This window comes from Ziziphus jujuba, chromosome 8, assembly GCF_031755915.1.
Source record: "Ziziphus jujuba cultivar Dongzao chromosome 8, ASM3175591v1".
In the NCBI taxonomy this organism is placed as follows: domain Eukaryota; kingdom Viridiplantae; phylum Streptophyta; class Magnoliopsida; order Rosales; family Rhamnaceae; genus Ziziphus; species Ziziphus jujuba.
This window is the reverse complement of record NC_083386.1, coordinates 27,081,889-27,153,977: the sequence shown is the minus strand read 5'-3', so window position 1 is coordinate 27,153,977 and position 72,089 is coordinate 27,081,889. Positions and strand designations below refer to the sequence as shown.

Sequence of the window (72,089 nt, the reverse complement as noted above, 5' to 3'; positions counted from 1 at the left end):
CTCGGGGCATCGTGCACTTCGCCACGGTACTCGGTCAACGTGCACGGATTCCGGTACGATTTGGGACGGGGTGTTACAATTTTCGGGTGATGATTTATATTTATTGGTGATATTTGAATATTTGGAAAATATATGTATGTGGTTGGAATTTTATAAAATTGGGTATTTATTTTATAATGTCAAATTTTGGATGTTTGGTTATATGCATACATATATATATTTTGATGCCATGATTGAATATTGGAGAAATTCAAAGAATTTATGATTTAAATTCTAGATTGTTATTATTATTATTTTTATCAAGAATTTTCATGTACAATCAAAGGCTTATGAAGAGAAAATATATTTAAATATTTTTGTGAGACTTATATATTATTTTGGAGGAAAAAATTGATTTAAAGGATTTGAAGTAAAATATTGGTATGATGGTACTGTATGTTTTAAAAAGATAATTATGCATTTATAATGCGAGGTGGTTGATTTCATGGTTTTGAGTAAACCATATTTCTTTCCTATATTGATGATTTATGGTGACAAATGTAAGGAATGTGGGATTTGAGATTTTTATAACTCCAACGGTAAATTTCGAAAATTTTTGGTAATAATAAAAAATGGGCTATTGGTATTTATTTTATTTTAATTATTTTAGACGCACTTATACAGTACTGGTGTTCTGTACTGTACATGAGATTGTGATTAGCGCGTAGGTTTTAGTCTCCCGTGAGTTACCTATGGACCTGAGGGCAGGCCGGTTTAGTATAGTGCACATAACCGCCCTCCTCCTAGGCCGGGATGACAGGTTTTAGCAGCGGCGCTGTCGGGACGCCGAAGCGACCGTATGCCGGTTCTCTCTTTAACCCCCGCCTGAGGGTGCTCGGGACGCTGAGTACAGTAGGACATCACTGGTATATACTGTGGGGCGTCAGGCTATTTCGATTTGAATTTTTAAGCTTATTATTTGGAAATACTATTCAATTAAAATGGTTAATTTATTTAAATTTTACCGTTTATTTCAAACAAATAATTTTTATGGCATTTTTTATATGATTTATTATTTGTTATTAAAAATTTACTTTATTCCGGATTATTTTTCTGAGTGTATTGGATTCCAAAAATTGTTGCATTTTATTGGTAATTATTGATTAAATATTTTCATATAAATTGTGGTGCTCTATATTATTATTTGCATGATTGTGTATTTTAAATGTTGATATTCCATTTATTTTTTATTTAATTAATTATTTATTGGCTACCTTGATTTTGGGGAAATGTAATTGCTGGGTTTTGTGAAATGTTTTAAAAATGGAACATTTCTAAATTGAGTGCAGTGTTAGGACTTTGAGAGGAAACTTTTCCTTTAAATTATTTCTATCACGTATATTATACCTTTTCTTGATAAATATTATTTAATGAGGTTGGTTATATATTATTAATATTACCTTTGTTATTAACTCCTTACACTAGCCAGGGTCGCTCACTGAGATGATTAGCATCTAATATTTTTAAATTCCGTTCCCCTCGATACAAGGTTTGGGAGACGTTGATCGTCCGGGGTGAGCCCGACGTCTCAGTTCATTGCCGAAAGTCCAAGAAGCATTTCCTTCCTTTTTCCTCTCCATCTTGTATTAATTTTTTATCTGTCATCGTATTAATTTCATATTTACTGGCATAATGCTCTGTATACTGTATTGGACATTTAGTTATTAATTATGCACTGATTCCTGTTATTCATTTAGAGTGCTACAAACTTGTGGAATTATATTGTAGTAATGTGGGAGGAATAAGGGGATGTTTCTAGAAGTGTGCTTTCAGTACAGGAAAATTGTGGTAAGTCTAACCCTTAGGGGAGGGTCTGCCAGATTTTCTATTGGAGGATCCGGTGGGGTTTCCCTGGGATCAAGGCTTGTCTAGGGTTCCAGTGCGGAATTTTGGAGGGGTCCTGACAGTTTCCCTTTCCAACCGATGTGGGATCTCACAATCCTCCCCCCCTTGGGGCCCAGCGTCCTCACTGGCACACTGATCCGGGTCCAGCTCTGATACCATCTGTGATAGCTTAGACCACCCGCATGTGGATATTGTCCGCTTTGGACCCAGCCTGCATGGTTTTGTCAAAATGCGTCCACAAGGAAAAGGTATCCACACGCTTATAAGCCATGCTTCGTTCCCCTTTCCAACCGATGTGAGATCTCACAGGTACCCATCTTGCTCCAGTGTGCACTGGACCATAACCATTAACTGTATACTCATTGAAGTATTGTGGGATTGAAAAGCCCATGAAAATTGAGAAGCCTATAATAAACTTCGTCCTAAAACTGTTTAGATTGCAAAATTGAAGTAAGTTGAGACCTGCTAAACCTGCTAATGCATAACGTTATAGAATTAGATTCATAAACTTTCAAAGTTGTGACAATACAAAAAATGCTTCAATATTTTTATAAAACATACCAACATAGGCAACGAAAAAGCAATACAAAGCCATAATGATTGGTGCTGGAATTGAGGCAAAGACAGCTTCAAATTTTCTTGAAAATCCATGTTTATGCTCTCAATACATGTACTGTCTTTAAAAAGAAAGAATTATATGCAAAATATATCATTTACCTAGTATAGAAAAGAAGATCATGAATCCAGCTGAAATCTAAACAATTCTTTGGCTGCCAACACGTGTCAAAGCTAACAAACCAGCATTTTCACTAGAAGAATTTGAAGGATGGCATAAGCCAGGTTGGGAAAACTAGTTAATATATAAACTCAACAGTATCTTTAAGTACAAGAATCCTAGAACCATACACAGATACAGATGATCCACTCCCAGTTCCAAATATACCAGAGAAAAGAATGCCGTCTCCCTATGATCAGGAGAAAAAAATAATGATTACCCAAAAAAATGAAATGGGATATGCATCTGCAGGCAACCTAAAAATCATTGCTAGAACTAATGGAGTTTGAATATTTTGGCAAGCAAATTAACAAAACGGAGACAAACATATCAAAACTTTTTTTTTTCCTATTAACAAAAAATATCAAATTATATATAAGAAGTGTCGAAGACTTTCTAACAGCTGCAAGGTGAAAAGTTAGTACGTTTAAGTGACACTGTCATATTTTACAACTAAATTCATAATTGCTATCCAGATTGATATTAGCAAGAAATTTGTACTTGCCAACCAACACCACGGCTAAGAATAGAAGGCGGCAGGGGAGTTGCACTTGCATACCTTGACACAGCTATGAAGGCACCAGTGGACTGTTGAATCAAAAATTTGTTGAAAAAAAAGGAGAAAAAACAAAAAACAAAAGAATTTAGGAAATTATCAATTTGAAGCTGCACAGATTAAATAAAAGCATTATCAAGACCAATTTGATACCGGAATAAAATCAAAAGAAATATCTGCAGTTAGTTACAATATTTAGCATAAAAGTTTCAAAGAAAATAATTAAATACCTAGAGTATCCATAAAGAAAAAAAAACATAATCCTTAATTTCGATTCCAACTTATCCCAAAATTAATCAGAAAAAAATAAAAAAAAAAACAGCCCACAAATGTTTTGAAAAAACCCCAAAAACCAATCAAATCGAAAAGTTAAAAGAAAAATGAAGCAAACAAACCATGCATTTTATCAGAGAGGCCAAGTGAAACAGCAAGCTTGGGCATCTGCTTCTGCCATGCAGCACCACCCTTGAACTTCGTATACAATCCACGTCCTCCTTCTTCACAATGCCCTAATTTTGAATTCCAAACCTTCAATTTCTTTATATGGAATTTTGGTGACCAAAGATATGAAACGGGGCTATTTGGCAAACAGGCAACTAAGTGAAGAAAGCTTGATGAATGAGAAGAAATGAGCTAGCTTTGAGGGAAGGGTGATGAAGGAGAAGAGAAAAGTCGGGTGAAGAAAAAAAAAACAGAAAAAAAAAATATTTAATTTGAATATAAGGATATTTTGGAATTATTAAAAATTAAAAAGATTAAAAAAAAAACTATTAAATGAAAAGGTAAAAATCATTAAGCTCATCCTACGAGGGCATTGGGCTAAATTCCCCTTCATCCTGATGATCGTCCAGCAAGTGATAAAAAAACATGAACATGTCAATGCATTGAATTGTGATGTTATGGAACAAGTTATAAATTTCTGAGTTTGGTATTCCATAATCGACTATGATTGAGTAATTTGCCACAACCAATAAATATCAAGGTGGAACGACACGCATTACGCACTACAACAGCAAAGATCTATTATCAATTTTTGACTTATGGTTATCAGTTTTCAAAATCCAATTGAATATAAATAATGTTTTACAACATCGTTTCTCAAAGATCCAATTCATCCCACGTTAAATTGCCAATGTTTAAAAAAAATTTAACAATTAGAATGTGAACTTTAATAGATACATAAATTTATGTCAAGAATTCACATTTAAGTCATATTTCATCTTTCAACAAATAAAATAATAACATGATCTTTGTGCCATTGGTAAACAACTTAGTGCTACAGATCCTTTGTTAATTTTATTTTTCCTATAAAAAAATATTCTAACACGTGGTACCACATAAAATTCCGACAGTCCACTAGGAAGTAGGAAACGGAGCAATTATCTTTATATGAAACCTAAGATTTAGATTTTAGTTTTATTATTACGATATCAGGTCAATGCTGCTTACTAAGCTAGGAGGTTTTTATTTTTATTTTTTCTTATTATTTTCCTAACTCTTCATAGATATCTCTGCTGGAATTAATTTTGTAGGTGAAACCAAAAAGAAATTAGAAGTCCATATATATTATCAAGAAAAATTGGCTTATAGTACTGCATTTTATTCGCCAAATCAAGAACCTAATCCAGCCATCTTTTGAGTTATATTAGTTGATTTTCTTGTGAGTATGTTTTGATTGAAGTTGGTTCTACAGAAAACAAAAGCACACTTCTTCCTTTTCTTTTTTTTTTTTTTCTTCTTCTTATTATTATTTACAATAATTTTCGGTGTTTAGATTTCATAATTTTCCGAGTACCTTATCAAAGTGAATGAACCAGACAAAACAAACGCAAACTATTTTGACGGTGGAATGACCATGAGTTAATGCTCTGGCTAAGGAGAGCTTTCATTAATCCCATTTTTGCCAAGGAGTAACTTGTAGTACCATTGATTGAACAACTTGTCCCAATATGAAACAAGCGTAAAAAATTTATTGCAAAAGGACAAGAGAGAGAGAGAGAGAGAGAGAGAGCAATGCAGTCTGTTGCCTCGTCATTCGTGTTTTCCTGCACGGCCATCAAGTATGTGGTCATAAATAACTGCTATAATATTCACCATAAAAAATTATATTAATTACCGGGAAATATTTGGTAATGCATTATGTTATTTCTTATCGTGTTTATGTCAAAACTTTTTCACTGGTTTTATATTCAACTATGTAAATTTAAACTTATTCATCAAATTATTATAAAATTGTTAAAAGTTCATTTATCTTATTTAATTCAATTATAAAAATTTATTATATTTATAATGACAAATCTTAAGATTTGAACTTTCGATTTGGATTAAAATTCCTTCTCTCCATTTGTAAAAAGAAATAAAATTATAAAATTTAGTTTTAAATAAAATAAATAATAAATATAAAAATATTGAAATCAAAACAATTAATGCAAAAATATATTTAATCAATAATTAGTGGCATAAAAATCATATTTATTAAATTAAATATTACTAAATAAATTAAAATACTAGATATAGGAAAATAATATTTAAGTAGCATTAATAAGTAATATACATTTTAAAAAATATAATATATTTTAAGCCGGTCCTGTAACAGGGCCATTTCTAGAGGACCCTAGGCCATAATTATTCTGAGTCCTTTTATTAAATATTGTTAATTAAATTGGAATTTTTTATATTTAAATTTCATTATAGAATTTTTTTTCTTTTTTTAGGCCCTTTTATTGGGTCCTAGGCCTAAACCTTAGTGACCTCTGCTTTAAGTGGGCCCTATATGCATGCGTTTGAATTGTGATCCCTGTAGCCTTTATCGTCTCCATATCCATGAATCTGCCAGATCATGGTTCACCTCCATTTATGACCTTGTTTTAGTTGTATTCCTTTTGTTGTGTTCCTTTTTGACCCTACACCCTTTTTGACTCTACACTTAGCTAGCTGTTACCCTACACCCTTTTTGACTCTACACTTAGCTAGCTGTTTCTAGGGTCACCTTTCATGTAAGGATGCTGCCCCTAGTAGCAGCTTCATCTTGTGGCTGATGATCATTTCCAATGATAAATAAACACGTCAATGTATATGGAATTGTGACATTATCGAACAGGTTATGATTTTCTGAGTAGGTATTCTACAATCGTTTATGTTTGAGTAATTTCCCACGGCCACTAGGTATCGAGGTGGAAGGACACATCACACATCCTCGTTAAGCTCTACAGTAACTAAAATCTATTATCAATATTTTACTTTTTTACGGTTATCAATTTATCCATGTTAAATTGTCAATGTTTAAAAATATTTTAATTATTAGAATGTGAATTTTTATATGTATATTAAGTTATCTCAATAATTAATTTTTAAATAATATTTCATCTTGACGTAAATAAAATAACATCACATCACTGATAAATGACTTAGTATCTGTAGCTTCGTTATTAATTTTTTTTTTATATAAAAAAATATTCTAAAATATTGTACCACGTAAAATCTGACAGTCCACAGGTATACAGGAAGGAACGATTATCATCCTAAAAAAATCCAATATTTAGATTTGAATTTTATTATTACCATATTATTTCAATCGGTAATTATTGAGCATGTGTTTGAATTTGTGATCCTTGTAGCCATTATCGTCTCTATATCCATGAATCTGCCATATCATGGTCCACCTCCATTTATGACCTCCATTTATGACCTTGTTTTCGTTGTGGTTCCTTCTTTGACTCTACACTTAGCTAGCAGTTTCTAGGGTCACCAGCCATGTAAGGAAGCTGCCCCTATTAGCCGATGGTCATTTTCAGTGATAAAAAACACGTGAATGTATGTAACAGTGATGTTACCGAACAGGTTATGATTTTCTGAGTAGGTATTCTATAATCGATTATGTTCGAGTAATTTCCCACAGCCAATAGATATCAAGGTGGAAGGACACATCACACACCCACATTACGCTCCACAACAACTAAAATTTATTGTCAATTTTAATTTTGACTTCCTTACGGTTATCAATTTTCAAATTTCAATTAAATATTGTTTTACATCATTGTTATTCGAAGAACTATTTATCCATGTTAAATTTGCAATGTTTAAAAAAAAAATTTAATTATTAGAATGTAGATTTCAATACCTATACCAAATTATCTCAATAATCAATATTTAAATAATATTTTATCTTTTAATAAATAAAATAATAACATAACATTTATGTCACTGGTAAACAACCTAATTAGTGCCTCTAGTCTTCTTTAAATTTTTTTTCTTATAAAAAATATTCTGAAATATGGTACCACATAAAATTCTGACAGTCCATTAGATTGCAGAAGTAGCGATTGTCTTCATATGAAATTCAAGATTTCGAATTTTGTTTTATTATTACGATATGAGCTCGATTGGTAATTATTGAGCTAGGAACACTTCCCGCATACCTCTGAGGATTTTTATTTTTACCTTTTCTTATTATTTTTCTAATTCTTGATAGATATCTCTGCTGGCACTAAGACTAGGTGAAATCGAAAATAAATTAGAAGTCCAAATGTATTATCAAGAAAAATTTGCTTGTAGTACAGCATTTTATTCGTCAAATCAATAACCTAAATCCAGCCATCTTTTGGGTTATATTAATTGACTTTTTTGTGAGTGTGTTTTGACGAGGGATGGACATTGATTGGGTTGGTTCGTTTTTGGACTGAAATACAGCCCAATCTATATATATTGGTTTTTCTAATTTAGAATGCAAAGCAAACCATTAAAATATTAAATCCAAACCAAACCAAACTATTTATGATCGGTTTGGTTTAGATTGGTTGATCGGTTTGAAATTTACTAATTAATAAATAAATAATACAAATAAAAAATTTTCCAAATATAAAATATAAATAATAAATTATAATTATCCAAACATAAAATACAATTAGAATAATATAACATAGTCTATAATAGAAAATAAAAAAGAAAATGTAGCAAATAATACACATCATACACTTATTAAGTAGTAAACATTAATATAATCATCTCACTTTTATAAAATCAAATTAAAATTATTAGAACAAATAATGTAAAATAATACATTCATCAAAATTTATTCACTCAATAATGAATGCATAATTCTTTTTTTTTTTTAACCTTAAAACTTTGGTAAATCATAAGTCAATCAACGTTGACAGATTTACTAATTTTAGTTGATTATATAAGCTCTACATAGATCAAAACAATAAAATTAGTAATAAATTATATTTAAACATTTATATATATATATATATATATATAAGTAACAATTGGATACAATATATATAGATATATATATATATATATGATGGGGATGTAAAAATATATATATATAGATATATTATGGTAATGGTGATGGACTGGTGGTGGGCGACAACGGAAGTAAATATTTAGTTTAGGGTTACAACTTACATTTCGATTTGAAATATAAAAATGTAAAATAAAAATATATATATATATATTAAAAATCAATATATAAAAATTTAAAAAAATTAAAAATTAATATATAAAAAATATATATATATTAAAATAAAAAAAATAAAAAAATATATATAATTTTATAGTTATATAACATATTATTTGGATTGGATTGGATTGAATCTATAATCAATTTAATCCATATAATTTATAATATTTTAAATCTAATTTAATTTAATTAATATAAAATTTTAATTTAAATTATTAAAAATAGATTGAATTCAAAATTGGATTAGATTTAGTATATTTTCATTTTTGATTGGAATAGATAGTACGACAGAAAACAGCAAATTACGTACACTTCTTTGACAGTGAAATTACAACCACGTAATGCTCTGGCTAAAGAGAGCTTTCATTAATCCCAATGATTTTTCCCATGCTGTACCATTTGATGCAACGAGGTGTCCTAAATATAAAACGTGCATCAAACAATTAAATGCACAAGGACAAACAAGAAAAAGAGAGAGAGCGAGAGAGTAATCCATGTACTGTCTTGTCGTTCTCGGCGTTTTCCTGCACAGCCATTGAGTATGTGGTCAGTGCCTGTGACACGTAACTCCTATAATGCTCATCGTAAAATAATATACTAATTGCCAAACTAGATGGATTTGGCAGTGTACTGTGTCAAATTTTTTTCACGGACTTGTTAAGCTTTTGATACAGTAGTAAATTCAAATTTATTTATTAACTTACTATGTAATTCGTTAAAATTTTATTTAATTTATTAAATTCAATTATAAAATTTATTGTACTCATACCTTTGATTTAATGATAAATCGATTAAAAATATAGTTCAAAGTCAAGGTTTGAATTTTGATTTGGATCAAAATTCCTCCATCCAATTTGTGAAAAGATAAAAAAGTTATTTTTAAATAAATAAAAAATAATTATATAAAAATATTGAAATCAAAATACTTAATACAAAATTATATTTAATTAATAATTAGTAGTATAAAAATAATTATATTTACAAAGTTGAATATTTATAGATAAATTAAAATAGTACATATAAAAATAATATTTAAATAATATTAATAAATATTTCATAAAAGAATGGTTTTTTATACAATGCCAAAAAAGCTTTATACAATTTCCATTTAAATTAGATTTACCAAAATACCCTTTTTTCATTATTATTTTGAAACCTTCGTATTAATTTTCTTTTTATTTTTAATATCTTTCTCCATGGTGGCTAATCACTTACCGTCTCCGGCATTGGTTGACGTCATGCACAAGGATGATCATCACTTTTTTTTTTTTAGTTCACAATTTTTTTTTATAAAAAATTTCGGATTATTCTGATCATTTCGTTTACAAATTCAGTTATTAATTAGTTCAAAAATTATATGCAATGTTTTATTATAATTTTTTTTTTGTTTTTTTAATTTTTTGGGCAAATAGCTGCATCCCCATTATCCCAAAAAAAAAAAAAAAATCAGTGGATAATTGGATATGTATCCAGTTAAATTCCCCTCCCCCCTAATTTCTCTATGAACTCCATTAACGCTAAAAAAACATTTTCAAAATAAGTAATTGTCTCTCATTAACAATTATGATTTACAATATCTAGAAATTGAAGTAGGTGAAAGAGAGATGAAACGAAGCCCGCTGGAGCTGGAGTAATTTTTCTTTTTGTGGTGCCAAAATGACTATGCTTGGAAAGCAATTTTATTTTATTTTATGTATGAAAGAGGGCATTTGTTTAATTAGTGATATGTTGAACAGGGAATGGTGGGGAGGGATTGTTCTTGAATCCATGAAACATCCATTATTTCAGAGAAAGATCATAAGAAGGTGGTTGTTGAACTAGTTGCAGAGGCAACAAATGTACTCATAAATTTCATAGTGCCCACCGAATTAATTTTTAATGTACTCTGATTTTTTTTTACCACTTTATTTCATTTTATTTCTTTCCTTTCCTTTCTCTTATCACAGAGGATGCAGCAGCTTCAATGGAGGAGGCGGAGAAGCCAAGGCACAAAAAAGAAACGGTGCTCAACGGCGTTAATGAGTTTTCTGGGAAAGACTATCCAACGTGGAAATCATCCACATGTAATTAGATGAAAGGGAGAAGTACTGAGTTTTGAATACTCCGGGAGTATTAGAAATATTTCCATAAAGCTGGTGGCATAGCCACCTACTGAGGGTAGGTAGTTCATGCAAAAGAAAGGAATATTGACATAAACAAGACACACGGTTTTTACAATTTCCATTAATTTCAGCCCAAAAAATGGCATGCATGTCTAGAGAGAGAGAGAGAGAGAGAGAGAGAGAGAGAGAATCAGCTTGGTACAATTATCTAATGTCTCATCATTGATGAGCAAAATGCTAAATCACCGTAATTTCAACTTTTCAAGCACTCTTTCCGAGACGAATAGGCCAGAAAAAGTGTATTGCCTTCAAAACTGTCCAAAAGATGAAAAAAATTGAAGTCATGAATTTAATTATTGATATGTTGGACCAAAAAAATAAATAAATAAGACATGGGTCCATGACATTATTTTCCGGCAATATTTCCGATATACTCCGGGAGAGATGTTATAATGAGACTGAAGAAACTCTAGCCAAGGCCTGTGCTACTGGTTTATATATCTGTTTATAGGAATCCCTCCATTATCGACTACGTTAATTCGGAAATTAAATAATTAATATGTACCCTGAAATATTAGTTATATATCCAGTATTAAATAAATTGGACATGTACGTACTACGTCCACCAGTACTATATGTCACTCATGTTTAAATAAAAATTGGTGCGAATTGGATTGTTTTGCTTTTAATTAATTCTACTTCTTTTATGGAATAAAATGTGCGAACTTAATTAAATGTTTATTTCTGTTTGCTCTTTCTATCTAAATTATCCATTACCTATTATTTGAACATTGAAAGTATTTGCTTCATTAAAATTAAAATTATATAAGAGATGCAAGTGATTTTTGTTTCGCAAATAATTAACTATAATTAATTAATACCGACAAACAAATAAAAAATAAAAAGAAGTTTGGATGCATATGTTTAATAGATTAACCATCTCCGCACCTCCAAATGGGAGAAAACAATATACTATCATTTTAACAATCTACTATCATTTTTTTTTTTTTCTGGGACTGCAAACATCAATTTTATAGACCATACAAAATACTATTATTTTTTTAAAAATTTATTAGCAATACATACAAAATGATTGTTGAACATCAAGTTATTAATGGTGATAGTACCACATCATCTATGCAATAATTGTAGTACATAAGTTTTTGATCAACAATTAATATCACAATACATCAATCATTTTGATACAGACAAACCATATAAAGGATTGTTTAATATCTAATTATACACTGTTATTATACCGCACTATCTATGCAGTGGTTAGATTACATATATAAGCTTTTGCTCAACAAAATAAAACAAGACCTTGTCTTTTTGTCAATATTCAAATAAGAGAGTAAATTTGGAAAGGAACTTTTTCCTTTTTGGTTTTATTTATTTATTTATTTTGGTAATTCGACCTTTTCTCATTAACCATAGTGAAAACCAATGCATGTGTCAACTATTGAATGGCAAGAGCTGTGGAAACTCCGTCGACTACTTGAAATTTGCAGGCCCAAATCCCCTTCCCAATTTATTAATAAAAATTATATTGTCATTTTTCATTTTTTTTTAGCATCTGAATAAAAAATGATATAACAATATTAAATATTTAAAGGACCTAATTATCCTTAATAATTAAATTATTTTTAATGCCCATTGGCATTACATTTGGAATGACAAGTTTTCTCTTTTAATGATTAAAATTGAAGGTTAAATATGGTAATCAAGAACCTATAAGTACAAAAATATTTATCTTTTTATTTACCAAATGATATGAGTTTAAATATTATTAATTTGTATCTTATATAACCTAAATATAAAAAAATAAATTTATAAAAAAACAAATCAATTAAATATTATTTTATCATTAATCACGATAGATAAATTTGATAAATATATAATTTGATAACTCTAACATTATTAAATCAAGAACATCCATATTATCTTCTCTTCTCTCCTTCGTGTCCCCTCAAGAAAACCCTGCCAACTTTCACATTTACAAACCAAATCTGCTTCGTTGACGGAGGCACGAGGCATTCGATGGAACCGGAAAATTAACAAGGAAGATTATCTTCATTCCAGTGATGAGAGAGCTCGTTTGTGTCCACCTAACCTTTTTTCTATCGGTATGAGTAGATATGAAAGCAAACAAAGGGATCTCTTCAATATAATTAGATCTACAATTTTTTTTAAGCAAATATTAAATTTCTTCAACCAGAGCTGTTGCTATTCATGGCAAATAAATCTTCCTTTGGTTCACACCTTGCTTCAACCTGCCATAATATGACCTGAGATTCTGAAAAGATAGAGCACAAGCAAAGGAGGGATTGGACGTGGGATTGGTATCTTTTTCAAGGGTAATTTGGGGAATAAAATTCAATAAACACGCTAAGATGAGACATTTGGTCTTTCATCAGGCTTCAGTTAAATATTTTGTCTTTTTTCAATTCAGATTAAAAAAAGTCTTAAATTAAGCTAAAAATTGACGGAAAATAAGAAATTAAAATAACCTTAATAAATCTAATATTTTTGGATTATCTTATAAAATATAATTACAAATTTGTAGAACGAAATTTTTTTTTTTTTTTTATGAATTTCTTTCATCTGTTAGAGACAAATAATGATACGCGCATTACCAAAGTAGTTCGAGGGTAATTATTTAAAACTACAGAAGTAGGAATTTGCTAGTTGAAGATATTAAATACTGATGGTCCAATGGTAATCAAAAGGACGACTGTTTTATTTATTTTTTATTTTTTAATTGGGTGCAAAGCAACAGTGTCCTCTGTAATATACATGTAAAGTCCAAACGATTTAAGCATGTGCTCTATTTTATCCCTTGTAGTCCTTGCCTTTCCATGGATTAACCCGATTATGGATGAGAACCAACGTCTACCTCCATTTCCGCCCTCGTTTTAGTTATGTTCCTTCTCATTAAAACTAACACTCCTACAATTCAATAATATTACATTTTTTGCCCTTCAAAACCTCTCTATAAAAGGGGTGTTAACCTTTGGCAAATAACACATGTATCAACGATCGATCAAACAAATACCACAAATAGTTTGAAGAACGATCGTATATATTCATAATATTATCGTAGCCAAGAAATAAAAATAAAAAATAAAAAATGGCTCCACTAGCCAAATTTGTTGCCGCTTGCCTGATCCTATCCTTGGCCTTAATCCAAATCTCTGAGGCAGCTGGTGGCATAGCCACCTACTGGGGTCAATACGGCAACGACCACAACGAAGGAACACTAGCGGAAGCCTGTGAAACTGGGTGGTATTCTTACATAAACATAGCCTCAATTATCCAATTTGGCAATGGCCAAGACCTGGTACTCAACCTTGCTGGTCATTGTAACCCACCGGCTTGCACGGAGATTGGCAAACAAATAAAGACCTGTCAAAGCCTTGGTGTTAAGGTCTTCATCTCCCTTGGAGGAGCTAATGGAAACTATAGTCTAACATCTGTTGAAGATTCCAAAAAAGTTGCAGAGCAATTATGGAATTCCTATCTGGGTGGGTCTGACTCATCCGCTACACGTCCTTTCGGAGATGCTGTATTGGACGGCGTAGATTTCGACTTAGTGGGTTCCCCCACGCTGTATGATGGATATCTTGCAGCTAACTTGAAGGCTTATAACCAACAAGCATGTGAGCAAGGAACAAAATTTATCTATTTATCAGCAGCTCCTCAGTGCCCTTATCCTGATGCTTATCTTCAAGATGCCATCGACACAGGGCTCTACGACTTTATTTGGGTTCAGTTCTATAACAATCCTACATGCCAGTATAGCGATGAGGCTGGTGCTGATGCTCTCTTAAGTGCATGGAACAAATGGACTTCGTCGCTAAAGCGATCAGAGAAGTTGTTCCTGGGGATACCGGCATCCACCACTGCTGCCGGAGGTGGGTACATCGAGCCTGAAGTGCTGAATGATCAAATTCTTCCGGTGATAAAAAATACGTCAAGGTATGGAGGTGTGATGGTATGGAACAGGAATTTTGATCGTAAAAGTAGTTATAGTTCCTCCATTGTTGACCATGTTAATTTGGAAATTAAACGTCCATTACGAGCTAAATATATGTATGTATGAATGAGTGACTTGTATCCTGGAATAAATATAATATGTACTAAATAAATTGGATGCTACTGTCACTCTTCTTTAAATAAAAATTATGGAATAAATGTGAGGAATTAATTAAATATTTTTCACTTCAGTTTGCTGTTTCTTTTAACATTTGGTAAATAAATCTGTCTACATAACATCATTATTGTATTTGAATCTTAAATTATTTATTTTATTAAAATTAGATAAAATATGTAAGCGATTTATCATCCACAAGTAGCTTTAAATATTGAGGGGGGAAAAGGTTTTGATACAATACGTACAATTAATATATAAAAAATGCAGAAAACCATCATGTATCAATTTTCGTTTGTTTTTTGGATCCAAAATATCAAATGTTATTTAATAGAAGATAGATTTGATATATCCTTTTGACAAATAGGATTGATCTTATAAAATAAATTGCTAAGTATTTGTTGTGAATGATTTTTTGTAACATATATCATTTTCTATTACATTTCAAGTCTATTTGGCAATTATTCTTGAAAAATCACTTCTCTTTTAGAAAGTGTTTTTAAAGAATCATTTAATTGGCAGTTCTAAAATGTAAGGAATTTTTCAGGGTTACCTATTGAAATTCTAGGATAGCCTTGATTATAAGAAACCTCATCAAAATTTCTACAGAAAATCCAGTAGCATTTTCTTTATTAATTGGACTTTCCCTAAATATTTCTTAAGTATACATTTGCTTTATCCCTTCCTTCCTTCCTGTAATTTTTTAACAAATTTGCAGAATTTTAATAATAATATCATAAAAATATAAATATAAATAACAATTCATAAGTACATTTTTTTGTATCAGGACCTCTCTTGAAGTTTCTACCTGAATCTCTGGATGGCCCTAATTCTCCCCAAATTTTAACTTGGCATAAGAAATACCTTCTACAAATTCATATATGCCTACACCTCCCACTTATTACTGTTCCACCAATCTACAATACTTTATAACATGCCAGCACATAAATATAAATATTAAAATAAATGAAATAATAATAATAACAACAATAACAACAATAACAACAAATGAAAGTAGCATGGATCCCAGATCCTAAATCATACAACCTATATTTGAAAATCAGGGAATTATATAAATACAACTTTATGTTGTTAAGAGACAAATTGTAAGATAACCTTGAATAAAATAAATCGCATTAAATTACACATGAAGAAATAATATTTTGAATTGAATATCTAAGGTCATATGACCATAATTACAATAACATTACTACTATTTAGAGCGCGTGTAACTAGATATTTTTTTTTATGTTTATATACATAAATATGGACATGTACACAGTCCTTTCAAAAATTTGAGTAATCTGTCCAAGGCTAATACGCCTTTCCGTAGACTAATCCATGTTTTTGTATCAATACTGTATGAACTGTCTTACTATTTTATAATATTACACATGTACTTCTAAATCCATAAAGTCATCGGTTCAAACGAATATAACAATCATGCAATTGATAATAATGATGATGATGATGATGATGATATAAAAATATAATTAAAACTGATAAAGATATTATGTAAACCACACACTTGTAGTGGAAATACAAGTTGCCGTAAACATTAAAAAAAAAAAAAAAAACTATCTACTCTTGCTCACCTTAACGCGGATAGAATGGCTAAATATAATATGTCATCATTGGACTTTGGGGAGGATGACTAATACTATTACTAAAAAATATATGTCTATTCTTGCTCACTACAACGTACAAGAGATGACTACTTATAACCTATGCACTAAAATTGATCATATTTATATTAAAAATACTAGTACTATATGATATATCTATAGACCAAGTAGTCATGTTTAAACATGCAAAGGAAAAAATATCTAATAAAAAAAAAAACACCTTAGAAAGTGTTTGAAGTGTGTTTGGTAGTGCTTCTGGAGCTCTAATAAGTACTGCCAAAAAAAAAAAACACTTGCACGTATGTTTGGCAAAAAAATAGAAAATGTTTTTTTTTTCTTATAATATATATATATATCACAAATAAAGTTAAAGTGTTTTCTAATCATGTACAGCGAAACATTTATTACTTATTTTATGAAGTCTTTTTTAACAAAAATGTTACAAAAATAAGTGTTGATAAAACTTTTTTTAAAACAAATCACTCAAAAACGCATATCCATTTATTTTTTCTACAGCACTTTTAGAAAAATACATCCATTTATAAAAATAAATATCACAAGTGATATGATTAACCTACATAGACTACTATGCAATTCCCAAACCAAAAACCCATTCAAAATTTTATGAGCTTCCACCACTATAACTGAATTTTCTGCAACCACTAGATAGAACCAGAAGGACCGCATCCTCATTACGCGCCACAACAACCAAATACATCTATTATCAATTTCATGAACTAACGAGTAATGATGCTACTCTTACAGTTATCAATTTTTGATTTCCAATTAACCAAATTAATTAACAATTTCATGAACTAATGAGTAATGATGCTACTCTTATAAATATCAATTTATGATTTCCAATTGACCAAATTAATTAGTTATCAATTAACCAAATTTTTTATTTCCAAGGTAACTAATATATATGCCAATAGTTCAAGAAGGGATAGAAGAAAGAACTAGTTAACAGAGAAGTGATGCAACATGAGAAAAAAATGCAAAAATAAAATAAAATAAAAAAATAGTGCCAAAGATTTATTGAAATCTCATTTTATTATTTTTAGTTTGTCTAAACAATGAAAACAATCTTATAAATAGAATTATAAAATTTTAGAAAGAATTTCTTTTTCAGTGAGGTGAGAAAAAATCATAATAAATTACAAAAAAAAATAAATTAGCAATAAACGACGCACAGCATTACGGTAGTTGTCCTATGCTAATTAATGGTAGAAAATTAGTATTAATTTTTATTTTTATTTTTATTTTTTTTTGTCTTCCTGGTAGAAAATTAGGTATTTCAATGTATTATTTGCAGTTGGGATATTAAAAATCACGATAAAAAATTAAGGACCGCTGTGTTAATTATTCATGATACAAAAATAAAGACCAGTGCACTTTGTTATAAAGTATGTGCTGAAATTCAAATTAAGGGCCACTGCCCTCTCTATTAAATATCAAAGGGACGCGGCCGAGGTCGCAGTTAAGATGGCAATGGCCATTCTTGCTAAATCCTCCTGCACATTTCGATTCTGGCTGTGGATGGAAGATGTTTATAAAAGAAAATTTTAAAAAAATAATAAAATAAAATAAAAAGCTATAAATAAGCCATGTGATTTTGTGTGAATGGCAGATATACCAAATAAAATTCTACATTTAGCTAGCTTTTTCTAGGCTTACGGCCCATGCACGTCCATGTAAGGATGCTGCCCCAGGCAGCAGGTTCATCCTGTGGCCGATGATCGTCCAGCAAGTTCTTCCAGTGATTAAAGACATGAACATGTCAATGCATTGAATTGTGACGTTATGGAACAAGTTATAAATTTCCGAGTTGGTATTCTATAATCGACTATGTTTGAGTAATTTCTCACTATCAATAGATATCAAGGTGGAAAGACACATCCTCATTACGCACTACAACAGCCAAGATCTATTATCAATTTTGACTTATGGTTATCAGTTTTCAAATTCCAATTAAATGGTGTTATAAAATATCGTTACTCAAAGATCTATTTTATCCATATTAAATTGCCAATGTTTAAAAAATGTTTAACAATTAGAATGTGAACTTTAATATGTAGATAAAGTTATGTCAATAATTCATATTTAAGTCATATATCATCTTTCAACAAATAAAATAATAACATGACGTTTGTGCCACTGGTAACAATTTAGTGCTACAGCTCCTTAGTTTTATTTTTCTTATAAAAAATATTCTAACACGTGGTACCACATAAAATTCGACCACTAGGATGTAGGAAACGGAGCGATGATTATTTTCATATGAAACCCAAGATTTAGATTTTAGTTTTATTATTACGATATCAGATCAATTGGTACTTACTGAGCTAGGAAACACTTCCTGTACATCTCTGAGGATTTTTATTTTTATTTTTTCTTATTATTTTTCTAACTCTTGGTAGATGCCTTTGCTGGAATTAATTTTGTAGGTGAAATCGAAAAGAAATTAGAAGTCCAAATGTATTAGCCTGAAAATTTTGCTTATAACATTTTATTCGTCAAATCAAGAACCTAATCCAGCCATCTTTTGTGTAATATTAGTTAATTTTTTTGTGAGTATGTTTTGATCGGAGTTGGTACGCACTACAGAAAACAAAAGCAAACTTCTTCCTCTTCTTTTAATTTTTCCTTTTGTTATTATTATTATTTAAAATAATTTTAATTTTCTGGATACCTTACCAAGTGAGAACTTGACAAGACAAAAGCAAACTATTTTGACAGTGAAATGAGGAATTTTTCAGTACACATGGTGTATTTGCTTGCTGATTTGATACACATAATCATTTACAAAATACCACATATATTATTAGGCACATAACAGAAAAAAAATTTGAAATCAGCATTAATCTTTCACATTAGTTATACTTGGACGTAGATCATCGTCTCCACCACCAACAGCTTTTTCTCAACCTTGTGGGTGGTGGTTCTCTAATATATGGAAACCCATTTAATAAATTATGCCATTAAAATAACAAAATGATATTAACTAAGAAATAATGAAAATAAAATTGTTTGTGTTAGGCAATCATGGAAAATGCATTTTGAACTTGCATCGATAAAGGATGAAATACAAATTTATGGGAGTGTTAGTCTTTAGCCGTAATATGTGGAGCTGTATATTTGATTGTTAAATCTTTCATATTTTTCAAATAAAAATTAAAAAATAATTAGATCTCTTATTAATCTTTTCAAGAAAAATAAAAATAAAATTAAAAAAGTTATAAAATTTGTTGAAAATTAAATATAGAATTATACTACTAATGGAGAAAAAAAAAATTTAAACTGTCTAAGAAAAAAAAATAATAATAAAATAAAATAACATTGAAAGGCATTAAATTATATAGTTGGCGATTTGAATTGTTTAGTATGACATGTAATTAATAATAAATATATTATTATGCAATTGCCTATGTGTAACAGCTCAAATGCCATTTTGCGGAGAAAATTATCTCCGGTGAAATGACCACGAATTAATGCTCTGGCTCAAGAGAGCTGTCATTAATCCCATTTTTGCCAAGTTGTACCATCGATTGAACAATTTGTCCCAGTCTAGATCATGCATCAAATAATTTATTGCAAAAGCACACAAGAGAGAGAGAGAGAGAGAGAGAGAGAGAGCAATCCAGTCTGCTGCCTCGTCCTTTTCGGCGTTTTCCTGCACAGCCATTAAAGTTAGTTTTTTTTTTTTTTTTTTTTTTTTTTGGCTGAAAACACAGCCATTAAAGTATGTGGTCATAAATATTCATCATAAAAGATTATATTAATTACCAAACCTGATAGATTTGGCAACGCATATGTTATTTCTTATCGTGATTATGCCAAAAATTTTTCACCGATTGTTAAGCTTTCATATTGAGCCATGTTAATTTAAATTTATTTATTAAATTATTATATAATTCATTAAAAGTGCATTTAACTTATTTAATTCAATTTAAAATTTACTATAATTATAGTTTTGATCCAATGTTAATGTTTAAGGTTTGAACCTCGATTTGGATTAAAATTCCTTCTCTCCATCGTTAAAAAAAAAATAAAAAATTATAAAATTTATTTTTAAATAAAATAAATAATAATTATATAAAAATATTAAAATTAAAATAATTAATGCAATATTATATTTTAATTAATGATTAGTAGTCTAAAAAAGTTATATTTATAAAATTAAATATTAATAAATAAATAAAAATATTACATATAAGAAAATAATATTTAAGTAATATTAGAAAGTAATATAACAGGCCGTTTCAAGAGACCCCAGACAAAATTTGTTCTGAGACCTTTCATTAAATATTGTCAATTAAATTTGAATTTTTTATTTCAATTTCAATATAGAATTTATTTATTTATTTATTTTATTTAGTCCCTTTTAGTGGGCCCTAGCCGTAACCTTAGTGACCTCTGCTTTAAGCGGGCCCTATAAGCATGTGTTTGAATTTGTGATCCTTGTAGCCATTATCGTCTCTATATCCATGAATCTGCCACATCATGGTCCACCTCCATTTATGACCTCCATTTATGACCTTGTTTTCGTTGTGGTTCCTTCTTTGACTTTACACTTAGCTAGCAGTTTCTAGGGTCACCAGCCATGTAAGGATGCTGCCCCTATTAGCCGATGGTCATTTTCAGTGATAAAAAACACGTGAATGTATGTAACAGTGATGTTACCGAACAGGTTATGATTTTCTGAGTAGGTATTCTATAATCGATTATGATGTTCGGGTAATTTCCCACAGCCAATAGATATCGAGGTGGAAGGACACATCACGACCCACATTACGCTCCACAACAACTAAAATCTATTGTCAATTTTAATTTTGATTTCCTTACGGTTATCAATTTTCAAATTCCAATTAAATGGTGTTTTACATCGTTGTTGCTCGAAGAACTATTTATCCATGTTAAATTTGCAATGTTTAAAAAAAAAATTAATTATTAGAATGTCGATTTCAATACCTACACCAAGTTATCTCAATAATCAATATTTAAATAATATTTTATTTTTTAATAAATAAAATAATAATATAACATTTACGTCACTGTTAAACAACTTAATTAGTGCCTCTAGTCTTCTTTAATTTTTTCTTTTCTTATAAAAAAATATTCTGAAATATGGTACCACATAAAATTCTGATGGTCCATTAGATTGCAGGAAGTAGTGATTTTCTTCATATGAAATCCAAGATTTCGATTTTTGTTTTATTATTATGATATGAGCTCGATTGGTAATTATTGAGCTAGGAACACTTCCCGCGTACCTCTGAGGATTTTTATTTTTACCTTTTCATATTATTTTTCTAATTCTTGATAGATATCTCTGCTGGCACTAACACTAGGTGAAATCGAAAATAAATTGGAAGTCCAAATGTATTAGCAAGAAAAATTTGCTTGTAGTACGGCATTTTATTCGTCAAATCAAGAACCTAATCCAGCCATCTTTTGGGTTATATTAATTGATTTTCTTGTGAGAGTGTGTTTTGATTGGAGTTGGTAGTACCACAGAAAACAGCAAACTACGTAGACTTCTTTGATAGTGAAATGACAACCACGTAATGCTCTGGCTAAAGAGTGCTTTCATTAATCCCAATGATTTTTCCCATGCTGTACCATTTGATGCAACGAGGTGTCCTAAATATAAAACGTGCATCAAACAATTAATTGCACAAGGACAAACAAGAAAAAGAGAGAGAGCGAGAGAGTAATCCAGTCTACTGCCTTGTCGTTTTCGGCGTTTTCCTGCACAGCCATTGAGTATGTGGTCATTGCTTGTGACACGTAACTCCTATAATGCTCATCGTAAAATAATATACTAATTGCCAAACTAGATGGATTTGGCAGTGTACTGTGTCAAATTTTTTTCACGGACTTGTTAAGCTTTTGGTACAGTCGTAAATTTAAATTTATTTATTAACTTACTATGTAATTCGTTAAAATTTTATTTAATTTATTAAATTCAATTATAAAATTTATTGTACTCATACCTTTGATTTAATGATAAATCGATTAAAAATATAGTTCAAAATCAAGGTTTGAATTTTGATTTGGATCAAAATTCCTCCATCCAATTTGTGAAAAGATAAAAAAGTTATTTTTAAATAAATAAAAAATAATTATATAAAAATATTGAAATCAAAATACTTAATACAAAATTATATTTAATTAATAATTAGTAGTATAAAAATAATTATATTTACAAAGTTGAATATTAATAGATAAATTAAAATATTACATATAAAAATAATATTAATAAATATTTCATAAAAGAATGGTTTTTTATACCATGCCAAAAAAGCTATACAATTTCCATTTAAATTAGATTTACCAAAATACCCTTTTTTCATTATTATTTTGAAACCTTCGTATTAATTTTCTTTTTATTTTTAATATCTTTCTCCATGGTGGCTAATCACTTACCGCCTCCGGCATTGGTTGACGTCATGCACAAGGATGATCATCACTTTTTTTTTTTTTAGTTCACAATTTTTCTTTTATTTATTTTTATAAAAAACTTCGGATTATATGCACTGTTTTATTATAATTTTTTTTTGTTTTTTAAATTTTTTGGTAAATAGCTGCATCCCCATTATCCCCAAAAAAAAAAAAAAAAGTAAAAATCAGTGGACAATTGACTATGTATCCAGTTAAATTCGCCCCCCCCCCCCCCTTTAATTTCTCTATGAACTCCATTTTTACAACATCTAGAAATCGAAGTAGGTGAAATAGAGATGAAACCAAGCCCGCCGGAGCTGGAGTAATTTTTCTTTCTGTGGTGCCAAAAATGACTATGCCTGCAAAGCAATTTTATTTTATTTTACGTATGAAAGAGGGCATTTGTTTAATTAGTGATATGTTGAACAGGGAATGGTGGGGAGCGATTGTTCTTGAATCCATGAACATCCATTATTTCAGAGAAAGATCATACGAAGGTGGTTGTTGAACTAGTTGCAGAGGCAACAAATGTACTCATAAATTTCATAGTGCCCACCGAATTAATTTTTAATGTACTCTGATTATTTTTTACCACTTTATTTCATTTTATTTCTTTCCTTTCCTTTCTTTTATCACAGAGGATGCAGCAGCTTCAATGGAGGAGGCGGAGAAGCCAAGGCACAAAAAAGAAACGGTGCTCAACGGCGTTAATGAGTTTTCTTGGAAAGACTATCCGACGTGGAAATCCTCCACATGTAATTAGATGAAAGGGAGAAGTACTGAGTTTTGAATACTCCGGGAGTATTAGAAATATTTCCCTGAAGCTGGTGGCATAGCCACCTACTGGGGTAGGTAGTTCATGCAAAAGAAAGGAATATTGACATAAACAAGACGCACGGTTTTTACAATTTCCATTAATTTCAGCCCAAAAAATGGCATGCATGTCTAGAGAGAGAGAGAGAGAGAGAGACAGAGAGAGAGATAGAGAATCAGTTTGGTACAATTATCTAATGTCTCATCATCGATGAGCAAAATGCTAAATCACTGTAATTTCAACTTTTCAAGCATTCCTTCCGAGACGAATAGGCCAGAAAAAGTGTATTGCCTTTAGACCTGGCAATTTGGATCATGACACGGCGACACGACTCGAAAACGACACGGAATAAATGAGTTTGGGTTTATTATAAATGGGTTCGGATCATAATCGGGTCAACCCGTTTAACACGATTATTAATCGTGTCATTTTCGGGTTGACCTGTTTAACTCGAAATTGACCCGTTACGACCCATTTATTAAACGTGTCAGTTTCAACCCGACACGATTATATACCTATTACAACCCATTTAAATTTAATTTTAAATTAATATTTTATTACTAATATAATATTTAATAACTAAAAAATATTATAAATTAAAAATTTTATAAAAATAATTTTCTATTACTAATTTTTTAAAAACAAAAAATACATCTTTAATAAAACAAAAACATAAAATAAAAAATTTTTTCGGGTTAATAGGTTAATTTTCGGGTTAACGGGTTAATAGGTTAGTTTTCGGGTTAATAGGTCAATTTCAGATTAACGGGTTAATAGGTCAACACGACCCGTTAAAATAATCGTGTTAAACGGGTCGTGTCGTGTTGACCTATTTATAAACAGGCCAGGTTAGTGTTTTAGGTACCTGACACGATTAATAAATGGATCGTGTTCGGGTTAGATATTTTTGACACGATTATTAAACGGGTTGACACGAACACGACCCACCAACCCAAATTGCCAGGTATAATTGCCTTCAAAACTGTCCAAAAGATGAAAAAAATTGACCAAAAGATGAAAAAAATTGAAGTCATGAATTTAATAATTGATATGTTGGACCAAAAAAATAAATAAATAAAACATGGGTCCATGACATTATTTTCCGGCAATATATATACAAACAAAAGGTCACGTACGTCCTTCTGAGTTTCTGACCAATTAAATAGGAAAAGACGAAACGATGGAGATCCCCAAACCCATCAAATTCTTCCACAAATTTCCGACATATGGTTATGAGAATTTATTCCCTAACAATCATGTTTTGTGCCATTTTCATACTAATTAATATCCTGTAATAATATTAGCTAGAGACTTTTAGCAATAATTTTCCAGCAGTAGATATGGTAACAGAGATTGGATGTATATCGTGACAAACGATTAATAACGTCCTTGGTGCAAAGAAAAAAAAAAAAAAAATATATATATATATATAATCGTTTTAGTCACCAAATGAAATTAATAATAGCACACGCTATTACCAAAGGTGGTAACTTAGTCTAAAAAAATCATTTAGACTTCATATCTAAGAGTTTAAGAGTTAAAATTTGAATTTTGATAAATTTTATTATTGTCTTAGATGTCTTATGTCATAATATCAATTTAAATTTTAATAAATTTTGTTATTTTCTTGGATGGTTTGATGTCGTAATCCTATATGGTATAAAATTATAGAATGATGCTTATGATATTCCGGAAACTTCTTTTTTGTATTACCAAAAAATAATAGCACATGCTACTCACTACAAAATAATAATAATAATAATAATAAATAGTATATGCCACTCAACGAAGGAATATATTTGTGGCTATGGAATATGTTTGTGGCTATTCATATGATATGAGTTGTCATCGACTAGGGGTGTGCATAAAACCCAAAGGACCGAGAAAATCGACTGATCAACCCCATCGACCGAAATTTTTCGATGACCGATGACTAATTGAATGGTTAACCGCCATCGACAAAGAGAAAGCGGTCGGCTCCGGTTTCTCATATCCGATAACCATCGGTCACCATAACCGTCCGATTCTTCTGCCATATTTTCACATTTTTATATATATTATTACAAACAAAATAAATTGAATTTTTTTCTTGAAATTTGGCACTTCTTCAAGCTTAGAGAGAGACAGAGCACGAGAGGCAAAGTAGGATTGAGAGAGAAAACAGCATGATAATAGAGAACAGTATAATAACAGAGAAATGAGCAAGAATACTGCCAAGCTCGTACAGAAAGGTGAGCAAAAAGAGAAAGAGAAGAGAGAGAAAGAGAGGGAATTTTGCATACTCATAGATAGTAGAGGAGCTCCCAGCACTCATTTATTTCTTATTACAAGACCGCAATGGTGAGTTGGGCACCATCTGTTTTGGCTTCTTGCTCACTTTATCAAAGATAGAAAGAGCTTCATAGATGCTGAAAGTTGATTGCATTTGACTTGACAGTGAGTTTGTAACTTAACTAGAGTTAATCATTTTTAATGTATGTTTGATATTTTGCCACTTGTAAGGATATGATTTTAGATGTATAAATATCTAAACATGGTCTTTGACTTGACCGTGTAAAAACCCATGTCTAATAGCAAGAAATCAATTTTTAAATAAAATATACTATGAATAGATAACCTTCCTCCTCTGAAGCTCCTTCTCTTGCCTCCATTATCGATATACCAGTGACAATAATGGGAAAAAATATGTCTGGAAATATGAGCTTTCTGTTCTCTTTCTCTTGCCACTTTACTGAGTTTTGATTCTAACCGAACCGATAGAAACTGACCAGTTGATACTCGATCGGCTTCAACTAGTTTTATAGCCTGAAAAACATCGTCGGTGAATTAACCGACCGACCAAATAAATTTTTTCACCAATCGAAATCGACCGGAATCGACCGATGAACAGCCTTATCATCGACTGCAAAAATATGAGTTGTCATCAACATGTACGAATACTCATTTTTGAGGTTTGGGGTCAGAATTACTCAGAATCAGATGGATGGTCTCATTAATTGTATCATTATGAGTACATTTTTGTTTAAGAATAGTTACAGAGCTTTAATTGGAATCGGAATTTATTATGAATATGTATAAATATACATATTTTCAATCTATAGCTAATTAGGTGTTGTTTGCGTTTCAAAAAAAAAAAAAAAAAGTTGTTAGTTTATTGACAAGGTGGTTTTTAGTTTTTTATTTTTTCTATTTAATTGTGTTTAATTTATTAATTTCAAATGTTTGTTAATATTAATTGATAGTAGATATATATATATATATACACATATATTTTGGGAAGGAAGTAGATAAAGTTTGTTAAATACATCATCTATAAATTTGAGGAGAAGAAGAAAACATATATACAAAATTGTAAATTATTTCAAATTGAGTTGAAAAAAATATATATATAAATACCAAAAGGTTGAGAACAAGTGAGGAAAAACATGTTGAAAAAAGAAGTAAAAGTTAAAAGAATAAAACAACTAGGAAATGAAAAAAAATAAAAAAAAAGGTTAAAAAAATATTGAAATCAAAGAGTAAATAAGGAAAAATAAAAAAAAAGGTAAAAATGGTTGAAAGCAAAGAATAAATAAAAAAGTGTTAATTGAAAAAAATAAAAAAGGTCAAAAACATGAGGCGAAAATAATTTCTCTTGTGTTTTTGTCAATATTCAAATAAAAAAAAATAAATTTATAAGTGAGATTGATTTAGTTGGCAGGCCACTTACACCTTTAACTGGGAGTCATAAATTCAAAACATCGCAATGAAAAAAGAAAAATATTGTAAGTGATAAAATAAATTTAAAAAAATAATTTGGAAAGAAATCCATTTTTTATACTTTTATTTTTTTCTTATTCTTTTCAGATCTGATAAAAATCTCATAAAACATAATAATACTATACAAATTCATATAATAATTTACAAATATGAATCGACGATATCATATCAAATACATATCAATATCATCTAATAAAATCTAATAAAAATAAAAGAAAAACTCTGAAAAGAATTCTATTTTTCATACTTTTTCTATTTTCATTTATACCATTGGTAAACATCTTAATGCACTGTATATCTCTGAGGATTTTTATTATTATTATTATTATTTCAATTCTTGATAGATATTTCTGCTGGAATTAAGAATTACAGATAAATGGAAAAGAAATATGATGTTCAAATGATTTACAGAGAAAAATTTGCTTATACCTTATAACACAGCATTTTATTCGTTAAATCAATCAACGACCTAATCCATCCGTGGGTTATATCGGTGGTTTTCATTCGAAGTTTTGATTGGAGTCTGTAGGACAGAAATCAAACAAGTTAAAAGCAAACTACATACAATTTGTGACACTGAGAAGACTAGAGCTAATGCTCTGGCTAAAGAGAGTATTTTTCATTCCCATTTTTGCCTTGGTATACAAAATGATTGAACAATGTGTCAAAATATAAAACGTGCATCAAATAATTTATTGTAAAAAGACAAAAGAAAAGGAAAGGAGAAAAAAGGAAAAAGAGACCAAGCCAGTCTGTTGTGTCCTATGTTCTCCTGCATGGCCGTTAAAGGATGTGGTCCCTGGTCAACGGTCAAACGATACTTAACAGCTGCTTAACTTTCTTCAACAGATCAAATTCGAGCACATTCATAATTCGTTTGCTAGTTTAAACATATTCATCCAATAAGATCATATGGCTGAAAATTTATCAAACTAACAATTATTATATATTAACTTCGTTTTAATTTACATGCTTATACATAATTGTTATAATTAATTAGTTAACAGATCAGAAGCTAGTGATGAGACATGAGAAATATAAAACTAACTTTTTTTTTTCTGTTTTCCTACTTCATTAAATAAATTAAAAAAAGAAATTTAATCTTATTATTTTTGGTTTGTTCTAAAAATAAAAACAATCTTATTAATAGGATTAGAAATTTGAAGAATGAATTTCTTTCATATTTAAGTAGAGCAAATATATATATATATATATATATAACAAGAAAAGATAAAACAAATTAATAATAATAATAAAGAAACTGTCTAAATGACACAGTATTATTGCTGCAGTTGTCTTATGCTAATTAATAGTAGAAATTTCGGAATTTCAATGTAGATTTTGCAGTTGAGATATTAATTCGTGATACCTTATAGCCTTTTGTAATCTCCACATCCATGGATCCCTTGGATCATCGTTAAACACTACACTAGAATATCCGATGATATTACAATTTAGTAAACAACATTATGCACATAACATTAGTATATTAATTTGAACATTAAATTATTTATTTCATTCAAATTAGATTAGAATATAAGTGAGTTATGATTCACAAGTAACTTTGAATGTTGAAGAAAAAAATATTTAGATGCATATGTATAATAGATTCAACAGGGAGAAAATTAATACAGGATAGATTCATTTTTGGATGTCAAAACAACAAACGTTATTTAATAGAAGATAGATGCAGTACATCATTTTGACAAATACAAGTTATTATTAATCAAAGCAAGACAATTTGATCCCTACGTACACAATTCGATGGTAAAATTCATTACAATCTAAATTTAAAAAAAGAAAAAAAATGCATGATGTCAAAAACCAAAAAAATAATAATAATAATAAAAAAATACAAAACACAAGACAAATATCCAAAACTCTTTTCTGTAAAAAATCCATGCTAAATTGCATGAGCTTCCTTCCATCACTAGAGCTGAATTTCCCAACCATTAGATATTAAAATGCACCTTGAGTTTTGTTATTAAATCTATTGTGTTGAAGAGAGATAAAAGAGGCAGAGAAATAGTAATGGCAAAAGGGTGAATACGTACGGTGCTTTTGATGCTAAGGGCAATAAATAGAACATTGGGCCCCAGACTCTTCTGGGCCAACATAAGAAGGGACGATCAAACAGTACTATTTAGTGAGGATGTGTCAATATCTTGCAGGCTCATTCAGCAAGACCAATAGAATTGAGACATCTGTCCGCCAGTGACTTAGCCTCTCTGAGCATCCACTTACGTTGTAGTCTTTAGACAAACGTAAAGTTTTTTCACACAAAAACATAAAAAAAAAAAAAAAAAAATTTCGCAAGGTTTTATTTTTTTATAAACAAAATGGATAAACAATAATTATTTACCCAAAAAAAAAAAGAATAATTAATTTAATCTTATAAATATAAAAATAATGGTACTAATTAATCTATCAAACTATCTACTAAGATAAAATAGCAAATCATATGTTTTTATTTCATTAATTGAAATATTAATATATCTTAAATATAAATAAATAAATCTTTTTTATAATTAAACATCGTCCAATAATATCACTTATCACTTACATTTTTTGGTTTATTATTTTAATATTTCTTATATTATTCTAAATAGTTTTGGTATTTATAATGGTATGGTTATTGTTGACATTACAATTGGAAATTAATTGCATATAATTATGTATTGTTTGTTCTCAAAGTTTAATTTTAAAAGAATGAACATTTTTGGACAACTACTTAAAATGTCAAATAACATATAAAATCTATTAACAATGATCACAAATAAAAATAAATAGCATTTTTCTATTCTAAATGTAATTAGCAATTGGTAGAATAAATTTTTTTCCTTCTGTAAGAAAATCCAAAAAGAAAATTAAGCTAAGGTTTCCTTCTAATTGACACTAAAATTTCAATAATATTACAATTTAGCCACTCAAAACCTCTCTATAAAAGGGTGCCAAACATTGCCAAATAACATATCACTACTCATATACGTTTGAGCAATTGATTGATAATATTATTGCAGCTAAAATGGCTCTTCAACTTCAAGCCAAACATCTTTTACTGGCTTGCCTCCTAATCTTGGCCTTAATCCAAACCTCTAAGGCTGGTGGTGGCATAGCAACCTACTGGGGTCAAAACCTCTACGAAGGATCTCTAGCCGAGGCCTGCAACACTGGGCTCTATTCTTACATAAACATTGCCTTTCTTATCACTTTTGGTGGTGGCCAAGACCTAGGACTCAACCTTGCAGGTCACTGCGACCCAGCGTGGAATACTTGCACCAAATTTGGCGCGGAGATAAAGACTTGCCAGAGCCTTGGTGTTAAGCTCTTCCTATCCATTGGTGGAGCTAGCGGAACCTATTATCTGACATCGGCTGAGGATGCCAAAAGGGTTGCAGAGCAAATATGGAATTCATATCTTGGTGGTACGGATTCATCTGCTACACGTCCTTTTGGAGATGCCGTTTTGGACGGTGTAGATTTCGACATAGAGGGTGGATCCGTACTATACTATGACAGTCTTGCAGCTTACTTGAAGAACTATAGCCAGCAAGGAAAAACCGTGTATTTATCAGCAGCACCTCAGTGTCCTTATCCTGATGCTTACCTTGGGACAGCCATTGACACGGGACTTTTCGACTTTGTTTGGGTTCAGTTCTATAACAATCGTGACTGCATGTATACCGCTGAGGCTGGTGTCGGTCCGCTTCTAACTTCGTGGAATACATGGAGTTCTTCACTCAAGTCAGGGAAGCTGTTTATGGGTTTGCCGGCGACTGAGGTTGCTGCCCCAAGCGGCGGTTACATCCCGCCCGAGGTGCTGATTAATCAAGTTCTTCCGGTCATAGTAAAGTCATCAAATTACGGAGGTGTGATGTTATGGTCTAGGTATTATGATTTTCTGAGTGGTTACAGCTCCAAAATTATCAGCTACCTTAACATGTTGAAAAATCCACTATGGTCGATCATGTCTATGTTTAAATGACGCCATCATCAACTATGTATGGATGAGTGACTTTGTACCCTCAAAATAATTAGAGTACTGAATAAATTGGGTACTACTATCACTATGCTTTAAATAAAAATTGGTGGGAAGATGTTTATTTTCCCCATTTTCATATATCGAATAACTGTGTGAATTAATTAAATATTTATTTTAAGTTTGCTCTTTTTTTATTATTTAAATTCTTCCCCTGTTATTATTATTATTATTTGGTCAATTCGTGCATTTGTATTTAGACCTTGAACTATTTATTTCATTAAAATTAGATAAGAGATATCGTGAATAATATATTTGATTTACAAATAGATAGATTAAAATATTCGGAAAGGAGGAATAAAATAAAAATAAAAAAAATAAAAAGATGCATATGCATAATAGGTGAACCCTTTAACAGGGGAGAAAGCCATCTACTGAAATCCTATAGATTTCATATTCCTTTTCTTTGAAGCAAAACATCAAATTTTATTCAATGGAAATAGATTCAATACATTCTTTTGACCCATACAACCAAACGAAATATAATTATTAAGTATCTAATTATAAAATTCCTACTACCACTAGCATATGATTGATTCAGTGCTCAATTATATGTAATGTATGAGGGGATTGTAATTCAGGCACCAACCCCCAATTTAATGAATGCTTCGATGTCTATGATAGCAAAATTTTATAAAATTATTGCTTAATATTTTTTTCTTGCCGCTTAATGAATTTTGTGTCTGTAGTTTGTTGCTATCATTCCATCGCAAAACAAATGTTAAAAACTTTATTGCTTTTGTGATAATAGTATTTTTTATTGCCGGCAAATCTCAATAACATCAAATTTTTGTCCCAGAAATAAAATTTTATTAACACTTTTTATACTGTTGTTTAGAGTTTTGTCACTAGATTAATTTTTTTGTAGTAATACTATATAAATTAAATTTAATATTTAATAATGGATAAATAACTATTTCTTACATTATTATTTGGGGATATGTTGTAAGTAGAGTTTTCAACTTACTTTCATTCCCTTTTCTGCCAACTTGTACTAAAAAGTTGAAAAATTTTGTCTTAAAGACAACACATGGATACGGATGTTTAGATGCATCAGATTACTTACGAAGAAAAAAAAAAAAAAAAAAAAAAGGGAAAAAAACAGTTGTTCAATGATATACTTAACGGAGTTCCTGTGGAAACTCACTCAATGGTAAAAACCACGTTTTATTTCAGTGATAATATGAGCTTGAATTTCAATATATCTTTACTTTCCTAAAGAATTTAAAATTTCACTAACTTTACTATTTATTAAACTGGGCACAACAGTTTTAATAATAATTCTTATTATAATAATAATAATAACAACTTTCTTTAGCAGAGCAAATATTCAGAGTCCACTTTTGATGCTATTTTAATTATTAAGCCTCTTCAGATAAGATAAGTTGCTATCATCTTCAAAGTAACTAATCTTCATGGACATGATTTTTGCTTATGCATCGGGAAGGAGCCAGCTCCTGTCTACTTTTTCAAGTTTTAGGAATTATATTCAAAATGGGCTCACAATTTATGTTTCTCATATACATTTTGGTTCCTTAACATTATTGTTTTACAAAATAAAATTGGATGCCATCTGTCCCTTGTCAAATAATATATCACCGATCAATCAAATTAACAAAGAGCAACATATATATATATATATTTGATACACGACAAAGATTGTTCTTTTTTTTTTTTCCTTGGTAAGGTAACACATATATATATATATATATATATATATATTTGATACACGACAAAGATTGTTCCTTTTTTTTTTTTTTTTTCTTGGTAAAGTGTACACAACAAAAATCACACATAGATTGAGCAATTATATTGATATTTGATAACATTAGTCGTCGCCAAAAAATAAAAATAAAAAACGAAAATTCCTGGCTTGCTACCATGGGGTAGGTAGTGCATACAAAAGAAAGGAAAAACTGAAAGAACGAAGATGCGAGGCTTTTACAATTTTTACACATTCCAGCCACAAAATGGCATGTGGAGCGAGAAAAAAGGTTTTTGATTGCTATATAGAAAAGAAAATGCCATAGTGTCGTACAATTATCTAATGTCTCATCATTGATAAGCAAAATGTTAAATCACTGTAATTTTTCAAGTACTAGCTCCCTTTCGAATCAATAGCCCAAAAGTGTCAGCTTCAAAACTGTCCAAAAGTGGAGAAAAAAATTGAAGTTCTGAGTTTAATTACTAACATGTTAGACGAGGAAAAATTACATGGTCTCGGGTCTTTATGATTCTTTGTAACGTTAAAATTGAAAAAAAAAAAAAATTATCAATTTGTGTCGGTTATTTTTCCGCAATACAAACAAAAGGTCACGTACATACTAATGAGTTTCTTACCAATTATGCGCTATTATTTTTTTCAAGTATTAGCTCCCTCTAGAATAATAGAGTATTATCTTAAAACTGTTCAAAAGATGGGGGAAAAAAAAAAAAATGAAGTCCTGAATTTAATTGTTAATATGTTAGACCCAAAACAAAAAAAAAAAAAAAAAAAAAGAATCAATTATCATGATATGGGCCCGTGACATTATTTTCCAGCAATTACCAAAAAAATACTTTTGAGTCTTTTTTTTTTTTTTTTTCTTCTCTTTGAAATTTTTGCCCAGCAATTACCCCAAAAAATAAAAAAAAAACCCAGTTTCCTTTAAGATTTGCATAAACTATACGGTAGCAACTGTTCAGTACCTGCAGTGCCCAATATGTATGACAACAACTCCTGCGTTTCCTCTTGGTTCAGAATGAAGGCGGAAGGGCAGGTTATGGTACGCGGGTCCCTATAACTCGCCGGTTTCATGTGTGGCTCTGCCATGGTTTTGAGCTTTAATTCCACTCTTCTGCCAAGTCCACAAAACAGATTGGTCTTTTTCTTAAATTAATAATCTAATGCTATGGGATCCACATGTGTATTAGAGGAGGGACTCCGTTGTATTGGAGGTTTTTTTTTTTTTTTTTTTTTTTTTGTTTCCCCAATTTAAGAGATTATGTTTCGTTGAATTAATAGTTTCCAAAGGACGTTGAAAGGAAGACTCTTTCATGGACCTTGGAAATCTCTAATCTGTGGAGTGCAAGAGGAAGCAAAACAACCCATTCCATTGAAGAAGATGATCTATTAATAAATACAAAGGTAAAAGCAAAAAGGCTTTTTAAGTAATTTTATATATGTGATTGCAATGGCTCCCATGTCCAAAATCAACAGTGCAATTTTTTCAACTTCCACATTCCATACAAGCTTATGAAATATATAGTGTAAACAAAACATAAACAAAATTAGTATACCAAATTAATTAATATATAAATATATATATATATATATATATATATATATATATAAATAGATAAGTGAAGATAGTTTCTTTACCTTTAAGTAACTTAATCAAACTTGAACATTGATGGTAATGCAAGATCGATTGCCATTAATTTGTATATAAAAAATTGATAATAGAAAAAAAAAAATCTAATACAACAATATTAAATTCACAAAATATATCGTACTAAAATATTAAAGCCACAATATAATTTTTGAAAGATAATATATGTTCAATGTAAAAAAATTGCAAACTAATTGTAAAAGTACATTTCTCAATATCGTGGCACAACTCAAATAATCATCATACTCATGGATGTAAAATGAGAAAGGGATTAAGCTAATCCAATTTTGTGAACGCTAGCAGATTCAGTACAGCCCTTGGGGAAACTTGCCACCCGAAATTTTTTTTATAACAATAATATTCCTATTTATTTTTTAAAAACAATCTCTTAAAGATAAAATGTACTGCCCCCTCTCAAAAAATTAAATAGTGTCCATTTTTATTTCTTTTTGGAAAAAAAATGTATTATTTTCATTATATTTATAAATTATTTCTTTGAAAATTGTAATTTTTTTCCTCATAAGCTGCTTTTTCTATAGAAAATTCTATTTTCTTTTTTCTTTTCTAGTAATTATTGGTGTCTATATAATACAGCCTCTATTTTGTTACTTTAATTAATTTTTTTCAACTTCACTCAGAAGTTAAAGGTACTTATTTGAGAGAGAGAAAAAAAATTTATTTCAGTTTAATTCCAAATTATAGCAAATCAATTCTATTTTAAAATTTAAAAGACATAGAAACAAAAATTTTTCATGGATAATTATTAAGCTAGAGCAACAATTTACATTACTATTGCTTTTAAAAATATCTTTTATTATACAATGGATGTCAGGACCCGTCCAAAGTTCCCCACCGGAACCCTAGACAAGCCCTGATCCCAGGGAAACCCTACCGGACCCTTCTGTGGAAGATCCGGCAGAACCTCCCCTAAGGGATGGACTTACCACAAAATTTCCTGCACTGAAAACACACTTCTATAATTGTCCCCTTATTCCTCCCACAGTACTACGAACTGGTTCCACAAATTTCAGCACTCCAAAATAAAAATACAGTAATCCAGTGCAATACAAATACATAAGTGTCCCATACAGTATACAGAGCTTTATGAAGTACTACAAAATACAGAATACAGCAAAAGTGAAAGAAATATTACAACTGCAGTAAAAGAAGAACAAGGTACTGCACGAACAAATACAGCGAGGAAGATCAAGTCCGCTCCGAGTGAACACCGACAACCTGGTACCTAGAGGAATAGAATTTAAGAGTGTGAGATGCTAATCATCTCAGTGAGCAACCCTACTACTCTACACTATAATACCACGGTAATAGGTATATAAATAATAATTATTTGGAAATAATATTTTCTCTCAAAACCCTTACAATTCTCTCAGTTGGAAAGGTTCCCCTTTTTAAAACATTTTCACAAAACCCTTATTCATATTCCCCAAAAACCAAGACATCAAATGAGTATCCGAACAGTAATAAATAAATTTTAATTCCAATACAGCTTTAAAACATTTTATTTTTTTTTTAAAACACAGTTCCAAAAATCAGTTGATGCACCCACTATATACCAGTGGCGCCAACAGTATCCAGCGTCCCAAGGTACCGCCAGACAGGAGGTTATAGAAAGAAACCGGCATACGGTCGCGTGGCGTCCCACTGCGCCGCTGCTAACCTGGTGTCCCGGCCAAAGGGGGGGTGGCCACCCTCTCCGATGGCATCCACAGGACACCCTCATAATATCACCTGCGCGCTACTCACACCCACCTGCGCGCTAATCATATCCGTGTGCACAATATCCATATCACATATACCATATCACATAATCAGAACACCAGTACGTGCGCGGTGCATCTAAAAATCATAAAATCCACAATTTAAATTATAAAACAAATTTCACATTTTTCATAAACATAGCGGGCATAATCCATCCGCTTGAACCGGGAAATTCTCCACAATTTCCTTATAATTAATACCATAAATCCCATGATTTTCAAATCCACCAACTCCCAAATCCATCAATTCAAATATCCACATTTTTTCCAAGCATAAATAATTTCTCAAAATATCATAATCAAATCCCATAATATTTTATGGGCATATTTCATAAAAATTGAAATCACCAACATAACCAAATATTTTCCTTGAAATATTTGAAAATCAAATCGTGCCCAATTTACCATTAAAACCACACCAATTTCAAAATCCTCAAAACCATAAAATAATTCCACATGGCATAAATTGGTGAAATGCACATTTTCTTAAATCCGATAAATTCACAATAATTTCCACAATAAATCAAATAAATATTTGGCACATAAAAATTAAATTTCAAACATTTAAATCACACATAATATATTCACCAATTAAATTTTCCAAAATTAAATTGAAGGTGGGTCACTCACCTTGTGCACGTATCTCAATCAAGATCCTCCGCAGGATCGACTCCGCTACTCGCACGTGCACCTAAAACATCCACAGTACCAAAACCACAAATATTAATATTTTATTCGGGTAATCCCCAAATGGGTACCCGAGGAGCGAAAACCAAACGATAACTAAAATTTACGAATTATATACCGAATCGAAGCTCGAGTGATGCTAATCACAGATCCGGTCTTAATTTCCGATGATCGTACCCGACGGGGTCGGAATTTTATTGGGAAGCTTTTCGGGTTTCGGCTCCGCAATTCTCCCAAACCGTCGCGAATTGGCGGAAACGGAAGTCGTATTTGGGTTCAGGAGGTCGAACACTGCGGACTGGAGCTGGCCGGAATTTCGGGTACTCGCCGGAACAGTATTTTCCGGTGGGCCGCCGCGGTCACCGGCAACCGTCGCCGGCGGCGCGTGCGTGCGGTGGCTGTTGGCTGTGAAATTTTGCAGACTTGTAGATCGTGAGGAGAGCAATCCAACGGGACCGACAGTGAGCAAAACGGAGGTCGGACGGCGGAGAAATCACCATTTGAAGATTTCCGACCCCTCGCCGAAAAACGCTCTGATCCCGGCGCGTCGGTGGTCCGATGACCGTGATTTTTGGTGGGTAGGCCGGACTTGAGGAGAGGATCAAGGCTGTCAGGCGCGTGTGGCCGGAAAATGGCCGGAACAGTGCCGATTCGCGGTGGCCGGCGGTGGAGGGGGAAAAATCGCCGCCAAACTTCGGACGTCCGATCCGGGCGCGTCCGGCGGTCGTTCGCCGTGAAATTTGGAGGTTTTGCCGGAAATGAGGTGGGCAATCTGGCTGGCCGGCGCGTGTACAGTAACTAAACCGGAAAATGTGAAAATGACCGGCGACCGGTGACTCTCTCTCTCTCTCCTCTCTCTCTTTCTCTCTCTTTCTCTCTCTTCCCCGAGTGTTTTAACAAATAAAAACCCTGCGTGATACTGTTCATGCCACGTGGACCAATCAGAAGCTGACACGTGGTGTTACTGTGCACTTAAGCCAAATATATTAAAATAATACGGTATCCGGCGAATTTCAAACGTCCGTAACTTTTTAACCACATGTCCGATTTAAGCGTGCCGCTAGTCTATGAACTCGTATCGACGAGTACTTTACAACCATACAAGAGTCAACTCAAAATTACATCACAAGAAAAAGTCAACTCCCGGCACCTTCTGGACAGTTTGCACTTCAACTTGTTTTGCCCATAACTTTCAAACCGTAGCTCCGTTTTCGACGTGCTACTAGTCTACGAACTCAGGGCGTCATGCACTTCGCCACGGTACCCTGGTCAATTTGAAATTCCCACCAAGTCAAAAAGTCAACTTTTGACCCCTTCGGTCAACGGTCAACGGTCAACGTGCACGGATTCCGATGCGATTCGGGACGGGTAGTTACAATGGAACCCACCAAAACTAAATATTTGGATTTGCCACTGTTTATGAACATTTTAATGCTTCCCCCTTTTTTGAAGTCAGTGAGCTTTTATATGGATCCAAAATGCAACCCTTGGTGCTAAAAGTTGACGTTGAAGCAAATGGTGAGAATAACAAATATAACTTGAGCAATCGTTCATGAAACCATGAACTTTTTGTAATTCATGCCGCTGGACTTTTACAAGGCTTTTGATTTTCCAAAAAGATACTTTTGAATAGCTTATGGAAATTAAGTATAATTTCTCCTTTCGTAAAGTTCACTTATTAATCCTAACGAATAAAAAGTGTTCTAAGTCAAAATAACAAAGTTCACCTTAAAAATACTATGATTGCCTAATTACCCAAAGGAGAGAATAAATATTGACACAGAGGCTGGTTTTTGGAGAGTATGAGCACACTTGTTTCTCCTCTCCACAAGAAACCCCTTTTCATCTCCTTCTGGAAATATAGAAGGAGCATAAAATAAAGATGAAATGATTGCTGGATTAAGGGTTTATTTTATCAGTTTTTGGTGTTTACTTGTGAAAGGATTGGAGCTTGGAAAATTTGATAAGAAGACACCTATTTAATGTGTAAAACAGCTGGTGAGTCAAACCAATTTCGATCTTTAAAAACTTTTGGGCTTCAATAAATGGGCAATCATTAAAATGCTACTCGAAGCCCAATATCTTTTATATTATGAGCCTACAAATACCCCCAAATGGGTCAATATGATAAAACAAATGGGTTAGGTTTCTGTTATAATTTTGCGCCAACATTCCATCTCTATTTATGAACCCCATTAAAGTAGTAACTTGATCTATCCTGCACTTTAATTTAGGTTGAATTAGTCATTCTGCCAATTAGATTTGCTATCATAAAATGGACCCCTGACATAGTGACTAGTAGAAAAAATGAGATGAAAAAAATTAATTTATTTCAATTCGACAAGTGAAGAAATTTTTTAACAAAAGATTGATAAAACAAAAAGGTTAAAAACAAGTGAATAAAGAAAACTTTTAAGAGTTAAAAAAAAAAAAAATTGAAAACAACTTGCAAATAATAATAAAAAAAAAATTGAAAACAAGGATTAAATAAGAAAATGAACGTTCAAAAAAATGGTAAAAAAAAATGAAAACAGGGAGTACTAAATAAAAACTCTTAAAAAAATGAAACAGTAAAGTAGTCCAAAACAATATACAAGAAATAATCTTTTGTTTTTATTCTCCACCGCTCTCTGCTATATAAGGACCACTGTTCTTTATTACATAAATATAATTAAGGAGTAAAAATGAAATGGGAAAAAAAAAAAATGACCACTTGTTATACATGGTGGTGCATAGATCCACAAGAGATAGAGGACCACCTCCATAAGTTTTGCCCTCGTGTTAGTTGTTTAGGCATGTTCTTTTCTCATAACACTACTTGTGTGTACTGTTCGATAATTTTGTAAGAGGTAAATATTTTATTTTCATATCAAATTTAGCACTCAAAACCTCTCTACAAAAGGATGGCAACTCTCAGGCAAAAACCATATATATCAACTATCAATCATACAATTAGACCACAAATAGTTTGAGCGATCGTAGCAGCCAAAAAAAAAAAGTTTGAGCAATCGCAGCAACCAAAATAAAAAAAAAATAAAAAAAAATAAAAAGAAAGAAAGAAAGAAAGAAAGAAAGAAAGAAAGAATGGGTCTTCTAGCCAACCTTCTACTAGCTTGCCTCCTAACCTCGGCCTTGATCCAAATGTCTAATGCTCATGGTGGCATATCCATCTACTGGGGTACATATGGCAGCGATTATTACGATGAAAAAAGTCTAGTGGAAACCTGTGAAACTGGGTTGTATTCTATCGTAAACGTAGGCTCAGTTTCCCAATTTGGCAATGGCCTGGATATAGAAATCGACCTTAGTAATCACTGCCCTCCAGATACATTTAATTGCATCCATGTTGGCGAACACGTAAACATTTGTCAGAACCTTGGTGTTAAGGTCTTCATCTCACTTGGAGGAGTTAATGGAAACTATAAGGTAACATCTTCTTCAGATGCCTTAAATGTTGCAGAGCAGTTATGGAATACATTTCTGGGTGGTCATGACTCATCCACTACGTCCTTTTGGGGATGCTGTATTCGACGGCGTAGATTCAACTTGTTTGGTGACGATACGGTCTTCCATGATTATCTTGCAATATACCTGAAGGATTATATCGAAGAAGGATCAAAACCTGTCTATTTATCTGTAGCTCCTCAATGTCCTTACCCTGATGATTATCTTGAGGATGTCATTGACACAGGGGTTTTCGACTATGTTTGGGTTCAGTTCTATCAGACTCAGCCGTATCGCAATGCTACATGTGAGTATACTACTGAGGCTGGAGCTGATAATCTTTTAAGTGCATGGAATACAAGGACTTCGTCGCTTAAGGAATCAGAGAAGTTGTTTCTGGGGTTACCAGCATCCACCAATGCCTCTTTTACTGGGTACGTCCCGGCTGATGTGCTAATTAATCAAATTCTTCCGGAGATCAAAGACACGTCTAGGTATGGAGGTGTGATGCTATGGAACAGGTATTATGATATTAAGAGTAATTACAGTTCCTCCATTGTTGACCATGTTAATTTGGAACTTATTCGCCAAAAAACCGACTAAGTATGCATAATCCTCCATTATGTGAACTATGTATGAATGAGTCACTTGTACCCACCCTGTTATTATTATATTAAGTACTAAATAAAATTGGGTACAATTGGGTACTACTATCACCCTTCTTTAAATTCCAAATGGTGGGTAATGTAATTTGCTTTTCTACTTTTTATGGAATGATCCGTGGAATAAATGTGCGGAATTAAATAAGTATCCATTTCAGTTTGCTGTTTCTATTTAAATTCTCCCTTTGCTAGCTATTATTTAAAGGAGAAGGACCATTTCCTCATATAACCTTTACCTAATTTTCAAGGTCTTTTGGCATGTGGGATTGACAAATTGTATTATCATGATCTATTCTCTCCATTAAAATATGGTTATTTCTTATTAAGTCAATATTATTAATATAGCAGACTAAAACTTATTGCTATTTTTTTCCATGCAAAGACTTATATTTGTTCAAACATGAAAAATGAAGTCCCAATGTCATGATTCATCTAAGATCTTTTACTAGAACCTTAAACAAGTGCTAATTCCACAAAAATCCTATCGGACTTTTCAATGGAAAATCCAATAGTATCTCCCCTAAAACTTGGACATGTCACAATATTCTTTGCACAGAAAACACATTTATAAAAGTACCACCTTATTTCTCCCACCTTACTACATTTAATTTCCACAACTTTCAGCACTTCAAATAACATACAGGGAAGAAGTGCAATAAGTAAGGTGGTGTAAAAAATAGGTGGCTGGTTTGAGAGAAATCGGCCTTGGAAGGAAACAGCGTTTTACCCCGAAAAAGTCCCGATCTGGGTGCATCGTCGGCCAGTTGCTGGTGGTTCTTGGCTGATCGTCTGGTTTTGAAGGGTGGTTTACGGTGGTCTAGTGCATGTAAGTGTTTGGTGGCTGGAAAAGGGTGAATCGAGGATTGGTTGATTTCTCACTCTCTCTCCTCTCTCTCTCCTTCTCTCTACTCCAACTTCATTTTCAACCAATGAAATGCCACCCGTGAGTGTCACTATGCACTCACAAGATGGACTAAGAGAGTGACACATGGCACAGTGTCGATGGGCACTGTGCACAGTTTTACACACTCACAGATGTACACATAATAATATTGTCTTAGAAAATTTTTACAGGTTTATAACTTTTTAATCAAATGTCCAATTAAGCGTATTGCTAGCCTATGAACTCATGTCGATGAGTACTTTACAACCATATACAAGTCAAAACAAAATTTTACCCAAAAAAAAAAAGTTAAACACAGCACTACTTGAACAAGTCAAAACAAAATTTTACCCAAAAAAAAAAAGGTTAAACACAGCACTACTTGAATAATTCGAACCATAACTTGTTCTGCTCATAACTTTCAAACAGTACCTTCATTTTTTATGTGCTACTAGTCCACGAATTTAGGTTGATGTGTACTTCACAACAATGTTTCGATCAACACAAAATTCTATACGAATCAAAAAGTCAAAATGAGCCCCACTTGGTGAACGACGATTAAGCTCGATCAATAAATATAAGAAATGGAACATTAAAGGAAAGAAATCATGACCATTGGTTTTCTTATTGTCATGTGTTATTGGATTATAAAAAAATTAGATAGAGAAGATACAATCCTATTTGAACATTGAATTATTTACTTTTGTTTGACTCATGTTATATTTTTGGTTTTGTGATGGTAGATTATTGAGCCTAAACACAATATTTTTGGGGTTGAGTCAACTATTGAGATCAATCTGTTGAGATAAATCTTTTAAAAAGTGTTAGTCCTAAATTTTGAGATTAAGAATCCTATTCTTATTCAAATTACATGTGGAAGAGTTTCAATTTTATTGGAATTGAAGATCATTAGAGGCTATATAAGGGGGTTATATTTCCTATTTCGGTTACCTTTCTCTATACACACATATATATACATACATATTCTCTCAACATAAATCATCATTAAGAATTTTCTAGATTTTTCTTAATTTGTTCATCATTTATTTTATTTAGATTTTGCTTGGAAAGTTCTTCTAATTATAAGGCAGTAAAGAATCTACTGAAAATTTGTTCCTTATTTTTTATTAGTCATTGTTAGAAGTTAGATAATCATAGATAAACAAATACTCACCTATCACATAATGTTTCTATATGAAGCAACATTATATTACTGGTAGATATAGATATGGACATAAAAAAATGATAACAGAATATTCGGATTTGAATTTCTATCTTTTATTGAATAACAATTGCAATTTCATTTTACTTTTATTTTGATTTTTTTTGTCGATATTAATATAAGTTTTTATTTTTTTAGCGAAAAGTTTGATTATTTGGGTCAACAATCTGTAGTGTGGGTGACGCCACCTTTGAATTGTAATAAACTCAATAAATAAATAAATAAATAAATAATTACGTGTGGACTGAGTATAATTAGATTTACTGGGACACGTAAAAATGGAGACAGCATAATAGGATAGGAGATCTTATCCTGGATATTCCATTTGGACAAATACAAGCTAGACAAAATGGAATAAACTTTTTTGATCTTTTTTCCTTTCTCCATTATTCCATAATTACCATTAATATGATACCATATCATTTATAGACATTAGTAAAAAAATTTAAAAAAATACTAATTAAAATAAAATAATTATTTTTTAAAATAAAGTGAAATTTATCACTAATTAATCCCACAAAATAATTGTTAAATGTCCTATTATAAATGCTTGCGCCATATCGTCCATTCAACTGGTGTACATAAGTTTTTGCTCAACAATATTTAATATAACAAGTGGTATTTTGGTTTGTTTTATTTTATTTTTTATAAGCCAGACAATCTGATTGAATCTAGTCTGCTGCATGTCTAATTCCCCAGGTATTTGCTATTAAAATTCTATGCAAATTGCACAATCTTCTACCAAGAGTTTCCTATAACCAATAAAACTGAAGCCAGAATGACCACGCCTTCCTCGTTTCGCAAAGCAATATTTAATAGATCTGCTGTTAATTTCCTCAGCTAATTAATGATCGATATGGTTGGGACTTGTTTACGATTATCATTTTTTGATTCCAATGAGTTTAATAGCATATCTTGTTTATTTATATTATTAATATCATATAATTTTTTTAAACACTTTTATTTTAATAACTAAGCTATTATATAAATTCAATATTTAATAACAGATAACTAAATATTATTGATTATAATTTGGGCCGTGAACCTAGACAATGGTACTGGAGAGACTCTTAAGAGTTAGGTTCCAAGACTAAAATTTCATTCTAGTATTTTAACTTGTCTAAAAGAATAAAAAAGAAATAATCTTATAAATATAATTAGAAATTTGTATAATGAATTTATCTAGAATTCCTTTCATCCTAGGAGAGCAATAATAATAATAATAATAATAATAATAATAATGACGATGATGATAACAGCAACATTAGGAACCAAAAAAAAAAAAAAAAAAGAAAACAAGAAAAATGATAATAATAACCTGCTGGCATCAAATTGCTACTGCAGCAGTCCTAAATATTATTTGCTGTTGAGATATTAAATGTTCTTGGTATACGTATAAAATTAATTAAGGACCTCTGCTTTTGTCATATCAACAAATTAATAAGCTTGTGTTTTAATTTGTGATCCTCGTAGCCTCTCTCATCTCCATATCCTTGGATCCGCCAGGCCATGGAGCGCCTCCAACGTCCACGTCCATTATTTATGGCCTTGTTTTAGTCGTGTTCCTTCTCATTAACGCTATACTAGCTGTTTCCAGGGTTATCCGCTGGTGTCCACGAACGGATGTTGCTCCAACCGGCAGGTTCATCCTGGCTGATCTGTTGGTCTAGAAAATTTTCCAATGATGGAAATGATGCCAAAGTATAAAAATATAAATAAATAAATAAAAATCAAGGACCTAACCCAGCCATCTTGTGAGTGAAAAAATTGGGTGAATCTGAAATTTCATGTTACTTACAGACAAAAATATATGGGTCTTATATAATGGATCCACATAATATGAATTTTTTGGGTATCGGGGACCAGGAGGTGATCCGGGATCACGCAATTTTTGCTCCATCTTGTGAGTTATGTTGGTTGATTTTCTCGTAACGTCTTGTTGGAATTGGTATTATATAGAAAACAAAAGCAAACTACCTACACCATTTTTTCTTTTTTTTTTCCCCCTGCTATCTCCTAGGCTTTTTCAGTCATGAGATTCCAACCGCGAACTTGTGCATGTTACTCAAGCACTGAAGCTACCGTTTCGTTTCCAAACTACCTACACCTTTCGACAGTGACACGATCATGAATGTATATTTAATGCTCTGGCTTCTAAAGAGAGGCTTCATCCCCATTTTTCCAAGTTGTACTTGCACTAAATTATTGCTTCATCCCCATTTTTCCAAGTTGTACTTGCACTAAATTATTGAACAATTTGTTCCAATGTATATGAAACGTGCATCAGATAATTTATTGTAAAAGAACTAAAAAAAAAAAAAGAAAAAAGAAAAGGAGCAAGTAGGGGTGGGCAAAATCCAATCCAACCCGTTCAACCCGCCCAATCCAATCCATTTTTAATGGTTTGAATTGGATTTTTACATCAATTGGATTAGATTGGATTCAAAATACTATAAATTGTATGGATTGGATTGGTTATGGATTGGAAATATAAATCCAATCCAATCCAAATAATATATTATATAACTAAACAATTATATATTTTTTATTTTTTTCATTTTTATATATTAATTTTAGTATTTTTTTCATTTTTATATATTAATTTTTAATTTTTTTTCCATTTTTATATATTGATTTTTAATATATATATATATATATATTTTTTTTTCCTTTTACATCCTTATATCTCAAATCCCAAATCAAATTGTAAGTTGTAACCCTAAACTAAACATTTACCTTTGTTCCCGCCCACCACCAGTCCATCACCATCACCATAATATATATATATTTTTTACATCCCCATCATATATATATATATATATATATCTACATATATTGTATCCAATTGTTACTTTTATATATATATATATATAAATGTTTAAATATAATATATTGCTAATTTTATTGTTTTGATCTTCGTAGAGCTTACAGAATCAACTAAAATTAGTGAATCTGTCAACGTTGATTGACTTATGATTACCAAAGTTTTCAGGTTAAAAAAAAAAAAAAAAATTATGCATTGATTCTTGAGTGAATGAACTTTGACGAATGTATTATTTTACATTATTTATTCTAACAATTTTAATTTAATTTTATAGGAGTGAGATGATGACATTAATGTTTGCTATTTAATAAGTGCATGATGTATATCATTTGCTACATTTTCTTTTTTATTTTCCATTGTAGACTATGTTGTATTATTCTAATTGTATTTTATGTTTGGATAATTATAATTTATTATTTATATTTTATATTTGGAAATTTTTTTATTTGTGTTATATATTTATAAATTAGTAAATTTCAAATCGATCAACCAATCCAAACCAAACCGATCATAAATGGTTTGGTTTGGTTTGGATTTAATGCTTTAATGGTTTGGTTTGGATTGTAAATTAGAAAAACCGATATGTATGGATTGGATTGTATTTCGATCCAAAACCGAACCAACCCAATCCATGCCCACCCCTAGGAGCAAGCCAGTCCTGTCAGGTCCTACATTTTCCTGCACGGCCATTAAAGTGTGTGGTCACTCGTTAAGTGATACTTAACTGCTATCATAACTTTCTTTAACAGAACAAATCAGAGCCTATTCCTAATTAATTTACTATTTAAGCGTATTCATCCGATAAGAATGTGTATTGGCTGAAAATTTATCAAACTAATTAATATTATATATTAACTTTCGTTTTAAATTAAGCTTATACATAATTGTTATAATTGGCATTCATCCACTTGACCAAAAGTCCAAAAACTAGAGCTTCAAAATGATAAACACAAAACCAACGCTTTTTTTTTTTTTTTTGGGGCTCTTCTAAGAAGGGAAATTCCATTTATTATTTTTAGTTTGTCCAAAAACTAAAATTGATCTTACAAATAGGACTAGAAATTTGTAGAATGAATTTCTTTCATCTGTAAGTAGAGCCAAAAAAATATAAAACAGATAAATAAAGAATAAAAAAAAAAAAAGTGGATAAATGACTCACTGCATTAATGCATTTTGTCCTCTGCCAATGTAGAACTTGCAGTTGAGATATTAAATATTCACGTACAAAGTTTAAGGACCACTGCTTTTTGTTGGTAAGTATCTGCCTTTTGATTTGTGATACCTTATAGCCATTCCACGTCCATGGATCCTCCGGATCAAGGGAGGACCAGTGGACCAACAACGTCCACCTCCATTTCTGTTCTCGTTTTAGCTGTGCTCCTTTTCATCATCAACACTACACTAGAATATACAATAGTATTACAATTTATAAAAACAACTTTATCCAGATAACATTATTGTATTTGAACATTAAATTATTTATTTCATACAACTTAGAAAAGAAAATAAGTGATTTATGATGCACAAATACTTTGAATATTGAGGGGAACAATGTTTAGATGCATATGCATACTAGATTAACCATTCAACAGGGAGAAAATGAATAGAAGATAGATTAATTTTTTGGATTGCAAAACAACAAACGTTATATATATTAATAGAAGGGAAGACGTATACAGTAAATCCTTTTGACAAATACAAGTTATTATTAACCAAAACAAGACAATCTGATATGTGTAGGTAATTTATTGGTAAAAGTTATTGTCTTCTGGTACAATACTTCTAGTTTAAAGACCTTCTTAAATATTAAAATAAAAAATAAAAAATCCAAAACTCTTTGCTGTAAAAAGCCAGGCAAAATTGCATGAATTTCCTTCCATCACTAGACACTACGCGAAAATTGATATCTAGCGACACTCACTTAGCGACGCTACGAAACAAACGCGTCTGAAAAAACAAAACCACAACTCTGAAGTTAATGGGTCAGTAAAAATTCAATAAATATACGATGCATCCAAAAACTGTCGACTTTAAAAGGTCGTTAAAAACAAAAAACACGCAACACATCCGTTAAAGGTTGCTGAATGTGGCGCTGACCAGAGTCGCCATTAATACTGTCAGGACCCGTCCAGAATTCCTCCTCCGGAACCCTAGACAGCCCTGATCCCAGGGAAATACCACCGAACCTTCCAACGGAAAATCCGGCAGCACCTCCCCTAAGGGATTTACTTATCACAAATTTACCTGCACTGAAAACACACTTCAAAAATATCCCCTTATTCCTCCCACAAACTACAAATTGGTTCCACAAATTGCAGTACTTAAAAAAATAAATACAGTAATCCAGTGCAAAATAAATACAACAAGAGTGAAAGAAATATTACAACTGCAATAAAAGAATAACAGGGTACTGCCGAACTAAAACAGCGAGGAAGATCAAGTCCGCTCCGAGTGAACACCGACAATCTGGTACCTAGAGGAACGGAATTTAAGAGTGTGAGATGCTAATCATCTCAGTGAGCGACCCTACTACTCTACACTATCATACCACGGTAATAGGTATATAAATAATAATTATTTGGAAATAATATTTTCTCTCAAAACCCTTACAATTCTCTCAGTTGGAAAGGTTCCCCTTTTAAAACAATTTCACAAAACCCTTTATCCATATTCCCCGAAAACCAAGACATCAATTAAATACCAGAAGCGGTAACAATTATATTTTTAATTCCAATTCAGTTTCCAAACATTTTATTTTTAAAACACAGTTCTGAAAATAATTTGATGCACCCACTATATACCAGTGGCGCCAACAGTACCCAGCGTCCCAAGGTACCGCCAGACAGGAGGTTATAGAAAGAAACCGGCATACGGTCGTGTGGCGTCCCACAGCGCCGCTGCTAACCTGGTGTCCCGGCCAAAGGGGGGTGGCCGCCCTCTCCGATGGCATCCACAGGACACCCTCATAATATCAACCGCGCGCTACTCACACCCACCTGCGCGCTAATCACAACCGTGTGCACACTAACCATATCACATATACCATATCACATAATCAGAACACCAGTACGTGCACGGTGCATCTAAAAATTATAAAATCCATAAATTTAAATCATAAAACAAATTTCACATTTTTCATAAGCATAGCGGGCATAATCCATCCGCTTGAACCGGGAAATTCTCCACAATTTCCTTATAATCCATACCATAAATTCCATGATTTTCAAATCCACCAACTCCCAAATCCATCAATTCAAATATCCACATTTTTTTTTCCAAGCATAAATAATTTCTCGAAATATCATAATCAAATCCCATAATATTTTATGGGCATATTTCATAAAAATTGAAATCACCAACATAACCAAATATTTTCCTTGAAATATTTGAAAATCGAATCGTGCCCAATTTACCATTAAAACCACACCAATTTCAAAATCCTCAAAACCATAAAATAATTCCACATGGCATAAATTGGTGAAATACACATTTTCTTAAATCCGATAAATTCACAAATAATTCCACAATAATTCAAATAAATATTTGGCACATAGAAATTAAATTCCAAATATTTAAATCACACATTATATATTCACCAATTAAATTCCCAAAATTAATTTGAAGGTGGGTCACTCACCTTGAGCACGCAATTAACCCATGATCCACTACGGGATCAATTCTACGACTCACCGGTGCTCCTAGAACAAAATTCACAGACAGTCAAATAAATTAATATTTTATTCGGGTAAATAATACCCGGTACCCGGGGCTCAAACACAAACTTTAACCAAAATGGTCGAATGATATACCGAATCGAAGCTTGTGGGACGAGGATCACCAATCCGGTCTCCGTCGACCCCAATTCCGCCGGAGGTAGCCGGAATTTGGTCGGAAAGTTTCGACCGGTGTTCACTTCCCCATATCTCGCAAACCGCTTCGAATTTCTGGGATTGGAGGCCATTTTTGGATTCAGAGGACCCAAAATAGGGGGATAGGAGGCTCAATTGGGAGTGGGCTGGCCGGAAAACACAAGAAAAGAGGAGAGAGAAACTTGGCCGGCCGGCGGCTTCTCCGGCCCGATCGGCGCGCGTCCGGCGGCGGCTGGCCGTGAAACTTGGCGGCCAAGCTCGTGAGGTGGCGGGCTTCCTTGGTGGCTGGCGCGTGAGGGCTATGGGTGGCCGGAATTTGAAAACACGGAAGAGAGAGAGGGACGGCCGGTGGGGAGAAAAAAAAAAAATAACTGTTGCGTGCTTGGTGTTTCGGGGAAGAAGAAAGGAAAAAAAGAAAAAAAGAAAAAGAAAAAGAAAAAGAAAAAGAAAGAAGTGGTGGTGTTTTCCCACGTGGGGAAAAGAAAAGAAAAAGAAAAAGAAAAAGAAAAAGAAAAAGAAAAAGAGAAAGAAAAAGGAAAAGAAAAAGAAATAATTAAATAATATTAATAATAATATTATTATTCAAAAATAATAAAATAATTTGATTTTTTTTTTTTTTTTTTTTTTTTTTTTCACATGGTTGACATGTGGCATTTCACCATGGTGACACATGGCCACCTTCATTGAGTCACACGTGGCACCTCGTTATGCGTGTAAAAAAAAATAATATTAAAATAATACAGTATTTGAAAAACTTTACAGGTCTATAACTTTCAAACCACATGTCCAAATCGGACGTGCCGCTAGTCTATGAACTCGTATCGACGAGTACTTTACAACCATACAAGAGTCAACTCACAATTACATCACAAGAAAAAGTCAACTCCCGGCACCTTTTAGACAGTTTACACTTCAACTTGTTTTGCCCATAACTTTCAAACCGTAGCTCCGTTTTCGACGTGCTACTAGTCTACGAACTCAGGGAGTCATGCACTTCGCCACCGTACCCTAGTCAACTCAAAATTCTCACCGAGTCAAAAAGTCAACTTTTGACCCCTTTCGGTCAACGGTCAACGGTCAACCTCGGTCAACGTGCACGGATTCCGGTGCGATTTGGGACGGGGTGTTACAGCCTTCCCCCCTTACAAAAATTTCGTCCTCGAAATTTCCGCACGTCACTGGAACAGATACGGGTACTGCTCACGCATCTGTGTTTCGGGTTCCCACGTTGCTTCCTCGACTAAGTAGTTCCTTGCCAACCAATCCATGCCCAACACTACTTCAAGTCCGGATAGATCCAACAGGATCAGGTCTGTTTCCATCCCTTGATCTGTGAAATCGTCGGGCGTAGTCCTGGCTCCCTGCTGCGTCATAGCAAACACCCGGCCTTGACTTGTCTGCTGGGTTCTCCTTCCTCTACCTCGACTCGATCCTGCAGACGGCTGTACTGATCCCGAAGAAACTCCTACTGGCTGACTCCCCTGGGAACTCTATCCTGGAAATACCCTTGTATGCTGTGTCCGTCGACCTGCTTCTAGCACACTGCCACTACCATAAGGGCAATCCCTCCTTATGTGACCTGGCTGCCCACACCGAAAGCATAAACCATCCATCTGACACTGCCCAGAATGATTCCCCCTACAAAGTGGACAAATCCGCGGAGAACCAATGCGTGACTGCTGATACGAGCTTGCATCCACAATGATCGAATGGCGAGCTGGCTGGGGCATGCGATAACTATCTCTCCTCTGGAATCTGCCTCGTGGGCTTAACCCATCACTGTCTGAGCCTGAGCTATGGCTCTTCTTAGCTGCTCCCTGTCGAGGTACTCCGCTATACGATCCTTCGAATGATCTGCGCCTCGAGGGTCTGTGTATCTCCTCCTGTCTCTCTAGCTCGAGCGCTGCATCCCTGGCGGACTGATAGGTGGGATGTACTGATCCAGAAAGGGTGTAGCCGATGTTCTCTTTCAATCCGTCTATGAACCTCACCTTCTTCGTGTGATCGTCGGGAATCAGGTGCATGCAGAATCCTGATAGTTCTCGGAATCTCCTCTCGTACTCTGTCACCGTCATGTTCCCCTGTCGTAGTTCCTCGAACTCTCTCCTTCTTGCTTCACGGTAGGCAGGAGGACAAAACTCAGTAGAGAAGGCCATCTTGAACTGATCCCACGTATGCCTTACACGAACAACTGGGCTAACTTCTCGGGTGAAAAACGTTCTCGCACCGGTAGGAAGTGTGCCGACTTGGTGAGACGATCAATGATTACCCAAATGCCGTCGTACCTTCTAGGTGTGGAAGAAAGCTTGAATACGAAGTCCATGTTGAGTTCTTCCCACTTCCACACAGGAATCGGTAAAGATTGGAGTAGTCCCAAAGGCTTCTGTCTTTCTGCTTTCACTTGTTGACAAATCAAACACTTTGATACGAAGTCTGCCACTTCTCTCTTCATACCAATCCACCAATAATACTTAACAAGCGTCCGGTACATCTTGGTACTTCCCGGATGCATCGCATACATCGAGCTGTGCGCCTCCTCCAAAATCTCCTTCTTGAGTCCTGGGATATCCGGAACGCAAAGTCGTCCTTTATACACGAGGGCTCCATCCCTCCTTATGGAAAATTCCGGATCAAGACCTTCTTGTACCTTGCCCTTAATTGTCCTCAACTTAGGATCTTCCATTTGGGTCTCTACTATACGATCCACCAACACCGGTCGTACCTGGAAGCTAGCCATAAGAACTCCTGAAGGGTGCATATGCATTAACACCCCCATCTTCTTCAACTCCACCATGAGAGGTAGTTGGATGACTTGGACGTGAGCAAGAGATCCAGTAGCCTTCCTACTCAAAGCATCTGCCACTACATTCGCCTAATAGTGACTTTAACTTCCCTCTTGTGCAACTTTCCTTCTCATGCCCACTAATTAAGGATAGTCAAATTGGTCCACGAGAACACGATCTACAAGTCTTGGTCATAGTCGAACGCTAACCATAAGGTGCTTCTAAAGCATGCATCCTTAAACCAACAACCAACTCTCGTGACTCGATCAGCACTTTAAAAGGTTAGATTAGAACTTAAGTCTAATTTCCTCAAATACTGGTATCACCAAGTTAAGGTTGAGATTAATTCACTTATCTTCGATTACCCTCCTAGTACTTACAATTATAAAACCCTTGCTCCTCATTGATTAACCAATAGTCTTAACCTCGACAAACATCAATCTTTCTTTTAACTAAATTCAACAAGGTCATGAATAAAATTTCTCAACATCCAAATACCATTCTTGAAAACCCTAAGTTTCCCCCATTTCAAATAAATTCCATGAATCCACACCTCAAGCAATAAAGAATTTAAATCCTAATTCTAGCATCACCACCAATACTATGAACAAATCACTAGATCCTTAACCCAATAAAGTATTCCACACTTCTTAAATTCTAACTCCGTCCCAAAAATCATACTCCTTATCATTGTAAATTATCACCAACAATATCAACCACCTTGAATCGATGAAGCACCATCAATACGAACCTTAAATCTCCAAGGAAATAAGATATCAAGATCTTAGCTTCTAGAATGAAAAATAACCATGCTTAAACATCCAACCATGCCTAAGGAATCATCCTCATCTCATTAACCTCATCAACCACCAAGTAGAACTTTAGTCGCTATCCGGATCTTGCTTGATTCTCTAAACGCTGTCGTACCTTCTCTTTGTGAACGATAGTTTAAGCACGAAATCCATGTTTACATCTCCCTACTTTTACTTATCGGTGACCTAAGTACCTTTATTCGGATCTTGCAACTTCCTTTATCGTGCCAAACCACCATGTCATCCAGTGAGCATTCCATACGTCTTTATACCCTTGGGGTGTATCGCATACATTGAATCACGTGCTTCCTTTAGGATCTCCTTTTTGAACTCAACGATACCCTGCTTTGGATTCTTAATTGGCGATACTTAACCTTAAGTCGCTTTTGGAAAAACCATAACATAAAACAAATAATAAAATATATTTTTCAAATATACCTAACTTGCATAGGCAATTGTTAAAACTCCACATTGAAAATCATATCTTAAAATCCATTGCATAAAATAAAATATGCACGCTTGTAATGGAGGTACGTACGATACCTTCTACATGTTACGTAATCCATGATTCCAACTGTCGCCGACACTCTGCTACCAATACAAACCAGGGTGGTTGCCTATATTGGCCGTCCAATTCCCCGGGCTCATAGGCAACATGATCATGGGGCTAGCTCTACATGGACCACATTGGTTCGCCGCCTCCATATGGTGCAGTATAATATCAAACGATATAACATACAAATACATGTACGAACACAAACCAAAAATACTTGAATAAAACACCTTTAATTTCCAATACCACGTTGAAAAGCATTTAATTTTGATAATCGATTGGAAAAATATTTTGACGCCTTGAAATCGATCGACACACATCCTTAGGCAATCATCATTCTTCTCCATGAACGAAACGGATACCATTCACGATGATAAGCTTGACCTTCAAAAAGAAAAGGCATCCTCGACCATCGACTAGGCCATAGGAATTTCCCGTTAGGCTAGATGATCCTAATTGACACCCTCGAAGATTAGAGTTATTCAAACTCGGGCAACGAATTTACTTCGAGACAAACAGAAAGAACGCTTTCACACGGGTAAAACGAGAGATTAAACACGGATAGGATGCACAACAATGCACAGTCCCTTAGGAATACTAGAACCTAGAGCTCTGATACCAACTGTCAGGACCCGTCCAGAATTCCTCCTCCGGAACCCTAGACAGCCCTGATCCCAGGGAAATACCACCGAACCTTCCAACGGAAAATCCGGCAGCACCTCCCCTAAGGGATTTACTTATCACAAATTTACCTGCACTGAAAACACACTTCAAAAATATCCCCTTATTCCTCCCACAAACTACAAATTGGTTCCACAAATTGCAGTACTTAAAAAAATAAATACAGTAATCCAGTGCAAAATAAATACAACAAGAGTGAAAGAAATATTACAACTGCAATAAAAGAATAACAGGGTACTGCCGAACTAAAACAGCGAGGAAGATCAAGTCCGCTCCGAGTGAACACCGACAATCTGGTACCTAGAGGAACGGAATTTAAGAGTGTGAGATGCTAATCATCTCAGTGAGCGACCCTACTACTCTACACTATCATACCACGGTAATAGGTATATAAATAATAATTATTTGGAAATAATATTTTCTCTCAAAACCCTTACAATTCTCTCAGTTGGAAAGGTTCCCCTTTTAAAACAATTTCACAAAACCCTTTATCCATATTCCCCGAAAACCAAGACATCAATTAAATACCAGAAGCGGTAACAATTATATTTTTAATTCCAATTCAGTTTCCAAACATTTTATTTTTAAAACACAGTTCTGAAAATAATTTGATGCACCCACTATATACCAGTGGCGCCAACAGTACCCAGCGTCCCAAGGTACCGCCAGACAGGAGGTTATAGAAAGAAACCGGCATACGGTCGTGTGGCGTCCCACAGCGCCGCTGCTAACCTGGTGTCCCGGCCAAAGGGGGGTGGCCGCCCTCTCCGATGGCATCCACAGGACACCCTCATAATATCAACCGCGCGCTACTCACACCCACCTGCGCGCTAATCACAACCGTGTGCACACTAACCATATCACATATACCATATCACATAATCAGAACACCAGTACGTGCACGGTGCATCTAAAAATTATAAAATCCATAAATTTAAATCATAAAACAAATTTCACATTTTTCATAAGCATAGCGGGCATAATCCATCCGCTTGAACCGGGAAATTCTCCACAATTTCCTTATAATCCATACCATAAATTCCATGATTTTCAAATCCACCAACTCCCAAATCCATCAATTCAAATATCCACATTTTTTTTTCCAAGCATAAATAATTTCTCGAAATATCATAATCAAATCCCATAATATTTTATGGGCATATTTCATAAAAATTGAAATCACCAACATAACCAAATATTTTCCTTGAAATATTTGAAAATCGAATCGTGCCCAATTTACCATTAAAACCACACCAATTTCAAAATCCTCAAAACCATAAAATAATTCCACATGGCATAAATTGGTGAAATACACATTTTCTTAAATCCGATAAATTCACAAATAATTCCACAATAATTCAAATAAATATTTGGCACATAGAAATTAAATTCCAAATATTTAAATCACACATTATATATTCACCAATTAAATTCCCAAAATTAATTTGAAGGTGGGTCACTCACCTTGAGCACGCAATTAACCCATGATCCACTACGGGATCAATTCTACGACTCACCGGTGCTCCTAGAACAAAATTCACAGACAGTCAAATAAATTAATATTTTATTCGGGTAAATAATACCCGGTACCCGGGGCTCAAACACAAACTTTAACCAAAATGGTCGAATGATATACCGAATCGAAGCTTGTGGGACGAGGATCACCAATCCGGTCTCCGTCGACCCCAATTCCGCCGGAGGTAGCCGGAATTTGGTCGGAAAGTTTCGACCGGTGTTCACTTCCCCATATCTCGCAAACCGCTTCGAATTTCTGGGATTGGAGGCCATTTTTGGATTCAGAGGACCCAAAATAGGGGGATAGGAGGCTCAATTGGGAGTGGGCTGGCCGGAAAACACAAGAAAAGAGGAGAGAGAAACTTGGCCGGCCGGCGGCTTCTCCGGCCCGATCGGCGCGCGTCCGGCGGCGGCTGGCCGTGAAACTTGGCGGCCAAGCTCGTGAGGTGGCGGGCTTCCTTGGTGGCTGGCGCGTGAGGGCTATGGGTGGCCGGAATTTGAAAACACGGAAGAGAGAGAGGGACGGCCGGTGGGGAGAAAAAAAAAAAATAACTGTTGCGTGCTTGGTGTTTCGGGGAAGAAGAAAGGAAAAAAAGAAAAAAAGAAAAAGAAAAAGAAAAAGAAAAAGAAAGAAGTGGTGGTGTTTTCCCACGTGGGGAAAAGAAAAGAAAAAGAAAAAGAAAAAGAAAAAGAAAAAGAAAAAGAGAAAGAAAAAGGAAAAGAAAAAGAAATAATTAAATAATATTAATAATAATATTATTATTCAAAAATAATAAAATAATTTGATTTTTTTTTTTTTTTTTTTTTTTTTCACATGGTTGACATGTGGCATTTCACCATGGTGACACATGGCCACCTTCATTGAGTCACACGTGGCACCTCGTTATGCGTGTAAAAAAAAATAATATTAAAATAATACAGTATTTGAAAAACTTTACAGGTCTATAACTTTCAAACCACATGTCCAAATCGGACGTGCCGCTAGTCTATGAACTCGTATCGACGAGTACTTTACAACCATACAAGAGTCAACTCACAATTACATCACAAGAAAAAGTCAACTCCCGGCACCTTTTAGACAGTTTACACTTCAACTTGTTTTGCCCATAACTTTCAAACCGTAGCTCCGTTTTCGACGTGCTACTAGTCTACGAACTCAGGGAGTCATGCACTTCGCCACCGTACCCTAGTCAACTCAAAATTCTCACCGAGTCAAAAAGTCAACTTTTGACCCCTTTCGGTCAACGGTCAACGGTCAACCTCGGTCAACGTGCACGGATTCCGGTGCGATTTGGGACGGGGTGTTACAAATACTGCGTGTATATTTTATCTGAATTGTATTATACGTTTAAATGCTACTCATGAAAAATGAATACCAACCACTAATCTATGTTTACATAATAATAAAATTTAATTATACAAGATTGTTGTTCAATTATATAATTTTTCTTATATAGCTTATTTTTACAAATCTCTTAAATAGTATTCTTTTATTCCAACTACAAATAACCAGTAAAAATATTAGAACAACATAACTAAGCTGGTTTTTTTGTTTTTATTATTATTTTTTTTAATAGAGGTAACAGGCGACGCATTATTTAGGTTATGCCTTGCCCACTACCTTCCCTTTACTTTTTAATTTTTTTTTAAGTTCTTTTAAACAATCTAATTTTATTTCAATAATAAATAACCAGTAAAAATATTAGAGTAACAAAACTGAGATTTTTTTTTTTTAATATATAGTTAACAAGCGACGCACTATTTAGATTGTGCATCGCCTGTTCACTCCTTTTTTTTTTTTTTTAGTTCTTTTAATCAATCTAATTTTATTTCAACAACAAATAAGTAGTAGAAATATTAGAGTAACATAACCAAGCTGTTTTATTTTTATTTTTTATTATATATGTTACAGGTGACGCACTAATTAGATTGTGCATCACCTGTTCTCTTTTCTTTACTTTCTAATTTTTTTTATTTTTTTAAACAATCTAATTTTATTTTAACAACAAATAACCAATTAAAATATTAGACCGACAAAAATTAGCTTTATATATATATATATAGTTAATAGGTGACGCACTATATAGATTGTGCGTCGCTTGTTCTCTCCTCTCATTTTTTTTTTAGTTCTTTTAATTAATCTAATTTTAATTCAACAACAAATAACTCATAAAAATATTAGAGCAACATAACTGAGCTGTTTTTTTTTTTTTTTTTGGTTATATGTGTAACAGGCAACGTACCAATAAGATTGTGCATCGCCTGTTCTCTCTTCACCTTTTTTTTTTAGTTCTTTTAATCAATCTAATTTTATTTCAATAACAAATAACCAATAAAAATATTATAGCGCCAAAACTGAGCTTTTTTTTTTCTACATAGTTAACAAGCAACGCAATATTTAGATTGTGCGTCGTCTGTTCTCTTTTTAAGTTTTTTTTTAGTTTTTTTTTTTTTATATATAGTTAACAGGTGACGCACTATTTAGAATTTGCGTCGTCTGTTCTCTTCTCACATGTTTTTTTAGTTCTTTTAATTAGTCTAATTTTATTTCAACAACAAATAACCAGTAAAAATATTAGAGCGATAAAATTGAGTTTTTTATTTTTTTATTTTTTATATAGTTAACAGATGACGCACCATTCTTCAACAAATGCATCGCCTTTTCTTTTTTTTTTTTTTCAATTTTTTTGTTTAAACATTTAGAAACCTATTAAAAAATAAAATCAAAATAGGACCATGACACCAGTAAAAATATTAGAGCGATAAAACTGAGTTTTTTATTTTTTATTTTTTTATATAGTTAACAGGTGACGCACCATTCTTCAACAAATGCATCGCCTTTTCTTTTTTTTTTTTTTTCAATTTTTTTGTTTAAACATTTAGAAACCTATCAAAAAATAAAATCAAAATAGGACCATGACAAAAATTGAACCCAGGATCTCCTACACTGTCAAGAAATCATCATACCACAAGGCCAAATGACTTGTATATACTAATACAACAAAAACTAGCTTATATAGTGTTAAGCGACGCATTATTTAAAAAATGCATCGCCTTTTCTTCTTTTTTTTATTTTTTTATTTTTTTGTTTAAACATTTAGAAACCCATAAAAAAAATAAAATCAAAATTGGGCCATAACAAGAGTTAAACCCAAGACCTCCTACACTCTCAAGAAATCACCACACCACCAAACCAAATCACTTGGATGTAATAATACAACAAGAACTAGCTAATATAGTTTTAGGCGATACAGTCTTTTAAGAAAGAGTCGCTAAATAGACGAAAAGGCGACGCATTTGTCAACAACTGCATCGCCGTTTCACCCAACCAATTTTTAACTTTTGTTTCAATTTGAAAGTTGTTTTTAGCAATTTTTTAATTTTGCAAATATGCTTTTTTTTTTTTTAATTTGTAGATAAGCAATCAACAAAACTAATTGAAGATTAAAAAAAACATAGAATAGGTGATGCGTTTTAATGGAATTGCATCGCCTGTTCCTTCAGTTATTTTTTATTTTTTTAAAAAATAAAAAGCAATTTAATAGACTTTCAATTTTTAAAAATAAATAAACTATAATTGACCACAAACACATGAAAGTTAAGCTCATTTAACATACTTATGTAGATAAATTGGTCAATAAATGCTTGTTGAATTAGAATTCTATATTTGGTATCCTATCTCAAATTAGATCTTGAGATATTTTGTGTCTCATCTATACACATATATATGAATAATTGAGAAGAGCATTAACAAAATTATTTTCTATTTTTAGATCAATGGAATTTATGTTCATTGGATTGTTACATGAATATATTTATAGATGAACAATTAAAAAATTATAAAAAAAAATATAAAAAATGAAACAGGAGACGCTTTTCGACCATAATGCGTCGTTTGATCCCAAAATTCAAGAACAGGCGACTTTTCTTGAAAAGAATGCGTCGCCTGTTATCTCAATTAAGAAAAACAAAAATTTTAAAAGACATGCAAATTTTATAAAAAATAAAGGGGTACTTGAAAAATGAAAAATAAAATATCGACCCTTCTTCGATATTTTGCTTCACAGTTTTAAGAAATATTTTCAGTTTTTATTTGTAGATGAAAAATAAAAAATTAATCAAAGAAAAAAAAAAGGCAATTGGGAGAAAAGACGCGTTTTTATCATTTTTTGAAAATTTTTGACACTTTGTAAAATTTTTACGTGCTCCTTTGAATTCTTTTTTCTTTTTTAAAACTACATCAAGTACACTACCTAATAGATATTAGATTTGGAAGCAATCTAAAAGAGACTTGAAGAGTGAGATATTTCGGGTTTCATTTTTCATTTGCCTACATTGTCGTCGGTCGGGAAGTTGGATTTCTCTGTGTCGCCTTCGTGATTTGCTGGGTTTCTTCTTTCTTTGTCTCCATCGTTTAGATGAGTTTCTTTTTTCTTTGTGGTTGGCAGAGACATGAGGTGGGTTGTTTTTTTTTTTTTTTTTTTCATTTTAACTGCAGGTTAGATTCATTGGATCTTATTAATCTTACTTTTGTAGAAATTTTATTTGTGATATTGCTTGACATTGTTTTGCTAAGTTCAAAAAGTATTTTATGTTGAAGATCAACTTGATTCAAAATGGTCTATTGTTTTAACTTCACCACAACATCGTACTTTTGTTGAAGAAGATGTTCTTGGAGATATTACAATGGCTCACAATCCATTTGTCATATAATTGCCAAGTATCAATGAAAATGATAATGAGGATGAATGTGAGAGTGACTATGTTTGTAATGATTGTGAGGGAAGAAATGTGCGTCGTCAAATCTTAAGAACAATGGTAATATTCTTTAAATTTTCATTTACTAAATTACAAATTTAATAATGATTAATATTTTATTTATTTTGCATAAGTGTTAATAACTTTTTTAATTTTTCCATACGCAGTATGAGAGTGTAATATCGTCAACAAGAGGACATCAACTTCCATCTCAATGAATATGCATTCATGGAAGTTTAATTAATATTAAATTTATTATGAAAAATACAATAGCTTACAAATTATGTAAAAATATGTTAATGAGATAATATTTAATTTATTTGATAATTAATTTGTTATGATAAAATATTTATTTTAAATTTTTGTATTCTAATTATTTTGGATGAAGTTAGTTTTCATTTTTTTGCATTTTAATTAGGTCACCGACAAGTAAAGTAGGGAGATGTAAATATGGATTTCGTGCTTAAACTATCGTTCACAAAGAGAAGGTACGACAGCGTTTAGAGAATCAAGCAAGCTCCGGATAGCGACTAAAGTTCTACTTGGTGGTTGATGAGGTTAATGAGATGAGGATGATTCCTTAGGCATGGTTGGATGTTTAAGCATGGTTATTTTCATTCTAGAAGCTAAGATCTTGATATCTTATTTCCTTGGAGATTTAAGGTTCGTATTGGTGGTGCTTTATCGATTCAAGGTGGTTGATATTGTTGGTGATAATTTACAATGATAAGGAGTATGATTTTTGGGACGGAGTTAGAATTTAAGAAGTGTGGAATACTTTATTGGGTTAAGGATCTAGTGATTTGTTCATAGTATTGGTGGTGATGCTAGAATTAAGATTTAAATTTCTTATTGCTTGAGGTGTGGATTCATGGAATTTATTTGAAATAAGGGAAACTTAGGGTTTTCAAGAATGGTATTTGGATGTTGAGAATTTTATTCATGACCTTGATGAATTTAGTTAAAAGAAAGATTGATGTTTGTCGAGGTTAAGACTATTGGTTAATCAATGAGGAGCAAGGGTTTTATAATTGTAAGTACTAGGAGGGTAATCGAAGATAAGTGAATTAATCTCAACCTTAACTTGGTGATACCAGTATTTGAGGAAATTAGACTTAAGTTCTAATCTTACCTTTTAAAGTGCTGATCGAGTCACGAGAGTTGGTTGTTGGTTTAAGGATGCATGCTTTAGATTCTCGTGGACCAATTTGAATATCCTTAATTAGTGGGCATGAGAATGAAAGTTGCACAAGAGGAAAGTTAAAGTCACTATTAGGCGTGATGGTAGTGTAGTGATCATGGATAAGGCCTCTAGTATACTTGCTAAGTTACGCTGCCGACAAGTGGAAGCGGGAAAGCAGACATCGGCATGCATTGTAATTCATGTGTTGTTGCTACAAAAGAACATCGAATACCTGTCAGTTGAGGAAGCGATGTGGAAACTCGAGGCACTACTTGTATGGAGCCACGTGCCAAATCTATACCGACCACAAGAGCCTCAAGTATATTTTCACTCAGAAGGAGTTAAATATGAGGCAAAGGCGACGGATGGAGTTGTTAAAGGATTAGGACTGTGTGATTGATTATCACCCGGGTAAGGCGAATGTAGTGGCAGATGCTTTGAGTAGGAAGGCTACTGGATCCCTTGCTCACATCCAAGTCATCCAACTACCTCTCATGGTGGAGTTGAAGAAGATGGGGGTGTTAATGCATATGCACCCTTCAGGAGTTCTTATGGCTAGCTTCCAGGTACGACCGGTGTTGGTGGATCGTATAGTAGAGACCCAAATGGAAGATCCTAAGTTGAGGACAATTAAGGGCAAGGTACAAGAAGGTCTTGATCCGGAATTTTCCATAAGGAGGGATGGAGCCCTCGTGTATAAAGGACGACTTTGCGTTCCGGATATCCCAGGACTCAAGAAGGAGATTTTGGAGGAGGCGCATAGCTCGATGTATGCGATGCATCCTAGGAGTACCAAGATGTACCGGACGCTTGTTAAGTATTATTGGTAGATTGGTATGAAGAGAGAAGTGGCAGACTTCGTATCAAAGTGTTTGATTTGTCAACAAGTGAAAGCAGAAAGACAGAAGCCTTCGGGACTACTCCAACCTTTACCGATTCCCGTGTGGAAGTGGGAAGAACTCAACATGGACTTCGTATTCAAGCATCCTTCCACACCTAGAAGGTACGACGGCATTTGGGTAATCATTGATCGTCTCACCAAGTCGGCACACTTCCTACTGGTACGAGAACGTTTTTCACCCGAGAAGTTAGCCCAGTTGTTCGTGCAAGGCATACGTGGGATCAGTTCAAGATGGCCTTCTCTACTGAGTTTTGTCCTCCTGCCTACCGTGAAGCAAGAAGGAGAGAGTTCGAGGAACTGCGACAGAGGAACATGACAGTGATCGAGTACGAGAGGAGATTCCGAGAACTATCAGAATTCTGCATGCACCTGATTCCCGACGATCACACGAAGAAGGTGAGGTTCATAGACGGATTGAAAGAGAGCATCGGCTACACCCTTTCCGGGTCAGTACATCCCACCTATCAGTCCGCCAGGGATGCAGCGCTCGAGCTAGAGAGACAGGAGGAGATACACAGACCCTCAAGGCGCAGATCTTTCGAAGGTTCGTATAGCGGAGTACCTCGACAGGGGGCAGCTAAGAAAGGCCATAGCTCAGGCTCAGACAGTGATGGGTTAAGCCCATGAGGCAGATTCCAGAGGAGAGATAGTTATCGCATGCCCCAGCCAGCTCGTCATTCGATCAGTGTGGATGCAAGCTCGTATCAGCAGTCATGCATTAGTTCTCCGCGGATTTGTCCACTTTGTAGGGGGAATCATTCTGGGCAATGTCAGATGGATGGGTTATGCTTTCGGTGTGGGCAGCCAGGTCACATAAGGAGGGATTGCCCTTATGGTAGTGGCAGTGTGCTAGAAGCAGGTCGACGAACACAGCATACAGGGGTATTTCCAGGACAGAGTTCCCAGGGGAGTCAGCCAGTAGGAGTTTCTTCGGGATCAGTTTAGCCGTCTACAGGATCGAGTCGAGGTAGAGGAAGGAGACCCTAGCAGACAAGTCAAGGCCGGGTGTTTGCTATGACGCAGCAGGGAGCCAGGACTACGCCCGACGATTTTACAGGAGAATCCTTGTGGCCTAGCCAGTTAATCAATGAATGTTTCTTCTGCATCGAAGATCAAGTGATGGAAGCGGACCTGATCCTGTTGGATCTATCCGGATTTGAAGTAGTGTTGGGCATGGATTGGTTGGCAAGGAACTACTTAGTCGAGGAAGCAACGTGGGAACCCGAAACACAGATGCGTGAGCAGTACCCGTATCTGTTCCAGTGACGTGCGGAAATTTCGAGGACGAAATTTTTGTAAGGGGGGAAGGCTGTAACACCCCGTCCCAAATCGCACCGGAATCCGTGCACGTTGACCGAGGTTGACCGTTGACCGATGGGGGTCAAAAGTTGACTTTTTGACTCGGTGAGAATTTTGAGTTGACTAGGGTACGGTGGCGAAGTGCATGACGCCCTGAGTTCGTAGACTAGTAGCACGTCGAAAACGGAGCTACGGTTTGAAAGTTATGGGCAAAACAAGTTGAAGTGTAAACTGTCTAAAAGGTGCCGGGAGTTGACTTTTTCTTGTGATGTAATTGTGAGTTGACTCTTGTATGGTTGTAAAGTACTCGTCGATACGAGTTCATAGACTAGCGGCACGCTTAAATCGGACATGTGGTTAAAAAGTTATGGACGTTTGAAGTTTACCGGATACCGTATTATTTTAATGTTTTTGGGTCGTGAACAGTGAAATGCCACGTGTCAGTTTCTGATTGGTCCACGTGGCATGAACAGTGTCACGCAGGGTTTTAATTTTGAAAAACTCTCGGGGAAGAGAGAGAAAGAGAGAGAAGAGAGAGAAAAAGAGAGAGGAGAGAGAAAGAGAGAGAGAGAGAGCCACCGCCGGCCACCGGATTTTGCCACTGTTCCGGCCGAGTTACTGTACACGCGCCGGACAGAAAGCTTGCCCACCTCATTTCCGGCAAAACCTCCAAATTTCACGGCGAACGGCCGCCGGACGCGCCCGGATCGGACGTCCGAAGTTTGGCGGCGATTTTTCCCCCTCCACCGCCGGCCACCGCGAATCGGCACTATTCCAGCCGATAAACAGTACACGCGCCATACACCCAGCATCCTCTCCTCAAGTCCGGCCTACCCACCAAAAATCACGGCCATCGGACCACCGACGCGCCGGGATCGGAGCGTTTTCCGGCGAGGGGTCGAAAATCTTCAAACGGTGATTTCTCCGCCGTCCGACCTCCGTTTTGCTCACCGTCAGTCCCGTTGGATTGCTCTCCTCACGATCTACAAATCTGAAAAATTTCACAACAAACGGCCACCGCCGGAAAATACTGTTCCGGCGACGGTTGCCGGTGACGTGGCGGCCTACCGGAAATTACTGTTCCGGCGAGTACCCGAAAATTCCGGCCAGCTCCAGTCCGCAGTGTTCGACCTCCTGAACCCAAATCCGACTTCCGTTTCCACCAATTCGCGACGGTTTGGGAGAATTGCGGAGCCGAAACCCGAAAAGCTTCCCGATAAAATTCAAACCCCGTCGGGTACGATCATCGAAAATTAAGACCGGATCTGTGATTAGCATCACTCGAGCTTCGATTCGGTATATAATTCGTAAATTTTAGTTATCGTTTGTGTTTTGACCCCTCGGGTACCGGATATTATTTACCCGAATAAAATATTAATTTATTTGACTGTCTGTGAATTTTGTTCTAGGAGCACCGGTGAGTCGTAGAATTGATCCCGTAGTGGATCATGGGTTAATTGCGTGCTCCAGGTGAGTGACCCACCTTCAAATTAATTTTGGGAATTTAATTGGTGAATATATAATGTGTGATTTAAATATTTGGAAGTTAATTTCTATGTGCCAAATATTTATTTGAATTATTGTGGAATTATTTGTGAATTTATCGGATTTAAGAAAATGTGTATTTCACCAATTTATGCCATGTGGAATTATTTTATGGTTTTGAGGATTTTGAAATTGGTGTGGTTTTAATGGTAAATTGGGCACGATTCGATTTTCAAATATTTCAAGGAAAATATTTGGTTATGTTGGTGATTTCAATTTTTATGAAATATGCCCATAAAATATTATGGGATTTGATTATGATATTTCGAGAAATTATTTATGCTTGGAAAAAATGTGGATATTTGAATTGATGGATTTGGGAGTTGGTGGATTTGAAAATCATGGGATTTATGGTATTAATTATAAGGAAATTGTGGAGAATTTCCCGGTTCAAGCGGATGGATTATGCCCGCTATGTTTATGAAAAATGTGAAATTTGTTTTATAATTTAAATTGTGGATTTTATGATTTTTAGATGCACCGTGCACGTACTGGTGTTCTGATTATGTGATATGGTATATGTGATATGGTTAGTGTGCACACGGTTGTGATTAGCGCGCAGGTGGGTGTGATTAGCGCGCAGGTGATGTGATTAGCGCGCAGGTGGGTGTGAGTAGCGCGCGGTTGATATTATGAGGGTGTCCTGTGGATGCCATCGGAGAGGGCGGCCACCCCCCTTTGGCCGGGACACCAGGTTAGCAGCGGCGCAGTGGGACGCCACGCGACCGTATGCCGGTTTCTTTCTATAACCTCCTGTCTGGCGGTACCTTGGGACGCTGGGTACTGTTGGCGCCACTGGTATATAGTGGGTGCATCAAATGATTTTCAGAACTGTGTTTTAAAAATAAAATGTTTGGAAACTGAATTGGAATTAAAGATATAATTGTTACCGCTTCTGGTATTTAATTGATGTCTTGGTTTCGGGGAATATGGATAAAGGGTTTTGTGAAATTGTTTTAAAAGGGGAACCTTTCCAACTGAGAGAATTGTAAGGGTTTTGAGAGAAAATATTATTTCCAAATAATTATTATTTATACTTATTACTGTGATAATATATGGTATAGTAGTAGGGTCGCTCACTGAGATGATTAGCATCTCACACTCTTAAATTCCGTTCCTCTAGGTACCAGGTTGTCGGTGTTCACTCGGAGCGGACTTGATCTTCCTCGCTGTTTTAGTTCGGCAGTACCCTGTTATTCTTTTATTGCAGTTGTAATATTTCTTTCACTCTTGTTGTATTTATTTTGCACTGGATTACTGTATTTATTTTTTTAAGTACTGCAATTTGTGGAACCAATTTGTAGTTTGTGGGAGGAATAAGGGGATATTTTTGAAGTGTGTTTTCAGTGCAGGTAAATTTGTGGTAAGTAAATCCCTTAGGGGAGGTGCTGCCGGATTTTCCGTTGGAAGGTTCGGTGGTATTTCCCTGGGATCAGGGCTGTCTAGGGTTCCGGAGGAGGAATTCTGGACGGGTCCTGACACAGAACCTCCCCTAAGGGTTGAACTTACCACAATTTTTCCTATACTGAAAATACACTTCTATATACACCATCTTATTTCCCCACATTACTACAATTTAAGTTCCACAACTGGCAGCACTTCAATAACAAATTATACAAAAAGCATATAATGGAATTAATTTAGTAAATAACCAATTAAGATATACCATCATAGATTCTCGTCCGCCCACATCACCCACTTAGTGCTACACATGTCAAATACATTTTAAATATCATTTATAAATATGACAATGCATAACATAGAAAGAAAGGTAAACAACATCACATTAACAATCAAAAAACTATACCAAACGTTTTAATGATGATGGTATTGATGTAACTTGCCTGAGGGCTATTATATTCTCACACATGTATTAACGTAACTTGCCTGAGGGCTATCTCACATACCCAGAGGCTACCACTTGTCCGAGGACTATTATACTTGCCCGATGGCTATCTTTCTTGCCCGTAGACTGTGATACTTATCCGAAGGTACCATATGGTAGTAATAATAATAAAACAATAACAAATTAAAATTAAAGATCTCATAATAATGTTAATAAAAATAAAAATCAATAATAACAACTATAATTATAATAATGATAATAATAGAAACTAGAATTACAATAAAAATAATCATTATAAATAACAATAACAATCTCGATAACTGTCAGGACCCGTCCAGAATTCCTTCCCCGGAACCCTAGACAGCCCTGATCCCAGGGAAATACCACCGAACCTTCCAACGGAAAATCCGGCAGCACCTCCCCTAAGGGATTTACTTACCACAAATTTACCTGCACTGAAAACACACTTCAAAAATATCCCCTTATTCCTCCCACAAACTACAAATTGGTTCCACAAATTGCAGTACTTAAAAAAAATAAATACAGTAATCCAGTGCAAAATAAATACAACAAGAGTGAAAGAAATATTACAACTGCAATAAAAGAATAACAGGGTACTGCCGAACTAAAACAGCGAGGAAGATCAAGTCCGCTCCGAGTGAACACCGACAACCTGGTACCTAGAGGAACGGAATTTAAGAGTGTGAGATGCTAATCATCTCAGTGAGCGACCCTACTACTATACCATATATTATCACAGTAATAAGTATAAATAATAATTATTTGGAAATAATATTTTCTCTCAAAACCCTTACAATTCACTCAGTTGGAAAGGTTCCCCTTTTAAAACAATTTCACAAAAACCCTTTATCCATATGCCCCGAAAACCAAGACATCAATTAAATACCAGAAGCGGTAACAATTATATTTTTAATTCCAATTCAGTTTCCAAACATTTTATTTTTAAAACACAGTTCTGAAAATCATTTGATGCACCCACTATATACCAGTGGCGCCAACAGTACCCAGCGTCCCAAGGTACCGCCAGACAGGAGGTTATAGAAAGAAACCGGCATACGGTCGCGTGGCGTCCCACAGCGCCGCTGCTAACCTGGTGTCCCGGCCAAAGGGGGGTGGCCGCCCTCTCCGATGGCATCCACAGGACACCCTCATAATATCAACCGCGCGCTACTCACACCCACCTGCGCGCTAATCACATCACCTGCGCGCTAATCACACCCACCTGCGCGCTAATCACAACCGTGTGCACACTAACCATATCACATATACCATATCACATAATCAGAACACCAGTACGTGCACGGTGCATCTAAAAATCATAAAATCCACAATTTAAATTATAAAACAAATTTCACATTTTTCATAAGCATAGCGGGCATAATCCATCCGCTTGAACCGGGAATTTTCCCACAATTTCTTTGTAATCAATGCCATAAATTCCATGATTTTCAAATCCACCAACTCCCAAATCCATCAATTCAAATATCCACATTTTTTCCAAGCATAAATAATTTCTCGAAATATCATAATCAAATCCCATAATATTTTATGGGCATATTTCATAAAAATTGAAATCACCAACATAACCAAATATTTTCCTTGAAATATTTGAAAATCGAATCGTGCCCAATTTACCATTAAAACCACACCAATTTCAAAATCCTCAAAACCATAAAATAATTCCACATGGCATAAATTGATGAAATACACATTTTCTTAAATCCGATAAATTCACAAATAATTCCACAATAATTCAAATAAATATTTGGCACATAGAAATTAAATTCCAAATATTTAAATCACACATTATATATTCACCAATTAAATTCCCAAAATTAATTTGAAGGTGGGTCACTCACCTTGTGCACGTATCTCAATCAAGATCCTCCGTAGGATTGACTCCGCTACTTGCACGTGCACCTAAAACATCCACAGTACCAAAACCACAAATATTAATATTTTATTCGGGTAATCCCTAAATGGGTACCCGGGGAGCGAACACCAAACGATAACTAAAATTTACGAATTATATACCGAATCGAAGCTCGAGTGATGCTAATCACAGATCCGGTCTTAATTTCCGATGATCGTACCCGACGGGGTCGGAATTTTATCGGGAAGCTTTTCGGGTTTCGGCTCCGCAATTCTCCCAAACCGTCGCGAATTGGTGGAAACGGAAGTCGGATTTGGGTTCAGGAGGTCGAACACTGCGGACTGGAGCTGGCCGGAATTTTCGGGGTACTCGCCGGAACAGTGATTTCCGGCGGCCGCCACGTCACCGGCAACCGTCGCCGGAACAGTAATTTCCGACGGTGGCCGTTTGCTGTGAAATTTTGCAGATTTGTAGATCGTGAGGAGAGCAATCCAACGGGACCGACGGTGAGCAAAACGGAGGTCGGACGGCGGAGAAATCACCGTTTGAAGATTTTCGACCCCTCGCCGGAAAACGCTCCGATCCCGGCGCGTCGGTGGTCCGATGGCCGTGATTTTTGGTGGGTAGGCCGGACTTGAGGAGAGGATGCTGGGTGTATGGCGCGTGTACTGTACATCGGCCGGAATAGTGCCGATTCGCGGTGGCCGGCGGTGGAGGGGAAAAATCGCCGCCAAACTTCGGACGTCCGATCCGGGCGCGTCCGGCGGCCGTTCGCCGTGAAATTTGGAGGTTTTGCCGGAAATGAGGTGGGCAATCTGGCTGGCCGGCGCGTGTACAGTAACTAGGCCGGAAAAACGTGAAAATGGCCGGCGGCCGGCGGGTCCTCTCTCTCTCTTTCTCTCTCCTCTCTCTCTTTCTCTCTCTTCTCTCTCTTTCTCTCTCTTCCCCGAGAGTTTTTCAAAATTAAAACCCTGCGTGACACTGTTCATGCCACGTGGACCAATCAGAAACTGACACGTGGCGTTTCACTGTTCACCGACCCAAAAAAAATATTAAAATAATACGGTATCCGGTAAACTTCAAACGTCCATAACTTTTTAACCGGATGTCCGTTTTGAGCGTGCCGCTAGTCTGTGAACTCGTATCGACGAGCACTTCACAACCATGCATGAGTCAAAGCTCAATTCCCCATAAAAAAAAAGTCAACTCCGGCACCCCTTGGACAGTTTGGACCGCAACTTGTTTCGTCCATAACTTTCAAACCGTAGCTCCGTTTTCGACGTGCTACCAGTCTACGAACTCGTGGCATCGTGCACTTCGCCACGGTGCCCTAGTCATCTTGAAATTCCCACCGAGTCTAAAAGTCAACTTTTGACCCTCTTCGGTCAACGGTCAACGGTCAACCTCGATCAACGTGCACGGATTCCGGTGCGATTTGGGACGGGGTGTTACAGCCTTCCCCCCTTACAAAAATTTCGTCCTCGAAATTTCCACGCGTCACTGGAACAAACAAGGGTTCTGATCACGCACCTGCGCTTCGGGCTCCCATGTCGCTTCCTCGACTAAGTAGTTCCTTGCCAACTAATCCATGCCCAACACTACTTCAAGTCCGGATAGATCCAACAGGATCAGGTCTGCTTCCATCACTTGATCTGTGAAATCGTCGGGCGTAGTCCTGGCTCCCTGCTGCGTCATAGCAAACACCCGACCTTGACTTGTCTGTTGGGGTCTCCTTCCTCTACCTCGACTCGATCCTGCAGACGGCTGGACTGATCCCGAAGAAACTTCTACTGGCTGACTCCCCTGGGAACTCTGTCCTGGAAATATCCGGAACGCAAAGTCGTCCTTTATACACGAGGGCTCCATCCCTCCTTATGGAAAATTCCGGATCAAGACCTTCTTGTACCTTGCCCTTAATTGTCCTCAACTTAGGATCTTCCATTTGGGTCTCTACTATACGATCCACC

General features: G+C 34.1%; 2 protein-coding genes and 2 long non-coding RNA genes across 5 annotated transcripts; 2 read left to right on the top strand and 2 right to left on the bottom strand.

The window, feature by feature from the left end:
- The first annotated feature begins 13,795 nt into the window (after positions 1 to 13,795).
- On the top strand, positions 13,796 to 15,007 carry LOC107404989 (acidic endochitinase-like). The gene has a single exon (XM_016012003.4). The coding sequence runs from the start codon at positions 13,912 to 13,914 to the stop codon at positions 14,881 to 14,883; it is 972 nt and encodes a 323-aa protein (XP_015867489.2). The 5' UTR covers positions 13,796 to 13,911; the 3' UTR covers positions 14,884 to 15,007.
- A 15,537-nt stretch (positions 15,008 to 30,544) lies between these two features.
- LOC107404987 (acidic endochitinase-like) lies at positions 30,545 to 31,693 on the top strand. Its single transcript, XM_016012001.4, has one exon. It carries the CDS (start codon positions 30,599 to 30,601, stop codon positions 31,556 to 31,558), a length of 960 nt encoding a protein of 319 aa, XP_015867487.3. The 5' UTR covers positions 30,545 to 30,598; the 3' UTR covers positions 31,559 to 31,693.
- A 4,129-nt stretch (positions 31,694 to 35,822) lies between these two features.
- Positions 35,823 to 50,768, bottom strand: LOC132805115 (uncharacterized). 2 transcript variants are annotated; one of them, XR_009640453.1, is made up of 3 exons: positions 50,293 to 50,768; positions 50,121 to 50,181; positions 35,823 to 36,226 (listed from the first exon to the last, which is right to left on the bottom strand). It is a non-coding gene; the product is annotated as an uncharacterized LOC132805115 (long non-coding RNA). The 2 variants fall into 2 exon arrangements; XR_009640454.1 differs by lacking the exon at positions 35,823 to 36,226 and adding an exon at positions 48,599 to 48,956.
- A 4,223-nt stretch (positions 50,769 to 54,991) lies between these two features.
- Positions 54,992 to 57,287, bottom strand: LOC132805118 (uncharacterized). Its single transcript, XR_009640458.1, has 3 exons — positions 56,818 to 57,287; positions 56,646 to 56,706; positions 54,992 to 55,481 (listed from the first exon to the last, which is right to left on the bottom strand). It is a non-coding gene; the product is annotated as an uncharacterized LOC132805118 (long non-coding RNA).
- Positions 57,288 to 72,089: the final 14,802 nt, after the last annotated feature.

Bases quoted from the DNA above. Each gene is read 5' to 3' on its own strand.
- LOC107404989 (XM_016012003.4), top strand. From the start codon at position 13,912: ATGGCTCCACTAGCCAAATTTGTTGCCGCTTGCCTGATCCTATCCTTG.
- LOC107404987 (XM_016012001.4), top strand. From the start codon at position 30,599: ATGGCTCTTCAACTTCAAGCCAAACATCTTTTACTGGCTTGCCTCCTA.